The sequence below is a fragment of the Brachyistius frenatus genome, unplaced genomic scaffold (assembly GCF_029030835.1).
Source record: "Brachyistius frenatus isolate BFR_SWC_R1_liver_20210118 unplaced genomic scaffold, ASM2903083v1 Contig_210, whole genome shotgun sequence".
Taxonomy (NCBI): Eukaryota; Metazoa; Chordata; class Actinopteri; family Embiotocidae; genus Brachyistius; species Brachyistius frenatus.
In genome coordinates, this window is record NW_027210809.1 from 292,536 (window position 1) to 363,538 (window position 71,003).

General features: G+C 41.4%; 7 protein-coding genes across 7 annotated transcripts in view; 5 read left to right on the forward strand and 2 right to left on the reverse strand.

The window, feature by feature from the left end:
• mdm1 (Mdm1 nuclear protein) overlaps nt 1-849 on the forward strand; it is a 7,594-nt gene extending 6,745 nt beyond the window's left edge. Inside the window, 1 exon segment of the mRNA XM_069719238.1 lies at nt 1-849. This exon segment is cut by the window's left edge and continues 305 nt beyond it. The gene's annotated coding sequence lies outside the window, so the exon portion shown is untranslated.
• A 3,224-nt stretch (nt 850-4,073) lies between these two features.
• il22 (interleukin 22) lies at nt 4,074-8,318 on the forward strand. Its single transcript, XM_069719236.1, has 6 exons — nt 4,074-4,131; nt 4,256-4,497; nt 5,258-5,323; nt 5,584-5,733; nt 7,064-7,114; nt 8,082-8,318. Exons 2-6 carry the CDS (start codon nt 4,321-4,323, stop codon nt 8,175-8,177), a joined length of 540 nt encoding a protein of 179 aa, XP_069575337.1. The 5' UTR covers nt 4,074-4,131; nt 4,256-4,320; the 3' UTR covers nt 8,178-8,318.
• A 4,448-nt stretch (nt 8,319-12,766) lies between these two features.
• On the forward strand, nt 12,767-16,448 carry il26 (interleukin 26). Its single transcript, XM_069719241.1, has 5 exons — nt 12,767-12,952; nt 14,239-14,301; nt 15,156-15,296; nt 15,568-15,633; nt 16,359-16,448. Exons 1-5 carry the CDS (start codon nt 12,767-12,769, stop codon nt 16,446-16,448), a joined length of 546 nt encoding a protein of 181 aa, XP_069575342.1.
• A 14,814-nt stretch (nt 16,449-31,262) lies between these two features.
• Nucleotides 31,263-35,754, forward strand: LOC138633141 (interferon gamma-like). Its single transcript, XM_069719204.1, has 4 exons — nt 31,263-31,382; nt 32,008-32,079; nt 34,142-34,375; nt 35,263-35,754. The coding sequence occupies exons 1-4, from the start codon at nt 31,263-31,265 to the stop codon at nt 35,401-35,403; spliced, it is 567 nt and encodes a 188-aa protein (XP_069575305.1). The 3' UTR covers nt 35,404-35,754.
• A 13,451-nt stretch (nt 35,755-49,205) lies between these two features.
• dyrk2 (dual-specificity tyrosine-(Y)-phosphorylation regulated kinase 2) lies at nt 49,206-61,106 on the reverse strand. The gene is given in 8 exon segments (XM_069719207.1): nt 49,206-50,145; nt 50,387-50,477; nt 50,570-50,959; nt 51,259-51,422; nt 51,500-51,836; nt 54,529-54,632; nt 60,997-61,063; nt 61,065-61,106. Coding segments are annotated over 8 exon segments (1,815 nt in total). The 5' UTR covers nt 61,074-61,106; the 3' UTR covers nt 49,206-49,492.
• Nucleotides 61,107-63,705: 2,599 nt separating this feature from the next.
• Nucleotides 63,706-68,620, forward strand: LOC138633163 (F-box only protein 15-like). Its single transcript, XM_069719242.1, has 9 exons — nt 63,706-63,896; nt 64,894-64,998; nt 65,091-65,324; nt 65,693-65,893; nt 66,224-66,347; nt 66,817-66,899; nt 67,489-67,637; nt 67,733-67,857; nt 68,080-68,620. Exons 1-9 carry the CDS (start codon nt 63,706-63,708, stop codon nt 68,350-68,352), a joined length of 1,485 nt encoding a protein of 494 aa, XP_069575343.1. The 3' UTR covers nt 68,353-68,620.
• On the reverse strand, nt 68,596-70,538 carry LOC138633160 (pyrin-like). Its single transcript, XM_069719239.1, has 2 exons — nt 70,244-70,538; nt 68,596-69,807 (listed from the first exon to the last, which is right to left on the reverse strand). Exons 1-2 carry the CDS (start codon nt 70,536-70,538, stop codon nt 68,744-68,746), a joined length of 1,359 nt encoding a protein of 452 aa, XP_069575340.1. The 3' UTR covers nt 68,596-68,743.
• Nucleotides 70,539-71,003: the final 465 nt, after the last annotated feature.

Below are 71,003 nucleotides of genomic sequence, written 5' to 3' on the forward strand. Positions count from 1 at the left end.
ATTTCAGCCTGAAATTAAAGACAAACCTCCAAAAGTTCCAGGAACTCTTTTCTAAAAAACCCCAGAAAGTTCAAACTTGATTAGTCACCTGACGGGTCGTTTTCCTACGTCATTCGAAGCCGACCTTCTCCTCTCGTTCTTCACGAAGCCCGGACTTCGTCGTCTCCGTCTACGAGAGGATTTTGAAGGAATCTCCTCTTTGTTTTATCAAAAATCCCCCAAAAAAACAGTTTTTAAAAAACGATGACGTCGGAAGCATCGTCCTGAAAGTTTGCGCGAGGGGAGTACACCCTCGGACCGTTAATATTTAGACCCTGGTTACCTTGGAAACGCAGGTAAACGGACTGGAGAGTGAAGCTGCCATTTTTCCGATCAATATTTTTATATTAGCTGATAAAAGGAGTCACGGAAAGCGACGCTTTAAACGCAGGCCGTCTCGTAGAAGTCGCTACGTAAAAAAGTTCAAACACGTCTCGTCCAGCTGTCGTCACTTCGTACGTTAGTTATAATCGATTCGGTTCAAGTCACCGCTAATAAAGTAAAAAATGTGTCTGTTTGTTTTGAGGTCAGGAAGTGGTCACGTGATCAGATTTGATGATTATAAATATCAGGTATGTTTCTCTGTCGGCCAAATGTGCTTCTTTTTTTCTACTTTTAGTTCAGCTTTATCATGAAACCTGGAAGCAACAGGAAATTTCCTGAACACAGTCAAAGCAGCTGGCGGTGAATTCCCCTCGTAAACAATGCAGCGAACAATGTGGACCTGCGGATGGTGGGGGGGGGGGGGGGGTCAGGTTTCATCAGAGGACAATGACGACACTGCACACATTAAACACAATAAAAGTCTGTTTACACGTTTGTTTTGTCTGGGATTGATTTATTCATTTAGTGTTTCAGATTGTTTTCCCTTCTGTCACAGCTGGTTTTTTGGTTTTTTTTTTAACCTATTTTCACCTGATTTTACAAAATTGTTTTGGTTTTTATTTTATTTTTGACTGTAACGTCCTCATGCAACACAACACACTTTGTAATCACAAAAAACCCGAACAAAACCACATTAAAATATTAATATTAAGAAAAATTAAGAGCAGGAAAGTGCAAACAAACATCTTCCAAGTGTTTTAAAACTGATGTGTTTGAAGCGAATGCGACCAACAGTGATGTCATCAACCATCAGTGATGTCATTGTTGGTTTGTGAACGTTATGAATCCTCCAGTTCAGATTCTGTCCATCACCATCTTTGGAGCAGGAAGTGACCATATTTGGACGAGCTGGGGGAGGAGCCAGCGGTGGATCTGACCGATCTGATTGGAAACCTGACGATACTACGTCCCGCCCACCGATAGCTGTAACCTGACTGCACCACAGGCCTGTCAATCAAACAGACCCGCCCCCCAAAACAGGTCTTCTTGAATCTTCTTTTCTAATGAATGAGGGATTATTTTCAGATGGACTTTATTTAGTAAAAAAAATTATTTGCTTTTAACGTTTGTGGTCGTTGCTGTTGTCTGCGTTTTTTTGGTTCTGTCAACGTTGGGCGTTTCGTTCGGCTTCAGTTTGCGTCTTTTGTTGACGTCGGTCAATCTGGTTCAATCGGACTCGTGTTCACGGACGTTGGCCTCTCGTGTTATTCGTCACGTCAGAACTCAAAAGTTTTTGTAGGCCGTATGTTTAAGAGTTGTGACGTTTTTGTTGATCTTTACAAAATAGTTGGAAGTTACATTAAGTTCAATTTCTGTTGGCTGTTAAGATAATATGTTGTAATTTTAGTCATGTCGAGTTTTACTGCATAACTTAGATAACAGCCTCCGTCTGAGGAAAATGTTGATGTTCCGTTGGCCTCATCTTTGCATTTCCTGCATTACGTTGCCTTCCCGCTAGCTCGCTCAACTGTTTTTCTTTTAAAATCTGTAATGACTAAAATGTTATTTGTTACAAAATACAACGTAATACTAAAATATTGTTTTAAAACTGAGCCTCCTTTATTTAAATGTTTTGTAATCTAATGACAAATCTTCCACAGTGGTTTGGTGTTTTAATTCCTCCACTTCTGTTTCAGGGGCAACAGGAAACGCAGCAGTTCAGAAAGTAAAGCTCGCTGTGTTGTGGTTTTAAACTGAAACATTACAGAAGAAATGTGGCGGCGATAACTGGAGCAACAACCGGCAGCTCTTTGATACAAATATTAAATTTGCAAGAACAGCTTTCCTGAATTATTTTTTGGATTAATGTGAAATCTTCCAGCTATGTCGCTGAGTCGTCGGTTTCAGTGTTAACCAGGTGCTCCACTTTTAATCTGCTTCTTTGACAACGATGTCACAAGTCTGGACTTTTCTCATGACGCACGTAATATCTGACCTGATGCTGCGTTCATGGAAACAATCAGAAGAAAAAAATGAGTGAAAACAAAGCCGCAGTTTGATCTGAATCTGAAGCTCCACGAATGGGAAACTTCTGTTGGATTAATTAGAAATCTGATTTTACCCGTTAAAAAAAATCTGAAGTCTGCAGCATTTTTGCCGTGAAGCTTTTGATTCCACGATCAGCCTCGGAGGGATTCACACACCCACGGCCGACACAATAAATGAAAAACCTAAACAGAAAAAGGAGCCGGCCACTCCTTTCAAACCAGGAAAATACTGGATGGTTAATAAAGCTCGGAGACAACGGAGATGTGAGCCATCACTGAGCCGATGAGACGTTGTGAGAGGCAGCCCATTCTTGTGATCCGGCGGGGTTCGGAATCCCCCAGGGATCTTTACCGGGTCCCTTTTTATTTCCCAGCTCCCCTCGGGGGATATTGTTTGCAGATAAACCGCTATAATACCAACATTTCCCTCCTGCATTTCCTGATAATTACATAACTGTGGTGGATTTGTACATTTCCTCAGAGAAATTATGGTACATTGAGTCGTTAATGGCTAAACTTTCCAGAGGAAATTAATGACGTACGATTAAAGATGTACGCTAATTTCTTCCGGTTGGAAAGTTTAGTTCCGATTATTTCTGCTTCTAGTTCAGATTACAGACTGCAGATAAAAATGGACGAGGCCGGCACCGTAAAGTGCAATACCACCACAGGCCACTAGAGGCTCCATAGACTCCTATTCAAAAAGCTTTAACTTGCCTCATAAAATTCAAAGTCGATAAATGTTTTCTAAAAGTTATTATGGCGTCATTTGCTAAATTCTTTTTAATTTAACCGAATTTGAAGAAAATCTACAACATAAAACATGAATCGGTGCATGTTTCCATTTATAATCGTAACGTGAAGAATTGTTTTGTTGACATAAACAGCTGGTGGCGCTAATTCTCCAATGAGGCGCCGTTAAATATAGTCATCATATTAGCGCAAACGCAGGAAAAAAAAACTTGAAAATAATTTTAAAAAAAGAGCCATGCATTTGGAAACTTTTGTAAATTCATGCATTGATATAATAACAACCCTTCTTAAAAAAAAAAAAAATGATACCAAAAAGGAACTTTTTAGCTTTTAAAAGCTGATTCTGCAGCTCAAAACACAAATTATAAATGATTTTAGTTGTTGCATCATTAAAACACTTTAACGTTACAAAGCTTCACACACTGCATGTTGCGTCCGAGTCATTTTAACCACCTTTTAATTTAACAATAATTGCATCCTACTTTAAGGTGGACAAAGCGCCACAAGTGTTGCATAACAGGAGGACAATAAATCAAGTATTCAAACATCCGAGCCGCTGCAGCAGGTGTGTAGTTTCACAAGGAAGTTCAGTGGCTTCCGATATTTAAATCCAACAGGGAGCACACACACACACACACACATGCACACGCACACACACACACACACGCACGCAGAAAAGGAGGAAAAGATGTCACAGAAGAACTAAAATTGATAACAAACCTCATCAGTCGTCATACTGTATTTTGACTGACAGTTAACGTCCTCTTTGTGGCAGTGACAGTAAACAGCTCAATGTACCTGTGTGTGTGTGTGTGTGTGTGTGTGTGTGTGTGTGTGTGTGTGTGTGTGTGTGTGTGTGAGAGATGGGGTTTTTTGGATGCCCTATATTTGTGCGGAGGGGGCGGAGGGTTGATCTGTATAAAGAGACGAGGCTGTCAGACATCTTCACAGCAGCTCTGACTGACAGGTTGGTTTCACCTCCGGCTTCATTCGACACTTCAACCTGCTTTTTAATTTTAATTTTATTTTTATTTTTAATTTTAATTTTAATTCAGCAACTTCATCGTTTCTAATTTGTTTCTGTGTTGCAGGTGAACGCTCGCCGACCTCCTTGCTCGCCCTGAAGAATTAAAGGTCGTCTCTCAGCCCTGAAACCATGAAGTTCAACGTTGCACCCGTCCTCCGTCCCGCCGCCGCCGCCGCGCTCTTCCTGCTGCCGCTGCTCCTGATTGGCTGGACCGAGCAGGCGGCGGCGCACCCGGTCAGCCAGCCGCTCAGCCCCGCGCTGCTCGACCAGCAGACGTTCAACGACGTCCGGAAGGTGTCGCGACTCGTGAGTCACATTTTGAATTTTTGAATTCAATGTCAGAATTTTAAACATTTATTCTCTTTAATTTTTTTTATATGTAAATAAAAATTAAAAACGTTACTTCTAGTGGAAGAATTAGCAGAGCCACAGAAAAATATACAGAAATTATTTTAGTAAAAATACCACAAATCTAAATTGATCAAAAGTACATGTAATGCAGCCGGATAAAATACATTATAATGAGATTATTCTCTTTTATAAATGAACTTATTTAATCATTTAATAATATATTGTATATTGATCACCTGTTTAGCTCGTAAAATCTGAATCTTTTAAGTGAATCTGTCAGATAAATGAAGTGCAGTAAAATGCTCCAATATTTGCCTCTTAAACAAATAAAAGTACCAACTTTGAATTCCAAATTCTGACTTTAAGTGTTATAATTTCAACGTGAGCTTTAAGAAGGTTGTTGTTTTGGCACCAAAGGTGCTCCGTAGATGTTCAACCACAACTTCATGTGAAAACATCGGCCACGCTGCAGTAAACAAAGATATATATACTGACAATATTTTAAATTTGTATTATTTTTAGAGACACCAAAACTTAATACAATTAAAAACAGTTATGTAAAGAAACCCACAAATATTTTCCAATTTTTAGGCATAAAGAAAGAAAGAAAACAGTTTGAAGCGAAAAATGTGACAAATCCAGATAATTAAATACATTTTAAAGTCTTCATTTAAAGCGTTTAAAGCATCCTGATCTGTGTTTTGTGACCGTTCAGGCTCAGAGTCAGCAGCTGGAGGAGGACACCAGCGTCCGAGTGATTCCCCGAGTCAACATCAACCAGGTGAGCACGTTTACAAGTTTTAAAAGCTACTTTAATATTTTAATTCAACTCTACTTCACGCTAATACTCGCGAATAAAATCAAGATTTTGGCAAACACAACAATATGATGCTTTGTAAGAAATTTAACAACCTAATTAAATATAAAACCCTGTAACAGTCAATCTGCTGTAACTTTTCATACTTTTATTTTGTAGTAAATTTTCAACGCAGGACTTTTTCCTGTATTCGCACTAACGATGTGAATCTCCACCTCTTCCAGAACCCGCAGCACATCTGCTGCCACTACGCCAACATCCTCGACAACTACCTAAAAAACATCCTGCCTCACCATGACAACTTCCATCCCAGCATGCACAGGATGAAGACCAACCTCCACCGCATCAGCGAGGACCTGAAGGCTGAAAGCTGCGTGAGTGGTTTTTTTGTTTGTTTTGTTTGTAAATAACGATCGGATCGACAAATATAGCCGATAGCACCCCGTTAGCTTAGCTTAGCATTACAGCTAAACAGAGCGCGAGATATAAAAATCTGCCAACAATTTTACTAATTAAAACATTATATCTCATTTTTTTAATAGTTTTTTTTCAGAGAAATTTGTTGTTTTTTTTGGGCTAAGTTTTGAAGCAACAGCCCGTTAGCTTAGCTTAGCATTACAGCTAAACAGAGCGCGAGATATAAAAATCTGCCAACAATTTTACTAATTAAAACATTATATCTCATTTTTTTAATAGTTTTTTTTCAGAGAAATTTGTTGTTTTTTTTGGGCTAAGTTTTGAAGCAACAGCCCATTAGCTTAGCTTAGCATAAAAAGTGTAAACAGCTAAGCGGGAGGCGTGGCTACCTAAATAAATACACAAACCCCCGTAAAACCGCAACTTGTTACACTTTGGTTTTTCGTACAGAGCTGTTTCCTGCCGTCACGCTAAAAGCTAAGCTAACCATCTTATTCGTAACGTACAGAACGAGGGCCGCGTCAGTCATTTAACTCTTGGTTAGTTTGATTTATAAACAAGTTTCCTAAACTGTCCCGACTTAAAGAGCCGTCCCGTCAGTGTCGTGTATTAATAATTCATGAATAAAAAAAAAAAATGAAGGCTATCGAACCTAAAAAGTAAAAACTGAAAATTTTAATGTATTTAAAGTGTCTTTTTTTAAATTTATTTTTATTTTTTTTATTCTGCCGGCTGTACGCTAATTTATTCAAACAGAAAGTTTCCTGAAGAGTCAAACTAAAACAAATGACCAACCAGTTGACTCCTCTTCCTGTCACCTGACCGCTGCGGCCAATCAGGGAGGGCCTCTGGAATCAGAGCCTCTCAGGTGAAATCAATCCGCCCTCGTTTTAGAGCTGCTCAGAAATATTTGATCAACTTCCTTCAGAGCCAGAATCGAAACACACGATAACAAATAAACACAGATATTAAATTTGAAACGGAAACTCTTCTTAAAGGGCGACGCGTCGTTCTGAAACCGAGTTTAGATTCAAAGATATGAAGACGGAGCGGTTTGTGATAACGTGTGGCACCGATGTGGTTGATGCTAAAATCGATAACGACTTTCAGTGGTTTCAGTCGGAGAAAGTGAACACACACACACACACACACACACACACACACACACACACACACACACACACACACACACACACACACACACACACACACACACACACACACACACACACACACACACGGCACTGATAACAGCTGTTAACCTCCAGGACTTTTCTGTCTCTGCAGAACGTGACTCACCATTCGCACCATGTGGAGTTTCAACAGAAGCTTAACAAGGTGAGACTTTACAAAATAAAAAAAACACCAAACGGGTGCATTTTATTCTGAAGGGTCAGCAGCAGTTTTTCCTCATTATCTAAATATTGTTATTTCAAAATAAAAGCAGCATTAGTCACTCTGAACCGACACGTAAACAAACATGACAGGATAACGAGCTGAAGATTTAAATAAAGGATTTCATATTATTTTATATTTTTGATTAAATAATTAAGACTGAATAGAATTATTTTATTTTGATGTTTAATTCGTCATTAAAGTCCTTTTTGGGGTTCTTTAATTCTTTACTTTCAGTCAGAGTTAAATTTAAACTGTAACTCAGTTCATCAGAACATTTACAGTAATTGTAAAGTGTTTTAAAAAGAATTCTGAATATTTTTTTGCTTCCAGTTCTTCAAATGTGACGATTTACTGCTTTTTATTTGGTCAGAGAAAAAAAAGTGTCAGTTTTCTGTTTTTTAAGTGAAGAATCGATCGATAAAGAAGAAAATTTGAGGGACGACAGAGAATAAAATTAATCGACAGTTGGCAAATCTCACGAAAAGACTCAAACCGATGATGTGCTGTGGAATTAAAAAATAAAAACGTCACAAATATCAAGTTAATAAAAAAATATATATATTTAGCAAAATTCTCTAACGTCCTGAAACAGGATTAAACAGGTGCACTTCTGTTTCTAATGTTTCTATTGTTTCTAATATTTCTAATGTTTCTAATATTTCTAATATTTCTAATGTTTCTATTGTTTCTAATATTTCTAATGTTTCTAATATTTCTAATGTTTCTAATGTTTCTAATATTTCTAATGTTTCTATTGTTTCTAATATTTCTAATGTTTCTAATATTTCTAATGTTTCTAATATTTCTAATGTTTCTAATGTTTCTAATATTTCTAATGTTTCTATTGTTTCTAATATTTCTAATATTTCTAATGTTTCTAATATTTCTAATGTTTCTATTGTTTCAGATACCGGTGGGCGAGCGACGCTTCAACAAAGCGGTGGGAGAACTGGACATCCTCTTCACTTACCTGCAGGATTACTGCATCCAGCCGAGAATCTGATGCTGCTCAACTTGACTGTTTCTACTGTTTCTATTTATCATATTTAACTTTTATACTGACAACGTTTATACATTTATTTATTGATCCATTTAATTTGAGAACATATTTAAAAACAAAATTTTAAAAACAAAAACGTAAAATATTTATATAGACTGAAATACAAGTTGTTGATCTATTTATTGATCTTTTTAATTGCTTTCTATTATTCTATTATTATCTATTGCTTCTGTATGCTGCTGTAGCGAAAAAAATGTCCCCTCGGGGATTAATAAAGTAACTACCTAACCTAACCTATTTATTGATCAGTGTTTTAATGCCTGAAACGACTCAGGTGTTGATCGTGTTGCCATCTTATGGCTCATTATTATTATTATTCATATTATTATTATTGTTAAGTATTTAAATGTTACAGTCAGACGCACTGAATGAACTCCATGTTTCAAGATTCACTGTCAAAGTTTTTCAAATAAAAACCTGCATTATATTTGATTTCTCTTTATTTATTATCACGTGAGTGCAAAAAAGACAAAATACTTAAAGGTTGAAGATGAAAACAAAAGAAACACACCAAGCTGTGAAAAGCAGACGGTCTGAGTTCAATAATACTTCGGATTAAGTGTCAAATATATCAGAGTGTCGTCGGCGAACAGACTGAACGTCAGACAGGTGTTCCGGTGTTCAGGTGTTCAGGTGTTTAGGTGTTCCGGTGTTCCGGTGTTCAGGTGTTCCGGTGTTCCGGTGTTCCGGTGTTCAGGTGTTTAGGTGTTCTGGTGTTCAGGTGTTCCGGTGTTTAGGTGTTCCGGTGTTCAGGTGTTTAGGTGTTCTGGTGTTCAGGTGTTCCGGTGTTCCGGTGTTCCGGTGTTCAGGTGTTTAGGTGTTCTGGTGTTCAGGTGTTCCGGTGTTCAGGTGTTCCGGTGTTCCGGTGTTCAGGTGTTCAGGTGTTCCGGTGTTCAGGTGTTCCGGTGTTCCGGTGTTTAGGTGTTCTGGTGTTCCGGTGTTCAGGTGTTTAGGTGTTCCGGTGTTCCGGTGTTCAGGTGTTCCGGTGTTCAGGTGTTTAGGTGTTCAGGTGTTCCGGTGTTCCGGTGTTCAGGTGTTCCGGTGTTCAGGTGTTCAGGTGTTCCGGTGTTCCGGTGTTCCGGTGTTCAGGTGTTCCGGTGTTCCGGTGTTCCGGTGTTCCGGTGTTCAGGTGTTCAGGTGTTCCGGTGTTTAGGTGTTCAGGTGTTCCGGTGTTCAGGTGTTTAGGTGTTCCGGTGTTCAGGTGTTCAGGTGTTCAGGTGTTCAGGTGTTCCGGTGTTCAGGTGTTCCGGTGTTCAGGTGTTTAGGTGTTCAGGTGTTCAGGTGTTTAGGTGTTCAGGTGTTCCGGTGTTCAGGTGTTTAGGTGTTCCGGTGTTCAGGTGTTCAGGTGTTCAGGTGTTCAGGTGTTCCGGTGTTCCGGTGTTCCGGTGTTCAGGTGTTCAGGTGTTCCGGTGTTCCGGTGTTCAGGTGTTCCGGTGTTCAGGTGTTCAGGTGTTTAGGTGTTCAGGTGTTCAGGTGTTCAGGTCCTGCAGCAGCTGATGATCGCACCTGTTTCCACTTTTTAATAACGAGGTCTATAAAGAAGATGCTGTCTCTCCAACTCATCCGAATATGGTCACAACTGGCTCCAAAAGAAACCAAGATGGCGACGGTAAATGTGCCCGATTAGAAGCTTGAAAACATTCAAACACTGACAGGTGACATCACGGCGGTTCAACCAATAAAAACCACCGAACGGTGGAAACCAGCTGGAAACTCCCCAACAGTCTGATGGCTGACGTCCGGCTGCGTGTCCACGCTGACACGTCCTCATGAACGCCGCACGTTTACGGAGATTTAAGGAAATTAGATTATATTTTAATCACTGATTTAATCACATTAAAATACAAAATCTGATCTGACTTTTAATTAATTTTTTTGACACGTTGCAGTTTAATTGGTGCAGAAGTCTGCAGAAACCACAAGAAGACGAAACCTACTTACCTACTTTCAAACATGTAGGTTTGGTTTCAGTGTGTGTGTGTGTGTGTGTGTGTGTGTGTGTGTGTGTGTTCTCTGTTTTTGCTGCTGGATCAAAAATATATGTTATTTTAGATAATGAAACTTCTGCTTCAACATTTAACGTTAAAAAGTCTTCAGTTTAAGACATTAATTGTGTTTTATGTGATATTATATATTATATTATAGTTTGTCGATACATTGTATCGATCCTGAGTTCAAAGGGGTTCAGTTGATATTTTAAATATCTGTGTATTATGTGCACAACATTTTATTTTGCAGAATTTTATCACCAAAACTTTTTGACTTCTATAAACTTTTTTTTTCATCCCACTATTTCCTCTGTTAATAGTTGGTTTTAACAATCATTTGCTAAATTTGGCTCAATTTGTGTTCCCAAGTACGTAAACTGGTTTTAAGGCCTTTGAGTCATAAAACACGACTCGGTGTTATTTATTTTCGTATCTTGAGATATCCCCGAGTATTCGTGTTCATTCTAACAGCTCGAAATAAAACAGTATGACATCGTCCGCGTATAACGAAAGCTTGCGCATCCTGGTTGCATTTAATACGACATACGACGTTCTGGGACTTTACTGAATGTGTTTCTGATATTTTAGACGTTGCAACACAAGCGGCTCAAAAACATTTGAAACCAGTTTAGTTCCTAAAAGAAGTTTCATACAAACGTAACCGGAACATGTCGGATTCAGGTTTTTCTTCTTCTGCATGAAGTCAACTGATAAATTTATTTAAATTTTGAAAACATCCTCACATGAAGTTCAAAAACTTTACTGTGAATTTTTTTTAATTTTGTATCAATCATCCTGAAAACTGAACACGAAACACTTGACCCTGAAGTGGGTGACCGGGAGAAATGTCCCCACAAAGATAGACAAACCGACACACACACACACACACACACACACCTGAACTCCATAGTCATTTTCCTCTCAGCAAAGGGGCGGAGTCAGCACTGCTCCACCTGTCATCATGGGGATTCCCACAGAGAAAACACCTGCAAACTTCCTTGTGAAATAAGGATCTATATTTAGTGTTGAAACAGAAGTTATTTATAGAAACAAACCTGTTAAATCCAGATTTAAACACACAAACACAAACACACACACAAACGCCTGACCTCAACATCACGGAGAGTAAACATTCATAAATATTCATCTTCTGTGTATTTATATTTGTTTACAGGTCCTGTATGTACTTTATAAATGAATTGTTTCTGTCAGTGACGTCGCTGTAAAGAAGGTGGATGCTTCACGAAGGCGTTTCGTGAGGTCACGGTGACCTTTGACCTCCGAATTGTCATCAGTTCATCGTTTAGTCCAAGCGAACGCCTCCACAATGAATGGGAACGACGGACAGGACGGACGTGAGGTCACATTTACCTTGACCTCTGACCTTTGACCTACAAAAATCGACTCACTTCCTCGTTAAGGCCACGTGAACATTTGGGACAAGCTCGAAGACGTCGCCCTTCTCGCCGCTCCCCGGATATCCTGCTAATCGACGCATGGGAAAGACGTGAGGTCACAGTGACCTTTGACCTTCAAAAAAAAAAAAAATAATCGAATCAGTCAATCGTCGGTACCGAGTGAGTCTTTGGAGAAGAACCCCGGCGCAGGAAAACCGAATTGTTTCGGAGTTACGAGCTTTCAATTTTAAAATAATTTTGAGACATCAAAACAGGATTCAGCTGATTTACAATCAAAACATACAAATCTGAAAACATAATTTTGAACAGACAGGGTTGAATTTCCCAGCATGCCCTGCAGCCTAATCAAGAAACTCCCTCGTGGCTGTTTGACCTCGATACTGCTGTTGACTTCCAGGAAGGTGTCAACGTTTTGTTTTTGACTCAGAGCCTTCGTCTTCTTCTCTCTTCCTCTTCCTCTTCTTCTTCTGTGGCGCCGACACCTTCGTCTTTTAATCTGGGTCGGATGATGATTCGGCAGAAAAGCGAACACCGTTAAGTCACCGTTGTCTACCGAAGCCGCGACCTACTTTTATCTGACCGCACAGCTGAACATCGAACAAACCAGGTTTCGACCCAACGAACCTGTTAACATCAGACAGGAAGTGACATCATCGTCAGGACCTGATGACTCTGCAAGAAAAATAGGAGAGGAGACAAGAGGAAGGAGGTGAAAAAAGGAGACGGCAAAAATAGGTAGTTAGGAGGTGGAAAGGATGAAGAGAGAGGAGCGAGGAAGAGGAGGAAGAGGAGGAAGAGGAGGAGAAAGTAGATGAAGGAAGGAGGTCCGAAAAAAGGGAGGTCAAGAGGGGGTGAAAAGAGCACGGAAAGGAGAGAATACAGAGAAGAAGAGGAAGGAAGATGGAGAAAAAGAGGAGGGAGGAGGAGGAGGAGGAGGAGGAAGACTGCCGGACAGAGGAGAGGAAGAGAAGTTGACATCAGCTTGGAAAGTTGAGGAGTGACTCAGTAAAATTAGGAAATTTCTGAAACAGGAGAAGAGAGAGGTGAAGGGGGAGGAGAAGGGGGGAGGGGGGAGGAGGAGGAGTATATATACAGCAGAGGGGATTGAAGCTGCTGCAGTCGAAGGATGTCTCTCCCCGTTGTCAGGACGACCGCTCTCGCCCCGCTCGCCCACCTCATCATCATCATGGTCGCCGCCGTTGCCACGGCGACGGTGAAGCAGGAGCCAGGTCCGACCTGCAGACAGGAGATCCCCTCCGAGCTGATCCGAGACCTGTGGAGCCGGAACCGCCTGCTGATCAATGACCTGCCGGTAAAATCAATACATTGATCAAAACTTCTATTGATTAGTTTTCTGTTTATTATTTAATTTCACTTTTAATAAAAAACAAACACTTTAATTGATCAATACTTCAGTTGAACTTATTGATTTGTTTTAAGTATCAATAATATTTGATGATTCTGTCAATCAATGTGTCACTTGAAGATCAGTTCAACACTTATTGTTCACGATCATTTTGATTGATTAATCAGTTGATCAATATCTCAGTCTGCTATAAATATTTAAATTGATGAATTTTAATTGATTTATATATTTTGAAAAATGAATATGAGCTGTTATTGATCAGTGTGATCAGTTTGTCCGTTTCAATTCAATTTCAATAAGATACTGATTGAGCCATCAATCAATATGTTGGTTTACTATCAATAAATTCAGCGTGAATAATGATCAATAATTATTTTTTAGTTAACCAGAAGTCAATGCTAATTCTTATTGATTAGTCTGTCAATCAATATGTCAGTTTATCAGTCAGCATATTGTTTTATTACAAATAAAGAATTCATAATTTTTTTCTATCAATTCATCAGGTTATATAAACTGATCAATAATCAATCAAACATAATGATGGTATGTTTGTTATTGATCAGTTTTATTTGTAAAGTAAGAAATCTGATTAGAAGGATAAATAAATAATAATTCATATTAAATTCAATATGTTCAATAACTAATCAATCAATCAATAACTACTAATCATTATAAAATGTGTTAATATGGATCGGTAACTTTGAATTTTTAGGTCTAAATAATGGAACTTTTGGATTTAATCAATCAGCAATAATATAAATGATGTGGTTCTTTCAAAATAAAAGTCTCCGTAATTACATTTTTACAGTGTTTGATCTGATCAGCACACATTTATAAACGATCAGTATTTGATAACTCGTATTGATGAATAAACTCCAAATGAGTGAAACTGAACCTTTTTTTTTTTTTTTTTTTTTTTAATTGATGTTCAGTTTCAAACAGGAAGTGAAAAGGTACAAATCTGTAGTTTTTAAAAAGATCAAAACCTCTGACTGGAAACACTTGAAAAATCCCAGCCAACATAAATCTGTTCACTTTTATTTCAGACGATTTTTTTACACTTTCAAATTGAAGTTAGTTTAAAAAAAACAAAAAAAACTTAAAAAGTAATCTTACTTTTAAACACATTAAGAGATGAATGTAGTGTGCTTATTTTAAAAATGTATTAAGAAAATTAAAAGACATCTGGAATCACGTTGTTTATATAAAACTAAAGAAGTTTTCACCGACAGAAAGAAGAAAACTTCTCGAGGCGACAAAGACTTCTGCCGGAGTTCTGCACCAAATGTCCCGAGGTCAGTAAATCATCCGCCGAGCGTCTCCTGAGAATCGGTCGTTTTTTGAATGGAGTCTGGTGGAGCTGGAAGTCTGTTTGCTGAGGTTTTCAGCTCTCAGCCATGACGGTGTCCTCTTGGTTTACCTCAACCACAACCTCACCGTGATACTGAACCCTCTCTCTCACACACACACACACACACACACACACACACACACACACACACACACACACACACACACACACACACACACACACACACACACACACACACACACACACACACACACACACACACACACACACACACACACACACACACACACACACACACACACACACACACACACACACACACACACACACACACACACACACACACACACACACACACACACACACACACACACACACACACACACACACACACACACACACACACACACACACACACACACACACACACACACACACACACACACACACACACACACACACACACACACACACACACACACACACACACACACACACACACACACACACACACACACACACACACACACACACACACACACACACACACACACACACACACACACACACACACACACACACACACACACACACACACACACACACACACACAGTTTACATTTCAGGAAGGACGTTTTGAGTTTCCTTCACTGTTTTTACCACCGGGGAGTTTTGTGTATTTGATCTGCGTTACCGAGCCGAGTGTACGCCTGATTGTACGATAAATATTTGTTACATTTGCACAAAACATTTTTTTACGATACAACCGTGCTAGCGCGCCAACACGCTCGTTGCCGACGTCAACGCTCCGACTGAACTCTGCCGTCGTCTCCTCAGCGTCTGATTGGCTGGCCGGAGGTGAAGGAGCTCATCGACATCTACCAGAGGAGCGTGTTCAGCAGTGATGTCATCCAGAAGCTCCTCCCCCTCCACTACGATGACCTGCTGTATCGACTGCAACACACGCTGCAGCAATGCGTGAGTACACGCAACGCAGTACACGTAATATAGTACACGATCTGCAACACGCAACGCAGTACACGTAATATAGTACACGATCTGCAACACGCAACGCAGTACACGTAATATAGTACACGATCTGCAACACGCAACGCAGTACACGTAATATAGTACACGATCTGCAACACGCAACGCAGTACACGTAATATAGTACACGATCTGCAACATGTGCAGCGATGCGAACAAAGTATGCAAACAAACGTAACTTCGTGTTTTTTGCTCTTTTCAGGTTTTTTCTGCTAAACGTTCAAAATATTTAAAACTCATCAAAAAACTGGAGAGAAAAATTAAAAAGGTAAATATTTACACTGCAGTATTCACACTACCACTACTGTTACTATGACAACTACTGCTACTACTACCACTACTACTACTACTACTAATAGTACTACTAATAGTACTGCTACTATTACTAGTAAACAACACAAGTAAAATAACAGTAAAACAGTACTACTGTTTCTGCTACAGTTACTTTGAATATTACTTCTGCTTTACTACAACTGCTTGTACTTCTACTATTACTACAACAGCTTGTACTTCTACTGTTACTACAACAGCTTGTACTTCTACTGTTACTACAGCAGCTTGAACTTCTACTACTATTACTACTTACTGCCCCCTGCTGTTGGATTCTGGTTATGTCACAGGTATCATTTAAATGATTGATAATGAGTCAGTATCAATAATTGTATCAATACTTGTATCAATAATGATATCAACAAATGTATCAATAATTATATCAATAATGATATCAACAAATGTATCAATAATTATATCAATAATTGTATCAATAATGATATCAACAAATGTATCAATAATTATATCAATAATGATATCAATAATTTTTATCAATAATTGTATCAATACTTGTATCAATAATGATATCAACAAATGTATCAATAATTGTATCAATACTTGTATCAATAATGATATCAACAAATGTATCAATAATTATATCAATAATGATATCAATAATTTTTATCAATAATTGTATCAATAACGATCAATAACTGTCTGCAGACGAGAGACGAAGGAGCGTTGAAGGCTGTCGGAGAGTTCACCTTCATCCTCAGATGGATCAATGAGCTGGCACAGCACCACATCCCTTAGAGTCTCATCTTCATCTTCATCATCATCATCATCATCTTCATTATCAACACCATCAACAGTTCCTTCCTTAACTTCATCATAAACAGCTTCATCATTACCCTCCTCTTCATCATCCTCTTCTTCATCATTATCCTCTTCATCATCATTATCCTCTTCATCATCATCTTCATCACTGAGGATCGTTTTCATTTTCTGCTGTTAAATCGAACTGATCGACCTGATCGAACTGATCGAACTGATCGACCTGATCGAACTGATCGAACTGATCGAACTGATCGACCTGATCGACCTGATCGACCTGATCGAACTGATCGAACTGATCGAACTGATCGAACTGATCGACCTGATCGACCTGATCGAACTGATCGACCTGATCGACCTGATCGAACTGATCGACCTGATCGACCTGATCGAACTGATCGAACTGATCGAACTGATCGACCTGATCGACCTTTTTTTTTTTTAAGTATTAATTTGTATTTTAAATATCTGACTTTGCAGCTTTATTTACAAAATGTTATTTTTGACAAAACATATTTATCGTATTTGAGTTTTTTACTGAAGTCCAGAACTTGAATACTTGAATGTATTAAATTTACAACAGAATGATGAAATATATATTTTTTATATATTTTAGCTGTATTTATGAATTTTTCTGACATAAACTAGATTTTTTTTTTATCTTCATCAATGCTGACTGCTGTTTTTTTTTAAAAATTAGACTGAAACAAAGCTTTGAAATTTGTCTCCCTCTGCTGGACAACATGAGGAAGTATGACACGTGAATTTCTTCTGACTCGACTTTTACTGATTTAAATTCTTTTGTTCAGTGACGTCTGTGACGAAGACGGTTTTTCTGTTTGAGTGAACAAATGAGATTTTTATTATCACGTGGAAGATAAAGAAGAGAAATGTGCGAGTTTTTGCTGATGACGCCCTGCTGTGATGTCATCGTATTACCCTCCAAGATCGGGGTGAAATTTGTTTGTTTTACCGAACACGTGTGATTAGAAAAAGTGGAGAATCGAGGACATCGAGTGTTTAAAGTTGGACTGAACTGGTTCTGAGCGTCTTCTATCAGCTGGTTGATTCAGCTCAACGAGCCTCTGATGAGTCGATCACGTCCACCTGAGTGTCGTCTGAACGCTGCTTCACACCTCAAAGAAAAGGACGATCGAAGCCTCCGACCTGCTGCAGCTCGATCGACTGAAACTCATTTCACAGTTCAGAACTTTTCCTTTAAGTTTCTGATCGTTTCCAGCTTCAGATAAGAGTTAAAACAGAAAAAAGAAAACACGAGAAATAAGAAATGAAATCTTTTGATAAAAAACATAGATTAAAAAAAAAAAAGAAGAAATGACGACATGTTCGAGGAGAGTAAATTTAGATTTTGGTAAAGTTTCGGTTTGTGGAAGGATTAAATGAAAAGTTCAGCTGAAAGTAAAAACTGAGTCACGACCCCAATGAGAGGAAACTCCCACGGAGACGTCCGGACAATCGTCGAAACCCACAAGCGAGCTCCCCCGCCCGCGTTGGCTCCGCCCCCACACGGTGACACAGCATTCCTGAGTCACCAAAAAAAAAAAAAAAAAAAAAAAAAACTGACTGAAACATGACGATTTCAGGCCTTTTAGCCCGTTTTATATCGTGATTTTGATCATTTTGTTTCGGCACAGTAATTAAGACGAAAAAATAAATACCAGACTTCATCTTGAATGTCTGAAACATTTTATCCTGCAGATACCGACTCTTCTTTTACATTATTACGTTTGATTTGAACTGAACGACTCGCAGAGTAATTTGGCTGGAAGGGCGCACAACCCTGAATATAAGACCACGCCCTTTTTCCAACATCTGTTTTTTCAGCCAGAATTGTTTTTCTTTTCCTCACCTAAAATAAATAGTTTTTGGATACAATACATGCCAATTAAAAGGTAAATTAATTTAAATATAAAACAAATAAAAATCCTCATAAAGATGTTATCTTCCATTATTTTGTATTTTTGTTGCTGTCAGACAACAAGACGAGGATGAATTAAGACGACATGTCGGCCTGCAGTCATCTCCGGCCTGCAAAAATGTCTATAATATCAATACTTACAAAAACTATTATCCAAATAAAGTTTGAGGGTTGTGGGGATTACGTGAGTTTCTCAGGAGACACGATAGAGCGTGAAAGCAGCTCAGAGTTTCTGTACATGAACCTCGGGCACTTTGTGGGGACGCAAAGACACCAGCAGGCGGAGACACTAATTAAAACCCTGCACTCGTTGTCAAACAGCACAAATCTATTTTCCTTCAGAAAACTCGTGCAGGACCGACTGATCCCCAAACACGATTTTTCAGCTGCCGGTTTACAGTCGGCCTCGCTGGAAGGCGAAATGAATACGTGGACCTTTAACGATGACGTTCACAGGTCATTTTATGTCAAACTTTAAACTTTGCAAAAGAGCAACTGATGACTGTTTTTTTTTTTTTTTTTTTGCAATCATAATGTTTATAGGTGGGAAAATCAAATCTCTACCACACACAAGAGGATGTGTGTGTGTGTGTGTGTGTGTGTGTGTGTGTGTGTGTGTGTGTGTGTGTGTGTGTGTGTGTGTGTGTGTGTGTGTGTGTGTGTGTGTGTGTGAGAGACTAACGGTTTGCCCACAAGAAAAAAAAACACATCACGTTGAGGCTTCTAAGAAACACAGAGGTAGATTTATTTGTAGTAGTCGACCACATAATTCCTGTTAATTAACATTTACCCAGAAAGATGATGGTGTGTGTGTCTGCAAGTGTGTGTGAGTGTGTGTGTGTGTGTGTGTCTGCAAGTGTGTGTGAGTGTGTGTGTGTGTATGTCTGCAAGTGTGTGTGAGTGTGTGTGTGTGTGTGTCTGCAAGTGTGTGTGAGTGTGTGTGTGTATGTCTGCAAGTGTGTGTGAGTGTGTGTGTGTGTGTGTGTCTGCAAGTGTGTGTGAGTGTGTGTGTGTGTGTCTGCAAGTGTGTGTGAGTGTGTGTGTGTGTATGTCTGCAAGTGTGTGTGAGTGTGTGTGTGTCTGCAAGTGTGTGTGAGTGTGTGTGTGTATGTCTGCAAGTGTGTGTGAGTGTGTGTGTGTGTGTGTCTGCAAGTGTGTGTGTGTGTGTGTGTGTCTGCAAGTGTGTGTGTGTGTGTGTGTGTGTGTGTGTCTGCAAGTGTGTGAGTGTGTGTGTGTCTGCAAGTGTGTGTGAGTGTGTGTGTGTGTGTGAGAGAGAGTGTGTGTGTGTGTGTGTCTGCAAGTGTGTGAGTGTGTGTGTGTGTGTGTGTGTCTGCAAGTGTGTGTGTGTGTGTGTGTGTGTGTGTGTGTGTGTGAGAGAGAGTGTGTGTGTGTGTCTGCAAGTGTGTGAGTGTGTGTGTGTCTGCAAGTGTGTGAGTGTGTGTGTGTGTGTGTGTGTGTGTGTGTGTGTGTGTGTGTGAGAGTGTGTGTGTGTGTCTGCAAGTGTGTGAGTGTGTGTGTGTGTGTGTGTCTGCAAGTGTGTGTGAGTGTGTGTGTGTGTGTCTGCAAGTGTGTGTGAGTGTGTGTGTGTGTGTCTGCAAGTGTGTGTGAGTGTGTGTGTGTGTGTCTGCAAGTGTGTGTGAGTGTGTGTGTGTGTGTGTCTGCAAGTGTGTGTGAGTGTGTGTGTGTGTGTCTGCAAGTGTGTGTGTGTCACACTGGCAGAAATAATTCATCTGTTGTACGAAAGAGGAAAAAAGATGTTGCTGAAGGGTTTTTACATTTTCATAATGAAATTATTTGATGCATCTTTTAATTTAATGTCGTCCATCTTCACCAGAGATTTCCAGCTCTTCCAGAAATCTGGATGAATCTGAGATGTTCCCGGGCCAGATCCAGGTTACTGTTAGTATTAGTGTTAGGTTTTTTTTTGTTTTTTTTTACTTGTATTTTACTTTAATTGAAGTAGTTTAATACACACGGTGTCCATCAGCTTCTTTATTCTTCATAGAAGCCAGTTTTAAGTCGACTATAGTGAGTTTTAACTTACTTCTGAACTACAAACCCTGCTTCCAAAAAAGATGTGTAAAATGTAAATAAAAACCGAACCTGAAACCTTGTGAACCCACATTTAATTCAAAATAGACCAATTATAACATATCATCTGTTGAAACTGAGAATTTTTTATTGTTTGAGTTTGATGGCAGCAACACATTTCCAAAAAAGTTGGGACAGAGTCAACAAAGGACTCTGAGAAAGGCTGCGTGGGCAAATAGTGCAACAATTAAGAAAAATTAAAGTTAAAGTAAAGTTTCTAAGCATTTGGGGATTTCATAATAAAAAATGTGAATAAAAACTAGTTTATTTTACTCTAAATAATAAAAATACATACTTGTGCTTTTCTTTTAGTTTTTTTTTTGTGGTATTGTTGCTCTTCACCTCCCCTGAACTTCGCATGACGGTAAACTTTAAATATGCCTCTATATTAAAAAAAAAGAAAAAAAGAATAGTAAATTTATATGGACTCTGCACTTGATTGAAGGTTAAAATATTTCGGGGCAATCCCTGGAAATAATGTTCCTGCTCAGAGAAGCGTTTTTTCTCGCTGAGGTGATGATTCATGTTTCGTTGAAAGCTTTGTGGTGGCGTTTCCACCAGCAGGGATGTTGCCGTGACATTTGTTGCTGTCAGCACTGATGACATTTCCACCGGTGCAGAGACGAACTCTACCCACAACCATGATCACACTTGTCCCAGCTATAACATTATTTGTCACATTCCTACCGGCCTCATTTCATCCATACAAGTGGACACGCCGACGTTACATCCGTGTGATTATTGAACAAATTAGAGATACGAGGCACAACGCTCTTTGGATGGTTCTAACTTTCAGACCAGTTACAGGAAGTAAATAATTACTTATTAAACAAAAGAAAATGGGGGGAAAGGTAGAAATAAGTCACGGTGGCGCATATAGAGAAGAGAGCAGGCTAATAAACTGTAATTTGGTGCAAGAAGTCGAAACTCACCTTGAAGAACGTAAAACGAAGCCGAAAAAACGTATTTTCAGAGTGGAAAAACAATTCCCACCAAAATACTGATGATAGTACAAATGGCAACAAAATGAGTTGGTTGAGTCATTCTGCAACTCGAAATACAGGAACGTAGGAGGTTTATGTGTTGTATAGTTTTGTCCGCAAAATTGCAACGTGAAACCAAAACGAGATGGATCAAAAGCATCAGAAACGCGAATCTGTTTTTACTTTCAGGTGTAAAAAAAAGTCCTTTTATTCCGTCAGCAGGTCGCAGTGAGACGTGAAAAAACTCAGAGCTAAAACCGATATTTTTATTTGAACTAAGTCAAATAATAATTTATTTCAGCTGCTTGTATCCACGATCTAAGTCCTTCATTCCCGACCCACGGCTCAAGACCAACAGGCGAGGGTCAGAACCAGATCAACCGGTAAAATCGAAAGCTTCGCCATCAGGTTCAGGTCGATTTCCACCAAAACATCACGGTACTTCGGCCGCGTAGAGGGCGACAAAAGATGTCAAATCATCCAATATTTTGCAAGAGACGCCGAAAAATCTTTTGATATAATCTTTGTTTCTCCTTTTTTTTTTTACCTCGTTAATAACTTAACTTGTGACCCTTTAAATCAGATGATGTGATTTGGCCTCGGTTGTATCTCCTGATGTGTTTTATGCTGCCATCCAGACAATGTATCTTTCAGGGAAGGCTTTGTTTTACCAATCTAAAGAAAAAAAAAAAGATGACAAAGGAGACCCTGAACTGTTGAGCAGCTGAAATCCTATATCGGACAAGAATGGGACCACATTTCACTTTCTAAACTCCAGCAACTGGTCTCCTCAGTTCCCAACCATTTACAGAGTTTTGTAAAAAGAAAAAGTGACACAACACGGTGGTAAACATAACCCTCGCGAGATGTGTTGCTGCCATCAAATTTAAAATGAGCATAATATTTTTCATAAAACAATAAAAACTTTGGATTACTGGTTATTTGGAAAAAAAAATTTTGTAGACCACCGAAAAACAGTGCAGATAACCTGCAACATGCACAACACGTGCATGCACACAAGCTTGAACTCTTGAGCACTACTTGAATTCTGCTCCAGTTTAACCACTCTGACCAGAGATTTCTTCTCTGTACACGTGTGTGTGTGTGTGTGTGTGTGTGTGTGTGTGTGTGTGTGTGTGTGTGTGTGTGTGTGTGTGTGTGTGTGTGTGTGTGTGTGTGTGTGCGCGTGCTGTCAGTGAGTGGAAGTGAAGGGAAACCTGACCAGGGAGACTCCTGTGAGCGTACGTTTAGCAGCAGCGCAGCGACGTTAAGAGGAAAATTGTCGTTGATGCTGCTGATTGCGGTGCTGCTGCTTCTGAGCCCACAGACCACAACCACTGAGACAGACAGAAACGTAGGGATGCAGACAACTGTATATAAAGACCTGCAGGTCAACAGATAGGTATCACTGACGAGACAAACACTTCATCGCTCTCTCAGCCTTCCCTCTTGCAGTTACGATCGGTGTGTGTTGAAGTCAAGAGCTCTGATATGTCTTCGTGGAGCGTTTCCGTGTGTCTGCTGGTGTTACTGGGAGTCGTGTTGGTGTCTGGCGGTCCAGTCCAGTTCATCACCGAGACAATGAAGCAAGACCAGGAGTCCATCGCCAACGAGCTGGTGAGTTTTCCCTCTGTGGCGTTCCACAGAGCTCAATCCTAGATCCTCAAATGTTTTCCATTCAGCCTACTAATATTTAGCGTAATCACGACATTTAAGTTTTATTTATACAACCTGTAGTTTAAGATTATAGACAGGAAGAAATCTGAGCTGTATTAAGGAGCATGTCAATGAATGAATTTAAGAAGATGTCGGCCTCTGAAACCTCCTTTGAAATGGCAGATTTACGGATTAGAATCACAAACCTCCTCCACAATGATAAATACTTTGATTTACACACTTTTGATTAAAAATAAGGATTTTATTTATTTTTATAACATATATATATTTATATTATTGTGAAAATGATGGATGAGGATTATTCAGTTTCTCTCTGATAGACAGTGTTGTTGCAGGCTTTTTGTTCCTGGAGAAGGGTTTTGGTGGTATTTGAAAATCTTTCTGGGGTTTAATGTTTTTCTCACAAAAATACACTTAATGAATTTTTATGAACGAGTGGCAACTCTTCATGGAGTTTAAAATGATATATGTGATATAAAACTTTTCTTGTGTTTTTTTGTTTTTAATATGTTCGTCTAAACTTGTTCTTTTTTTCAGATTTGCTAAAGTTTCTAAATTAGATTTTTTTTTTTTTTTTTAAGAAATTTGCAGATCTAAACTGATGTTTGGATTCTTGTGACTTCAAACACTGACGGTCGGATTTTATATCTGCAGGAACAGCTGATTAAAAACACATTTTTTAGTAGAATGGAATGTTGATGTTGAGCTTCTTCACCTTCAAACAAAATCAGATGCAATAAAATGTGTATTTAAACTAGGTTAGGTTAGGTTAGGTAGTTACTTTATTAATTTTTTTTCGCTACAGCAGCATACAGGAAGCAATAAGATAATAATAGAATAATAGAAAAGCAATAAAATAGCAGTAAAATAGCAGTCAAAAATATTAAATATTAAATATAAAATGCATAGTATATACAGTACAGTATATATATATATATATATATTTTATATACAAACAACCAAGAAACACAGTCAATAGTGTTATTGTTATGTGATGGATTTTGCCAGAGGTGAGTTATTGTACAGTCTTATTGCGGTCGGCAGGAATGATCTCCTGTATCAGGAATGATCTCCTGTATCAGGAATGATCTCCTGTATCAGGAATGATCTCCTGTATCAGGAAAAACCTTAAAAAATTTCCCCTCGGGGATTAATAAAGTAAATACCTACCTACCTACCTTGTGACAGCGGAGCTGGAGGAATCTTTTGGAGAACGTCCTCCTCTGTCCCTGCAGCAGGTGGTGGAGAGGGTGGACAGGATGATCCAATATGGATAATAGTTTGTTCAGTGTCCTCCTCTCCACCTCCTTTTCCAGACTGTCCAGTTTGTAGTCGATGATGGAGCCGGCCTTCTTAACCAGTTTGTTAAGTCTGTTGGTGTCTCCGGCTCCAATGCTGCTCCCCCAGCAGACCCCAGCGAAGTACAATTATTTAAAAGCATTTCTTTTGTTTTTAGGAGTTAAAGCTGCCAGAGATCGGCAGCAACCCGCTCTTCACCTCCGTCATCAACAGTATGAACTCCTCCTGCCAGGTACACACACACACACACACACACACACACACACACACACACACACACACACACACACACACACACACACACACACACACACACACACACACACACACACACACACACACACACACACACACACACACACACACACACACACACACACACACACACACACACACACACACATACATACATACATATACACACACACACACACACACACACACACACACACACACACACACACACACACACACACACACACACACACACACACACACACACACACACACACACACACACACACACACACACACACACACACACACACACACACACACACACACACACACACACACACACACACACACACACACACACACACACACACACACACACACACACACACACACACACACACACACACACACATTTTCAGTTGAATTGTTGAATCGGTCGTTCACTTATTTGAATATTATAAATCGGACCTAAAATGGAGTCTTGAGGAACTCTGAACACGAGCGCCGACGGAAACGAGAAACCTTTTTGGTTGTTCAAGTTTCTGTGAAATTTGGTTAATTGGTTAAATTTCTGTAACTTTGCCCAAGAATCCAGACATGTTGATCATTTTCTGGCACAAAAGTGTCATAAATTCACTTTAGTGCTTTTCATTTGTACCCCGTTATAATTGAAACTCTATCAAACCCAACGTTAGTCCCTGAGCACTGACTCCCAGGCATTCCTTCCTCTCCGCAGATAAAAGACAACGTTCAGCTGATGAACGCCACGCTGGACGTCTACATGCGGATTTTCTCCAGCATCCTGCAGCACGACCGCCACCAGCACCACAATGGCAAGACCAAGGGTCTGCTGGACGGCCTGTCCAAGACCAAGAGGTCCCATGTGGTGTCAGCTCTGATGAAGCGCAAGAATTACATGGAGAACCTGAGGAGCCACCTGAGCTACCAGAACCGCGACAAGGAGCAACTACTCAGCGAGCTGAGCCAAATAAAGGTATGTTATTTTCACAATAAATAGATTTCAATTCCACTTAATAACCCAACATTAATTAAAAAAGAAAAAAAAACAACTCGTAGGTTGAAACAACCAACTAGTTGTGGTTAAACTTCAACCAATACTGTGACTTATCAATCCAAATCGCCTGTAATCAAAATGAAAAAAAAAAATTCAAGGCTTTAGAACGGCCGTTCATAAACCAAGAGCTGAGTTGGTTACCGCCTGGTAGCGCATCTGACCTTTGACCTTTGACCTCAGAGAGAATCAATAGGTCTGAAGTATCTTAAATCTTTGTTTAATATGAGTCAGGAAAAAAAGTCATTTCATTATTGTTGAAATTGACCAACAGCAGATGAAGTTGCGTAGAGGTTTATGTTTTGATGATTACAAATACCCTTTTAAAAGAAAACGTTGCAAGAAAAGACGCCAAAAAATAAAAACCAGGAAAGTAACGACGGACGGTGGAGACGGTAAATAAAAATGTTGCTTCTTTTTCAAATGAATCATCTTACAATAAGCGCCCGTTAGTTCCTCCTACGACTTTCCTTTATTTATGTTAGTGAACATAAATCTGCGCTTATAAACATCTAATTTATGTATTCTTCTACGTCTTCTGAAATAATTCTGAGAGCTACTTTTGTTCGATCCAGACTTCGGTTTTAAGTCGTTGGCAACTTTGTTTCATGTGTAAACAAACTGCAGACGCAGCGTCCACCCAGCAGGGGGCGCTGCAGGAGGAGGTTTATTATTATTATTATTAATAATAATATCATCATGTTTCTAACCGGAGGTGAACTTTTGTCTCTTTGCAGGTCGACAACCTGCTCGTTCAGAAGAAGGCGCTGGCTGAGTTCTTGGAAGTCTACCAGGCGGCTTCTGTGAATGGCTACCAGAGCTGCTGATCCCGCCCACAACACCTCTGCAGAGTATAAATACTTCTGACTATCAGAGGTGCTGGGAATTCATCTCTATGACAACCGCTTGTCCCTCATGATTTAGTTGATTTGTTTGTTTATTTGCATTAAGCATTTAAAAAAATAATTATATTTATTTATAACTTTCAGATTTCCACACATTCACAGTTCATCATATTTATTTTCTTTCTTTAAAAAACTGATTTTAAACCATTTCTCAATGCGGTGCTCCACTTAACTGAGTTGTATTTATTTTTGTGATCATTTAATGTATTTTATTTATGATTTATTTATCTTAATTTATTTTTCTTGTTGTCATTTTAAAACGGGATCTTGTTGGTTCGAATAAAAGCAGAAAAAGAAAATGCAAAATGCGTTTGTCATGAGCAGGTTTCATGTTTGATCTGAAACGCTCCTTTAAGATAACAACGATGATAAAAGTCACCGCAGACAGATGTGCTGCTCCGACAGCCGCCGCTCATCTGGTTTCAGTGGTTTTATCAGATATCGACGGTTCAGACTCACGAGAAAAAAATTTGAATATATTTTTTTCATAAAACCATCAATTTCTCCATTTCAGCGTTTGATATGGGAAAGGTGCCCGTTTACCACTGTGTTGTATCACCTCTTACTTTTAACAACACTCTGTAAGTAAGTCCAGAGAAGGCGGCGGTGTTTCTGGATCATGTTTCTATCTGGTTTCTTCTTTGGAGAGTTTTCAACCTGCATTTGTGGACGCAGCGATGAACTGTGTTCACAGACGATGGTTTTCACGTGTTCCTGAGCCCATGCAGTGATTTCCAGTCTTTTGGTGACCCCGTCCCGACTTTTAAAAAAACGTGTTGCTGCCATCAAATTCAAAATGAGGATATATTTTTCATAAAACCATAAAATTTCTATTATCTAAAACTGTCTAAAAGCAAAATTAGTGTCTCGATCTGTGGTTTCTGGAAAACATGCAAAGATCGAACTGGAAGAAAGAAAAGAGGAAGAAAGTTTCTGAGTGGAATCAGAGTTCCCATGCGCTTCCTCTGACATCACCGTGTTCCCCAGCTCTGCACCAATCACGCAGAGGGATTTCCCCACCCGACAGCTTGTGATGTAATGACGGAGTCACAGGACAAATGAGCGGTTAGATGTGTGAGTGACGACAAACCGACCAACCGTCCACACCTGCCTGCTCGTTAACAGACTAGTTCATTAATTAATTAGCTTCATTCTGCCTCATTTCAAACAATTTCCTTGAAATTTACCACAACAATCACCAAATTTAGACACAGCAAAACTAAATGACAGAAAATAGATGTCAAACAACCCTTTTTTTTTCTTTTAAATAATAAATAACATTTGTCTTCTTTGTTCATGACAACAAACAAAAAATTTATAATAGTGACCTTCAGTTTCCGTTGACCTAAATCTGGGCTCTAAAGGAAAAACAGCATTTCTACTTGTGGTACTTTGTGGATGTGAGTTGCGTGTTAAAGCCACAGTTTGACTCAGGTGTGAGGTGCGATGCGTTCAGGGTTTATCCCTCAAACCGAAGCCAGGCAATGGAACTTTTCTCACTTAAGTGGGAGGAAAGATGACAACATCGGAGAAAAAAGTCCTGGTTTCTCCAAAGTTTCGAAAAACTGATTAATCCGCCCGACAGACTAAGACGGACGGGATGAGTCAGACGGCCGTCCCATCTACTGTTGACCTGATATTACATTTTAGTTTTCTGGTCGTTATATTTTAATAAGCGTACACCTTCGGTTAATTTTTAAACTATTGGAGCCTTCAACCAATCAGCATCGACCACCATGTGACCTATGTTGCGCGCCGAAACTCGACCACTGCTTTCTAATCCTTCAGTGCCCACAGATCGCCTATTGCCCCGTCCTTTGACCCCCAGAATCAAATCAGTTCATCGTCGAGTCCAAGTAAACGTTCGTACCAAATTTAAAGAAGTTTCCTCGAGCCCTTCCTGAGATATCACCTCCATGAGACTGGGACAGATAAACAACCTGAATATATTGCTGTTGCAAAGGGAATTAAATATAATATTTCTAAAGTAAAGCAATAAGTCGGGAAACCAGAATAGCTTCTTTTTTATTTGAAAGATTCAGTTGAACTTCTGCAGAAACTTCTGTGAAAACTTCCAGCTGTGAAACACCTTCCAGTGTTTGCCCGCATCCTGTCACACCTGAACAACAGCAAACCGAGCTGTCTGCCTTCCTGCTGAGCTCAGCGCTGTCGAGCATGTCAAAGGTCACAGGCTGCTGCTTTTCTAGTTTTATTCCAGAGTGAACAATAATCGACAACACAGTTACAGAATAGCTTCAGAGATAAAATTCCTTCACCGAAACATCCTCTTCTTTTAAGATAAGACTTAAAGAAGCAGCGACTCCTGCTTTGGTTTCACTTTTGTTTTCATTGTTTCCTTCGATTGCAGCATGCAGCAGGTGTTTTCCACCTCCTGCATGCTGCATAATATTTTCAACATTCCCTGCTGCATAATTTTTTTTTTTTTTTTTTTTTTTCATTTCAGCGTATTTCTCAATAATTATACCTCACTGTGTACTTGAATTACAAGAAGAAGCTTGACATTTAACGTGTTTCCTTTAAACTAAATGAGACACGGCAAAAACACTTCACACCCAGCAGGTATCTGGTTTGTGACATTATTTCCTGTCTGACAGATCTCTGCTGCACTATTATTACCTCATTTGTAGTTGCATAATCTGCAATGTTCATGCATTATATAATGTGATGTTCCAGAAAAAAGATCCTGATTATAAGCAATTGAGGGGAGTGCATGCAACAGTTGGGGATGTCATGTCATGGCAGCTTATATATGGACCTTTTTTGATAAATATTACATTACATTTAATTTATCTGACGCTTTTATCCAAAGCGACTTACAATAAATGCATTTCAACCATGAGGGTACAAAACCAGAACAACAGGAAACAAGAAAATACAATTTCTTCCAGAAAGCCAAACTTCAAAGTGCTTTCAGTAAGTTCCATGTTAAGATACTAAAGTTCTACTATTCAAGGTAAAGCCAGAAGAGGTGTGTTTAAAGTTCGCGGCGGAAGATGTATAGATCTATAATAGTTTGCAAAAACAATAATAACCTCATAAAAAGGTGTTTAATAATGTTTCAGTCTTATCGACACCCCGAGCTGACAGTTAGTGCTGATCGGGAGGTTTTTACTGCTTGGAATAACAGCAATTTGGTCAAATATCAATGCCTTTCATTACTTTTAGTAAATCAGGTGTGCTTCAGGTCGGCCACGCCCCTTTATTTTTTTTGTGTGCATCTCACACCTGAATGTCGTTGAATCGTCAGCGGATCTGTATATCAACTGCTTCATGTTGTTTGTGAACGGCCGTCATGAAGCCTCCAGTTCGGACTTTTGGCCGTCGCCATCCTTGCTACTTCCGAGCAGGTTTATGAGCAGGAAGTGACCTGATTGGAAACCCAATGACACTGTCTACGACCACAGGCCTATCAATCAAACAGACACGCCCCCAAAAACAGGTCTTCTTGAATCTTCTTTTCTAATGAATGAGGGATTATTTTCAGATGGACCTCCAGAAAACTAATAAGAAGGAGTGACTTTAGCTAACAACACCGAGATAACTGATGGACACATTTTATTCACTTTGGATTTGATGAGAGAAGTTGAATGGGAGTCTATGGAGCCGGAGGCTTCTTGGAGACGACCTCTAGTGGCACTCGCTGGTATTGCAGCTGAAGACACTTCTGCATCGGAACCATTTTACAGAACTGGAAGCTCCAAACACTTTTATATCCAGTCTGTGGTTGTGAAGCCGGTGTTGTGGAACCAGTTGGAGTGGCTCAGGTGGACAACTGGAGGTTTCCCATGCAGCTGGCAGGACGTCGACCCAGAACCTGCTGAAGGAGGATAATACAAATCTCTTCGCCTCGGGATCCTCCGGTAGGACCTGCAAGACTTTGCTCAGGAGGAGGTGGTCGTGGTTTAACTGCTGCAACCCAACTCAGCACTTTTAATGGTTCAAATCAACGGTCCAACCTTTCATCTAGTTTATCTAACCGATGACGGCCCTCTGGAAGAAGGTGTTACCTCCTTCAAACCTGCAACAGACGGATCTTAACGGGTTCCATTACGTTTCTACTGGATCGAAATGATTTCCAATGAAGGCTGCAGCCCAAAAAATGTTTCCGTCGGTTTTCTACTCGAACGCCTTTCAGCTGCATGCAAATTCACTTCTCTGCTAGAAACCAGCAGAATCTCCCAGTTTGACCAGTAAAAATCAAGCAAACTTTTAATTCCAATAAAAGACAGCGTTTTCAAAATCTACTGCAAATGATTTATTGCCTGACGTGTGCGAGTGGGAGACCCCTCACCCACTTCTATGAAGTTGGGTGATTTAAAGGAAACTTTAAAACCACATTTTCACACCTAGATCATTGCCGCCTCGCTCTCTCTCTCCTCCTGCGGGTCGACTCACTCCCTCATCGGGTTATAAAGAAAAAAATTTGCGACAAGTCAGAACAGTTTGAACCGAGTTCAGGGTGAGAGAACATCAGAGTCAAGACAGTCAGACAGTCAGACAGTCAGAGCATCTATCAGACAGACGGACGGGAAAACTGAATCGTCGCCACTACAGGAACCGGTTTTCATGATGGTTGGGGTGCTGAGTGCAGCGGTCTGTCTGTCCCTGTGGTTGTCCGTGTGTCAGGTCGGAGGCTCTTACATCCCGCAGGAGATGAACAAAACCATCCAGAACCTCCTGCAGCACTACGTGAGTATGGACGGTACTTTGAGGGACTTTGAGGGACTCTGCAGGTACGAACTCACAACTGTTCGTACTGCTGCTGTTGCTGACCTACTGTTTCCTCCTTGCTCACCACAAACACACACAAACACACACAGACACACACACATGCGCAAACACACCTCTGACTTTTGCACAGCGTGGTTAAAGGGCCATTCTGATGTTTTTAACCCATTAACACCGAAATATGGTGCATTTAACATCCAAATAGTCATTGGTGGTGCATTTAAGGACACCAATGACTCATATATCTACCAAAATATGGAGTGTCCTTGAATGCACCCAAGAGATTTTCGGTATTTTTCTAACAACATGTTTGATTATCGTTCGGCAAAGACTCTCAAAACTCTGACATCCGACTTTCCTCGAATGCACCGAAAGTTTAAAGAAACTTCTGTTTGACATTGTTTGATTCATTTTTTGATTCGTTTTTTGGTCTGACTGTCTTTGAATGCACCATCAAGATAAGTTGTCAAAGCAGTCATTTTGCAATCTATTGGGCGCCATTTACACCTGAATAATAACAATGATGAAAAAACTTGATTTATGTAAAACTGAAAATGTTTGTCTGTCTGTTTTCTTTTTTTTGCAGAAAATTACAAATAAAGAGAAATTCAACGGGAAGCCGGTCTTCAGCATAAAATCACTGACTGGCAAAAGAGAGGTAAATCAAAGTCATCTTCATTATTCGGTTTCTATTTATTGACAAACAGGAACAGGAAGTCTCTTTGGTTGGTTTGTGTTGTTCGTCTGCTCGACTTTCGCTCTTAATACGTCCAAGTCACCCAAAGAAATACCGCTAAAATGCTGCATACAAGACAAACTGTACTCTGGGAATTTTACCCTGAATTTAACCTTCCAGCCGCACAAAACCTAAACTCCAGCCGCGATCTTAAACTTCAAAGAACAGATGAAGAGTTTAAGAAATCAGCTTGAATATTTTATTTTTAAGCTAGCTGGAGTAGTTAGCTTAGTTTATCGTAGCAGCAACAGTGCTAAACCTGGCGGCCTCGCTGTGATGACAACACAAATATTTCCAGCAGGTAACAGGCCTGAAACCACAATTAGTCATTTTCAACGTTTCTCTTGAAGCTTAACAGTCGAGATCAGTCGGTTTCGGTGGAGTTTGTAGGCGTATGTTGGCGATTCTTCCGTTCCTACACTATACGTTAAGCTAAGCTAACCGCTAACGTCCCGGCTCCAAATTTTCCAACAGAAGACAAACAAGTTTTCTTCTGAACATGTTTTAACTGTTCATTTGCTCATATTTAAGGTGCATTTGTTCCATACGAAGTGCGCTAGAAGGTGACGTCTTTCAACTTCTGTTCACGTACCGTCGAGCTCCGCCGTGTTTTGGTTGAGTTGTGATTGCTGAGTCAGCAGCTGGCTGCTGTTTTTCAATTTCCTCAGATTCCTGTGAACCTTTTTTTTGTTCAACCGGAATTTTTGTTGGGGTTTTTGTGGGCTCGTATTTCCTTGCTGACTCTGCATCATGCACCCTTTCTGCAACTATTCTCAGACTTTCACTCTTTACCAACAACGATTCAAAGCCATGAAGTGTGGCTGGTTTTTGGAGTGCCGAGCGCCAACACGGCCGAGTTGAACCGACCGGTCGGTTTTGGTGTTTCACTTGTTTGTTTGTGCCTTTTTGGGATGTCTGCTGTGGTTTCAAAGATAAAAATCAGTTTCAGGTTCAGATCTGAAGATCTTAAACTGAGAAGCTAACTCGAGCGTGTGTTTGACTTGACGTTCAACGCTGCCATTGAAAGATTATAAGACTTCCTGCCTGTTATTTTTTTTATTGTATATTAAAGATTAATCGCTTAAAGCACAAAATCTGCAGAGTAAAAGTTATCGTATTGTCATGAGATGTGATTAAAGCAGTAATTTAAATTAAGTTTCTCTTAATTGTAAAACCTTTCAAGGTTGGTTTGGTTTATCTGCCGCCATCAGTTTCAAGCTCGTCTTATAGAACAGTTGAAAATATTGTTAGTTATGAGATGGAAGCCCGTCCGAACTCTGGAAATGCTGTCGGATAATTTGTGACTTGATTGTCGGCAATTAAAACGTAAGATATAACAAATATTTAATGATGTGGACTTTTTAGCCAGTTGGCTGCACCGCTGGTTGTGATTTTTGTTGTTGTGTTTCAAAAACATTTTGAAAGAATTTTAGTTAATAATTTTGCTGAATTTTAATCACATTTCGGTGTTTAGCTTAAAGGCCATGCAGCATGTGCTCCCCTCTGGGTTTTTCCATCACAGCTGTAACATGTCATCATATTAGAATTTGTTCCAGTCCAAAGAATTTCTGTGACTCATCTGCGCTAACAACAGTTAACTAGTCTGATTTAAAGGGAAAAAGTTGAACATATTATATCATTTTAGAAGTTCAGATTGTTTTTCACCAAATGTCAAAACTTTGAACTACAACCTCTGGATTCTTTTTTATCCAGATGAGTCTGACGCCTGTTAGCGATGCTATAATATGACCTTCAGGTTTGAGTGGTATTTCCCTTTCAGACTCACTTTTCACTCATTGTTTCTCCTGTGTGGGAAACCACAGTGTTTTTTTCCATGGTGAGAAAAGTTTTCAGCACTTTGAGGTTGAAAATTTTCATCAACACCATCTCGTCTTTTATATACATAAAAAAAAGAACCATACCACTGCTTCTATATGGTTTTATTATTTTAGTTATTTATAACCTCTGTGTTTCTCTTCCTCAGATGAAGATGATGGTCATGAGCGGCATCCTGGACTCGTACGAGAAGCTGATCGGCCACATGTTGAAGCAGCTGCCGACTCCGAGTCCCCAGACGATCGCTGGCGGGTCGGAGGCGGGCGGAGACATCAGGACGTCGCTGAACTACATCCTGAACAAGATCCAGCTTCTGAAGAATAACAACTATCGAGAGCAGAATAAAGTCCTGCTGCAGCTGCACGCCTTCGAACGCATTCAGGTGAGAGGCTTGTGAAAGGCTCGAGAAAAGTTCATGTCGGGTTTCTGGTGGTCTGAAAGTGATGTTTATGGAAGATCTAAGTTGAGTCTAAAGGAAACTTGAGGGCTTGGAGTACCTCCAACCTTCGGGGAAGGAGGGTTTAATTGCGGCCTAAGGTTCGACTTATGCCGGCTCTCTATCACCGTGGTAACTGTCAGATTAGGCAATCAAAGAGCTATAAATTGTCTTTGTCGGGACACTGGAAACACTACAAGTATGACCACCGACCAATCAGCGTTAACTTACGCCAAACCAGGCGGGAAAAGAAGCAACAAAATTTGGACAACGCTAGGCTGTCGTGTGATGTCACACTACGAGGACCGTTCGTCGTTCCCGACGTTCACAGTCGGGTTCGACACTGGACATTTTTTTGGCGAGGACTTAATCGGAAGTCCTATCGTCTGATTCTGGCATTACGGAAGGTTTATGTACGACTTTTTAGGCCTTAAGGCTCGGCGAGGCCCACCGTCCGGTTCATGTTGGGTTTATGAGGAAGCTTATGGAAGGTTTGCACCGGTCCTCTGGAGGGACGATGTCGGGGCCTAACGAGGACTTTGAGAGACATCAGGTCGGGTTTATGTAGCTTAAAGTAATGAGAAGTTTACTTTAAGTCAATCTTTAAGTTTATGTAAAGTTTGTGAAGGTCTGACAGGTGACGTAAAGTCTTGGAGTAAGACTTCATTCAGGGTTCGAAGGCTCAGGAAGGTCGACATTACTGAAAGGTTTTATTGGACGTCGTTTAAACGCAGCTCTGTGTTGTGTTGTTGTTTATTATTGTGTCTGTGTGATGTTGTTTTCCTCCATTTGACTATAAAGCTTTCTTGTGTGTCGTCTTTTTCTCCTTCCAGATGGATAACTTCGTTATCCAGAGCAAAGCATTGTGGGAGCTGCCGTGGATGTACGAGGAGGCGAGCTCGTTGTCCAACGACGCCACGAAGAGGCGGCGGCGGCGGCGGCAAGCGAAGGCCAAAAGTCACCTGAGAATCTGAAAGCACGACGAGGACGACGACAGCAGCAAAGCTAAATGACAACAAAAACAGTAAAACAAGTTGAAAGGATATTTAATGACACATTTCAAATTCAAAACAAATCCAAACGATACCTAAACTGAAGCAGGTGTGCCGATTTAATTATTTATTCTGTTTGAAGATTATTTCCTATTTATTTATGAAAATGACATTGAACCAGCAGCTGAAGCTTCATGAATATTTGTGCAAAAATGTTACATTTTTAAATGGCGTTCGGTGTTCGATACTTGAAGAGACGATTTAATCTGTGAAATGTTTTTAACTGCAGGATGACAACAGATTTGAACTAAAAGAACTCAACATGGAGTTTAACTTGATCATTATTACCTGGAAATACTTGATTTGTTTGATTTTTGTGTAATTTTAAGAACTGCATATGATTTAATGCTCAGAAAATCAACTCGATATAATATGTAATATGATTAATATTCAATGGATCAAGTTTATTTTATCACCTGTAATTTCGTTTTTAAAATATTTGTAGGATCTTTATATAACATAAATAATAATTAGTACCAAAGGAAAACGATCAACTACTAAAATCAGATTTTTCTTTTTTGGAATGTAACATCTTGATGCACTCTGATTGGACTGTGGTGCAGAGGTGGGTGGATCCAGTCTGCCAGGAGAGTCCTGATTGGTCGAAAAAGTTTAATTTATGTAATCATGTTTGAAATGCTTTCTTACATTTGTTTAATTAATTATTTAGTAAATCCTGTTATTGATTGGCCGCCCAGATTTCTTTTTTTTAAAGTGAACAAATTGAAATCTCCTCTATTGTGTCTCTGCCTTAACTTGAAGCTCTCTGATTGGATTTTCTGTTTGAGTTGTTGTTGATTTTTCCCTCAGTTGACTTTTTGTGAATCTCCACTGTCTCATGTCTAAAATAACTAATGATGAAGACGATGTTTACAGCACACCACAGTTTAATGCTGATGTATTTCACTGCAGCACACTTACTGTTGGTGTCAAATAAGTACTTTACTCTTCAGGGATTTTTCTATTTTACTGACATGTCACAGTTTTCTGTATTTATTTTCTATTTAAAGTGTTAATTTAAAGGTAAATTCAATTGTTGTGACCAATTGCTGATAATTTATTATGTATTTATTGATTGGCACATGCAGAATAAAGCAGAATTAAATTGATTTTGACTTTCTCTTTTCTGAAGATAACTTTCTGACTTTTGGTTTTCAAAGAAAGAAGTCGTTGATTTGACCAAAAAACACAAAATAAACTTGCAGCACATGCAGTACTTAGTGTAGATTTTCTGGAGCTTTCAGTCACATCCTCTGGCCTTCGCTGCACTAATAAAAGCTTTGCTGGAGCTCAGAGACCCTGATTCTCTGCAGGCAGACAGGAAGGTCGGAGTGTTTCTGCAGCATACAAAAGAAGCACTTTAACCCGCAGCTGTGATGTCACTTCCTGTGACTTCACTTTTGGTAAATGGCAAGTGGCCCTCTCTTACAGTAACTGCAGCCCTTATCCACAATGCACTGCAACAGCTGGGTGTATGAGACTTCTAAGAACCCGAGCTGTGCTTTCCCACAGGCGCTGTGTGTTTGTGTGTTTGTGTGTATTTGTGTGTGTTTGTGTGTTTGTATGTTTGTATGTGTGGTCAATAACCAGGGACAGTCAGACACACTGTAGAAGACGGAAGAAAAATATTTAAGTTTGTTTGATTTTATTTTTAAACATAAATTATGACCTTAACACACCAACATCATGTGATCATGCGTGGAGTTCCCCAAGGCTCGATCCTGGGGCCTCTTCAACTTAACATGTTAAATGCCTTGGAGGGCATCGAGGAGGTGGCCTGCTGCGATACTAAAGGGTACTTCATTAGGACCGCAATGGAAACCATGATGATGCCGAGAGACACGTTGAGTGTTTCAATCCCCCTGTGTCTGTGGTTTTCTCTGTGAGTGTGTGTCATTGTGTGTCATTGTGTGTGTGTGTGTGTGTGTGTGTGTGTGTGTTTCGGTGTTAGTCAGCCTGTTGCAGACGCTGTTGCAGGAGAAAGGAAAACAGTTTTTGCATGTGTACAAAGGCCCGAAAATATTCTGAGTGGATTCAGATCTGCAGGACTGCTGCTGCAAAGAGGCTCCGTGAAGGAGTCCGAACATCGCTGTTGTGCTTTCTGTCGCCGGCGGCGACCTGTTTCACACCACCTCCTGAAAAGCTCATCAGAGAGGAAACCATGACTTTGATGGTGTTTGATTGGCAGCATAGAGAGTGTGAATGTCTCACACTTCTGTCAAAACTGAACTGAACAAAAGTTTGCAGCTTTTTCTAAATTCACACATGAAGACTCTGTGAAGCTAAATGCTAACATGCTCACAAACATGCAGGTATATTGTTTACCTTTTTATAATTATTCGGTTATGAACAAAGGTAGTGGACTCTAATTGAAAGGTCAAAGGATCACCAAATTTCACAGCGATCCATCTGATATTGATCGATTGATGGTGATGAAACCGCAGCATTAAAAAAAATCAGGGCTGAAAATGCTAATAAAAGTACGGCTGAAAAGAAAATCAGAAAAAAAATCAGAAATATTTATACTTTTACTGTTCATGTTATCAGCAGCAAATGTCAATCTGTGACACACACACACACACACACACACACACACACACACACACACACACACACACACACACACACACACACACACACACACACACACACACACACACACTTCTTCCTTTTATTTTAACTTGTCATGTTTTTTCATTTTCTGTCTTCAGTGGTTAGATAACGATCTGTGTGTGTGTGTGTGTGTGTGTGTGTGTGTGTGTGTGTGTGTGTGTGTGTGTGTGTGTGTGTGTGTCACTATGTATATATATTTATATATATATTTATATTTATATTTATATATATCTGCTCTTCCACTCTGTCTTCCTCCTGTCTGGCTCCGCCCACCTGACCTGCATCTACTCTGTCAATCAGCTCTGTAGGTATAAAAAGCTCCAAGTGCACCACTGCTACACCGTCAGTTTGTAAGTGTCTTCCCTGGTGCTCAGAGGTTTGTTTGTTTGTTTGTTTGTTTGTTTGTTTGTTTGTTTGTTTGTTTGTTTGCTTGCTTCCTTGCTTGCTAACCTGTGAGGCTTTCCTACATTTGTTCTTCGTCCTGCTCTTTGGGTTTAGTTCGGCTCGTACGTGGACTTTGGACATTTTGCAAGTAAAGTTTTGCTCTTCTTTTTTGCACTTGAGTTCCAAACTTGTAATCAGTTCATCCTTCAGACCAAGTGGACGTTTGTGCTAAATGTGAAGACGCTCTGTGGTGGTGTTTACTGTGATAACGTGTTTTTTACGAGAATCAGACAAACAAATGAGAGAGACGTGAGGTCATCATGACCTTTGACCCCCTAAAATCGTATCAGTTCTTTTTTGGCACTGAATTAAAATGTTTGCTAAATTTGATCAAATTCTCTGAGTGTTTTTGAGATTTCATTGACAGTTAACAGTCAATGATACAGAAAGAAGTGCGTAATACAGGCACGTTAGCGGTCAGCTCACCATCTAGCCGTGACATTACAACGCTTTGAGACAAATAGTTTTGTAAAAATGCACGGATGCATTTTATGTCTGTAAGTGTTTCATCTTCATCCTCCCAGTCACATGGGAAATAAAACAATATAAAGGATTGTGATTGTATTTGTGTTAAAGCAGATGTTTCAGGGAGATAAAGAAAATAGGGTGAACTGGCCCTTTAAGAACCTGAACTCATGTGAACCAGTGCCTTTTTATTTTAATGTGTGTTCTATAGTTTCAATGAAGATAATGACTGTTGAAAAGAAACACACACACACACACACACACACACACACACACACACACACACACACACACACACACACACACACACACGCTCATTAACATATTAGATATAATCACACTGTGGCATTTCCATGAAGTTGTGTTGTTTCCTGTTGCAAAGGAAGCTGAGTGGGTTCACAGCATACACACACACGCACGAACGCACACACACACACACACACGCACGCACGCACGCACGCACGCACACACACACACACAGTTATATTTTTTTATGCAGGAGTAGAAAGAAGTAACAGAACAGTGACACGCTGAGACAAGACAAACCTTATAGACTGATGTATTGCCGATCAGGACTTCTACCTGCAGTAACTGATGAACTGTGCCGATGTCTCTGCTGGCATCTAGTGGACAGAGGTCGCAACTACACCCAGAACATACACGAGATCCAGCTGTTGAACCAACTTTGCATCGTTTTGCGTCGATGCTCAACAAATGTTTTGAGTCTTTGCAGCTCATTTTTGTGTCTTTTTTGTTGGTTCGTGGTCATTTTTGAATCTCTGTCTTTGTTTCGGATCGTTTTGAGTCTTTTCACATGATAACAGTCGGTTTTCATGTTTGTGTTTCAATTTCCTTTCAGTTAATTTTGTCTATTTGTAGTTGTTTTACCTGGTTGATGTTTTTCTTTTTTAAGTTGTTTACTTCGACCCGTTTACAATTTTATCTGTGTTCATTTTGCATCTTTTTGTTGTCACTTTGCATCTATTAAAGTTTTTTTTTATTATTGTGTCTCCTGTCCCTTCAAACAGACGCCTGCACACACTCAGTATCATATTTTTTTTACTGAAGTCTGCAAATCTAATTGTCGTTCATTGAATTCTTAAAAATGTAAAAATAAAATAAAACCTAGAGCTTCATTTATTTCAAAAATACGGTTTCCTTTGAACATCTGACCAACCCTAAACTCGGAGAGCAGTTCAGTGATACAGGAACTGACATTTCTAGCAGACAGTTGTAGGATATTATGGGATGCAGTGATGCTTTTAAAACAGCAGGTGGCAGCAGAGAATAAATTGAATAAAAAATGAGAGTAAACTTTTACATAAAAGCTCCCACTTTGTGCAACAGTCAGTGTGAACGGATCCGACCTTGTGCAGGCTGAGCTTCAGCCACCTTCATCTTCATCTTCCTCAGTCATTATATCACACACACTCATATTAATACACACAGCTGGTTATTATTATTATTATCATTATTATTATTTACAGCTCAGCAGCGGCTGATCAGACTGAGCGGGTGAGAGAGGCGGTTGTACGATGAAGAGAGACGCTGGAAATAAACTGACCTCTGGCCCGACAAATCTGACACCCTCACCCTCACACACACACACACACACACACGCACACACACACACACGCACGCACGCACGCACACACACACACATATATATAACACACACGGTTTTCCATTTGTCCTGAACTCAGAGACCCTCAGAGCAGATCACCGTGTGCCGGCTGGAGTCTATATTCAATTATAGTCAGACAGACAGGCAGGTAGACAGACAGACAGTTTCCACCGCCGGTTTTATATTTAGGTGTTCAAACTGTCTGGCGAAGGTGAAATGCTTGACTTGAACCGGAGAAGCCGGTGAAGTAACTCTGATAATAAAAACCTCAAACTGTTAGCAGAAGATCTTCACAAAGTTTTTACATTTACGTGCTCAGAAATGCCTCCATGAAAGTTCGCTGTATGAAGATCGATTAAAAAAGTTCCTGTTGAACGCAACACAGCGACGCACACAGAGCTGAAACTGAAGCAGCGTTTCCAGCCGAGTGTTCCTGAGCCCACGCGGTGATTTCCACGAAAGAATCGTTGCTGTTTTTAAAAGTAGTGCTGCAGTTTTTGACCTTCTCTCCCTTACAGCTGAATTTGAGTCACATTTTTGGGGGGGACACAAAATCCTTGTTGTTGTTGTTGTTGTCATGTCTGAAGAAGCCCGTTGCCATTGCGCCACAGTTCAGCTGGTTTGTGTTCTCTGGGTTTCAAAAGATGCAGAAACAGACAGGAAACTGAAACAAACTGATATTAAGAGAGAAGAAGAATAAGAGCACACAGACTAGAATACAGCAGGGAGGGAAGGACAACGAGGGACAGGTGAAACTAATCAGGGGGGCGGGGCCAACAATCAGACAAAGGACAGGAAGTGAAAATAAGACAGACAACAAAGAGGTGAGTCGTTATAAAATCCAGATCTCTGGTCTTGGACAGTGACGTTCTGCCCCCTTGAAAACATGAATGTTTTGCTGCCGTACTGTCACCATGGCAACATAAACAAAAATCATTATATATCATACTTTTATTTATTTCTGCTTCCCGAACGTCGTCATTTATTTACCCAAGTTTAATAGGTTTCGTGATATTTTCCAAACTTTCGGGGATTCAAATTTAAAAAAAAAAAAAAAAAAAAAAAAAAAAAGCGAACCACAGGTGGATGGAAACGCTGGCTGTCACTTAAAAATAAAAAACAGAAACACACAAAACAAACCGTTAACGAGGTTTTGAAACGGAGACGACAAAAGAGTTCATGGCAGACAAATGTCACGTAGGAACAGCTGCAACATCAGAACGTCTACAGTACGGCTGTTTTAACATTTGTACAGTAAGTGGATATTAATTTGGACCCATAATCCCTTGCAGCAAGTCACACTCTATCAGGTTACCAGTCTGTGTATGTGTGTGTGTGTGTGTGTGTGTGTGTGTGTGTGTGTGTGTGTGTGTGTGTGTGTAACTGCAGCCGTCATGACCTCCTGCTGAGGTCTGAGACACATCCAGTTTTAAATAGAGACAGAGACACACACACACACACACACACACACACACACACACACACACACACACACACACACACACACACACACACACACACACACACACACACACACACACACACACACACACAGGTCTGTTTGCGGTGACTCTCGGAGCTCCACGGCGGGATCGAACATGAGTCCAGATTACAGATTAACCTACATCACGGCTACGTCACCTGTTCAGCAGCTCCCCCCAACTCAGCAGAAAGTGTCGCAGCCGTGTGACGGAGGTTTTTAGCTCCACGCCGACTCACAGACCATTAAAACATTCGAACATGTATGTTATGGGATAATATGCTCCAAACAATGTGACAATACTGTAGATGTTTACATGTGAAACAAGAAGGGCCGCATCACGGCCTGTCAATCAAACGCCCCTTCCCTTACCGCTTTTTGAGGCCTAATATCTTAATGAATGAGGGATTATTTTCAGATGGACCTCCAGAAAACTAAGAAGAAGGAGTGACTTTAGCTAACAACACCGAGATAACTGATGGACACATTTTATTCACTTTGGATTTGATGAGAGAAGTTGAATGGGAGTCTATGGAGCCGGAGGCTTTTTGGAGCCGACCTCTAGTGGCACTCGCTGGTATTGCAGCTGAAGACACTTCTTGCATTTGCTTCACTTTTCAAACCTATTATATTCAGTCTGTGGTCTGAAGTTTGCGAATTGTTGTTTTGAAGCCTTCCAGTCTGACATTTTATCCAGGTTACATAAGGTTTTGGATAAATAAAATTTTTGTCTGTAACAGTTATTCAGTCTGTTAAAATGCAAAACGTGTGTTGGCATGTCTAAATGATTTAAATTCATCACTTTCCCTGATGCTGGAAATGTGTGTGTGTGTGTGTGTGTGTGTGTGTGTGTGTGTGTGTGTGTGTGTGTTCACACCCAACATTCATTGCGTCAGCTTCCAGATTTAAAACTCTTTGGCTCCGCCCACCTCATCAAGGAATCCTTCTCACCTGTGTAGGAGTCTCCATAAGCTGCTTTTCTTCCCACATTGTCTTCTTCTTCCACCTGAAAGGTAAACTGTTGTGTGTGTGTGTGTGTGTGTGTGTGTGTGTAAAGGTAAACTGTTGTGTGTGTGTGTGTGTGTGTGTGTGTGTGTGTAAAGGTAAACTGTTGTGTGTGTGTGTGTGTGTGTGTGTGTAAAGGTAAACTGTTGTGTGTGTGTGTGTGTGTGTGTGTGTGTGTGTGTGTGTGTGTAAAGGTAAACTGTTGTGTGTGTGTGTGTGTGTGTGTGTGTGTGTGTGTGTGTGTAAAGGTAAACTGTGTGTGTGTGTGTGTGTGTGTGTGTGTGTGTGTGTGTGTGTGTGTGTGTGTGTGTGTGTGTGTGTGTAAAGGTAAACTGTTGTGTGTGTGTGTGTGTGTGTGTGTGTGTGTGTGTGTGTGTGTGTGTGTGTGTGTGTGTGTGTGTGTGTGTGTGTGTGTGTGTGTGTGTGTGTGTGTGTGTGTGTGTGTGTGTGTGTGTGTGTGTGTGTGTGTGTGTGTGTGTGTGTGTGTGTGTGTGTGTGTGTGTAAGGGTAAACTGTTGTTGTTTTTGTGTACATGTAGGTGTGGCTTTTTTGTTGTCGTTTTATTTTTGAGTTCTCGTTGATAAATTTTGGGTTTAATAAGATCTTGATGACGCCTTGTTCATCTAAACAGTTGCTGTTAACGCCGTACATGCCGGTTGCCATGGCAGCGCGCCTGGCCGTTTCCATTATGAAAAAAGCCGTGATGTCACATCCTCTTTTCTCGATAACGCTGCATTTAATTAGCGCCTTGGGGAGGGGGGGCTCACGTTGTCATGGTAACACCAACACGGCTAAACTTCATTAAAGCCAATTAACTGACTTTTTCCTGTTTGTTTGTAACCTAACGACAAAAAAAATAAAAATCTAAATAACCAATAAAATGTGCATGTAATTTGAAAGATACCCACAAGTCTTAGCGTTTAAGGGCTAGTCTGAGTGCTAAAGCAAATAAACTGACTTCAAAAAGTGTTGTCTTTCAACAATCAAATAAATCAAATGAAAAAAAACAATAAAATGTGTAAAACTTGTAAGAACAAGTCAAACAGTCGTCACAGCTAACTTTAGCCAAAAGCTAAATAACTGACTTTTTCTCGCATTCGCTAAACATTCAAGTTTTGATGCATTTTAAAGTTTAATTGTTTGTCTTGATGTTTTTAATGTGTTTTTAGGAGAGAAACTATTTCACAGCTGTATTTAAAACTGGAACGACAAACTAAGTTGAAATGTAGCTAGCGGAAGCTAACGTAACATTTTTAGCTAACGTGCTAGCATTGAAAGCTGAAAAAAAACAACTAAACATAATTTTCACTTCTGAAAAACTTGATTTATCAACAAAGAACAAAACGCAAAGATGAACAATAAAACTGTTTTATTAATAATAATAATAATTTTTTCCACCACAATAAAATTTAACAAAGTTTCACTAGAAAAGTGTCGACGTCTGTTCTGTACAGTAAATACAGTACGTTGGAAAATGGCCGCGTCGTGGCACAGCAGCGCATTCAGCCCCCCCCCCTCAAAAAGAACCCAAATCATTATTCAAACACTTTGCACATTATTTACAGATAAAATCCACGATTAAAAACCCAGCTGGCGAACAGACAGCGCAGCTTCACGCTAAACAAGCCGCTAACCTCGGAGACCTCCCGATTCAAGCCGTGTGGCTAACGAGCTAGTAGGCTAACTGGCTAGCGAGCTTGTTAGCCTACAGCACAAAATAAAAAAGAGTTTTTCTGAATGCTACCGAGGTCCGTTCAACCAGACTTCATGTTCTTTAAAACAAACATCATCACATGTTCTCCTTTCCCTCCTTTTTTGTTTTTCTTCTGGCTGCTGCCCCGGTTGACCTTCGTTGACCTTCGTTGACCTTCATTATTATTCATTATTCATACTTGTTTCTTTTCCTTTCTAACGACCTAACCCGCGCGGCCATTTTGAGCGGCTAGCTCTCAGCTAGCTTTGTAAAGGAATGCACTTTGGTAGATTCAACCAAATGCCCTGGATGTTAGTCACAACAACGACAACAGTAATAATCAGAATAATTAACTGAGCGATCTGAGGTACCGACGTGAAAACAAAAAGAACGCTTTAAAAACCACATTAATGCTAATGCTAAGTGCCGGTGCAAAACCCGTCTGCTGAAGAGCTCGTCGCGGCGTTAGCCGGCAGGTACGAAAAAAAAGACCAAAAACTGCTATTTGCTACTAGCATCTGAGTTAGCAGTAGGCTAGTGTTAGCTTCACTGTGGAGGAACACAAACATCAGTGCAGCGGCTAGCGGCTGGACGCTAGCAGTCGAACGGCTAGTGTTAGCTAAAGCCCCGTCGTCAGCAGGCGTCGCCCGTCGGTCCCGAGGCGACGAGTGGCGACAGGTGGCTGATATGTGTCTGTACATTGTGCAGCCATGTTACACAACCTCCCCACACACACACACACACACACACACACACACACACACACACACACACACACACACACACACACACACACACACACACACACACACACACACACGTCAGTTTAAAGCTACGATCTGCGGTTGGTTCGTTGGCTCTGGAAACACGGCGAACGCCCAGAAAAAGTGACGAAACAGTGAACAACGTTAAAAAAGATCTTTTTTTTTTAAATGGCTGCATTAACGTTGTCGGGGGTGGGGGGGGGGGGTAAACATTTTTTCCGGTGTTTTTCTGCCCACACAACCAAGAAACTAACGGTACTGAGAGGATTAAAGAAGTTGGTCGACGGACAGAAAACTTAACAGTTTGTTGAATGAAACAAAAACAAAAACAACAAAAACAACAACAACAACAACAACAATGCCCCCAACTTTAAAAGATAATGTCTTCTTTAACGTACAAAAGACCTGCTGGCTTCGTCGGTTGCCGTGACAACTAAACTCAACATTAGTTTTTGTGGTTTTGGCGGTATGTCGGAGAAAGAAGAAGAAAAAAAAAGAGACGTTAAAAGCCAATTCTTCAACGACACGTCGTAGTTTCTGTTCAAGTTTCAGGCAGATTTACGATTATTCAAATGTAACTACGATGGCCGTCGCTTTTGGGGTTATTTTTGTTGTTGTTGGGGCTCCGAACAATTTTACAGAAGCGAACGTAGTTAATTTGTCGGTGGAAAAGCTTAAAAAAAGATTTTAAATCAAGTTTAGGAACCAGAACTCCAAATGGTGGAATCTTGATTTCCATTTTTATATATAAATCCCGACGTTTTCTTGCAGCAGCTTCCCGATCGAAGTAAATCAATTATCGCAGCTAATTTAACTTCCTGGCTTTTTCCTCTTGGTCTCCTTTTTTATAGATGGAAGAAAAATGAATGTCGGGTTGCGGTTGGTTTTCTATCGGTTTGTTTCGGACCCTCTGTTTGGAAGTCGAAGGTCAGAGGTCAGACGGTGTCACCTGGTTGTCTTTGGGCTTTTGCTAAAATAAAAAAAAAAACCAGGAGAGCCAATCAGCATGCAGACGACTTTGGCCACTAAAAATCTCGTGCTGTCGTGAGTTGCACTAAAAACATACTAAATGACATTTGTGAGGAATATATGAAGTGATTGTTGCCATGACATCACTGCTGTATGTGTGTGTGTGTTGGGTGGGCGTGGCATGGCGATGAGATACTGAAGGCACAAAGTTACGACTCTCAGCACTACGTCTCACTACAAAAACATTTTCTTAAAAAAAACAAAAAACAAACAAACAACCAAACCAATCAAATCCTCAGAACAAACAAAAACATCAGAGAGGGACCTCTCCCCCCTACTTCCTCCTCCAGGAGGGGGCGGAGCTTCCCCTGAGATGGGCGGAGCAGGTAGTGTCTGTGCGTTTTACATTATCGGTTCCTTTCTGTGGATCACGTCACCGTCGCCGCCGTCCACTTCCTGTGTGCTACATCACATCGCCAGGGCGACGGCGCTCACGGCCATCCCTGGGATAGTCTTCTTCTTCCTCTTCATCCTCCTCCTCCTCCTCCTCCTCCTCCTCCTCCTCCTGATATGACTCCATTTTCAGAGTGCGTTCAGATACAGTTGTGTGTGTGTGTGTGTATAAATATGTGTGTTTGTGAGGGAACAAGCTTTAAGAAAACCTTTCGTCACGTCGATATTGCACACACACACACACACACACACACACACACACACACACACACACACACACACACACACACACACACACACACACATTCAAGTATACAGTATGAACTGCACATCATAGTAAATATGTAGATTAGAATAATAAATACTAAAGTGTAGCAAATAAATAAAAATGCATCTGCTAACATCCTTCCTACCCCCCCGCCCCCTCCCCCCACCTCCAATCACACTGATAGATCCGTTAATCAATACTGAACTTTGATCACTTCATTGGCAGCCATGTTTGATCGCAGATTTTCCCGCTCCTTATTGTAACTGCTCGTTTTCTGCGTTTTTTAAAATCCGATTTAATCTTCGGTATCAGAATCTTCTGCGTTCTGCTCGGAGCAAATAAATCGATTGTTATTTCGTGACGCGCGGCAGCTTGATGGCTCGTTTTTGTAAACGTGGACTCTTTACGTTTCTTTACGTTTACACCGTTAATACGTACAAATATAAAAAGACGCACACGGGCGAACTTTTTCAAACGTCAATCATGTAAATTCACGAATGTCTTCAGAGGCGTTTCTTTCCGTCTGATTAATTCTCACGTCGACGGACTAATTTCCCCGAAGAGGCTGATTTTTGTGACCGTTTGTCGCGTGCAAACATAACGAGGATTTATTTTTTTCCAAATTCATTATTTCTTATCTGAATCTCATTAATTAGAAATCAGCTGATCTCCTCAGGACGACGCGATGTTTCAGTTTGTCGTCCTAAAACGTGCCTGATAAAAAACATCGTTATCATCCACCGGCTCTTTTCATTTTTTTTTTTCTCCTCTAAATGAGGATTTAAAGCTGTAAAAAATTCATAGAGCCGACTACTTAAAATATACACCGTTTTATTACGGGCGATATTTTGCTGTCATGAGGTTTCTGTGTCGAGAAATGTATCTTCGTTTGTTCCCAGCAATAAAAAAAAAATCATTATTTAAAAATGGCTTTTTTTGAATGTTTTTTTGAATTAGAGCCCTTTGATTTGAACATTATTTATAACTTATTTAAAACCACCTTCACTCCTTCAACAGCCATTTTTGTGCCCTTAATTTCAAAAAGGGAACAAAAACTTTGCTCTTTAACCCCGAACATCCTTCTTTAGTCTGATCATCTTAAAAAAAAATAAAAATAAAAAAAAGTGCTCAAACACTAAAATCGTACAAATAAAAGTCCTTTCGTCATTCTGTGCTTCGTAAGGCCGGGCAGTGGAGAGCTAGCAAGCTATGGCTAAAGAAAGGCTAAGGCTAGCCACCAGACTGCCAAACAAAGGCAAACGGTTAGCCAGCTTATAGCTAGCTGACCTCATTTTAAAAAGTTTGCTAGGCTAACTGCTAGCCCAGTTAGACGGTAAAATCGGTGGCAATATGAGCCGAACACAAAACAAATAGACGTCTGAATAACTAACCAGTGACGGTTAACAGTTAGCTAGCCGACAGGCACTATGCTGGCGCGATAACACAGGCTAGCTACACGCTGTACAAACAAACGCTAGCTACGGGAGTTAGCCAGCTAACAGGTAGATGGTTCAAGTTTGGGGGGTTCCTGGGATCTTTGATTTTGTGTTTTCATTTAAAAGTCAACAAAATATTGACGAATGTCCACCGACATCCCCCCAAAACTGAAAAAGCAACACAACATTAGCCGTTTAATCGCTGAAACAAAAGACGAGGAAGCTAATCATTGACACGGCTTCGGTTATTTTAAAGATAATATCAGACTTTTTTTTTTTTTTTGTTTTTTGGCGTCTAATCAATTAATCGACTTTGTTAAATAGATTCTGTGCTAAAAAAAAAACTTTGTCGAAAAGCCTTGTTCCCTCCGTCAGCACCATGTTGTTGATGTGTTTTGTGAGTTTTGGAGCTACGTTGGTTTGATGTGTTCTGATTGTCTGAGCAGCCCCCCCCCTTCCTCCCCCCTCCTCCCCCCTGCCTCCCCCCCCTTCCTCCCCCCAAAACCCCCCTCCTTCTTTTGCTGCTCAAAAAAAAGTAAAACAACGTGTTTTCAGAGAGTTTTGAACGCACCCCAGTTTATCAGTCACGTTTCTTTCGTACGTCCCGGCACCGACACCCCAACGCTTAAAGTTTCCGTTTGTCCCTGAATGCACCCCAACAACGCTGGAAAAATCACCAAAAAAACGCTCTTCAAAACTGGACGAAACCAGTTTTTTATTCAGTTCCAGCCGCTTCAGCTCAGGAGCAACGGCGTTCTCGTTTTTCCCCGCTGTAGCGCCGCGGGGTGCATTCACTCTCAGCTGACCAGCTTGGGCAGAACCGTCCGCGGCTGGATGTTCCCGTTGGCGTCGGTGATCGCCGCCAAGTTAGTCCTGGTTTTGGAGGAGGAGGACGTGGTGGTCGAGGAGGCGGCGGCGAGTTTGGAGATGGAGGTGATGGCGCCGTCGGTGGGGCCGCGCTTGGACGTGGACGTCTTCTCCGGGGCGGCGGCGGTCGTCGTCACCGTCGGCGGCTTGGGGAGGCGCCTCCTCAGCCACGGGTGGCGCAGCGCCTGGGCGGGTGTCATCCTGAGCACCGGGTCCCACTCCAGACACTGCTTTAGGAAGTCCAGGAAGAGCGGGTCGTCGCAGCCCTTCAACGCCACGCTCCAGTCCTTGCTGCCCGGCGCGCCCCGGGCCTTCCCCCGCCGCGAGCGCCCGGCGTTCAGCACCGTGGTGCCGTCGGGCAAAGTGGTGACGGTGCAGTACCGCGGGTACCCTTTGGACGACACAAAGTTCTTCGCCCGCTTGGAGGCGTCGAGGAGCTTCTGGCCGGGCATGCCCAGCAGCTCGATGACGCAGGCCAGCTGGTCGGCCTCGTCTTCGCCCGGCAGCAGCGGGTAGCCGGTCAGCAGCTCGGCCAGGATGCAGCCCAGAGACCACATGTCAATCGGCATGCCGTACCTGGAGCCTGGAGGACATGGGGGAGGGAAGGGGAGGGAGGGAGGAGGAGGTTTAGATAGACTTCCTTGAACACAACAACAAGGAGTACAAATTTTGTGTGTTGATTTTCGTGGCTAAAAGAGAGTAGGAGGAGCTTGTGGTGATCCCATGGTCCTACCCCACATCCGGGTGGTGGCCCCTCAGAACGGAGCTAGAAAGGGGCGGGGCTTAAAATCTTAAAAGTAAGGAAACGTGTGTCCTTTTCTTACCTAGAATCACCTCCGGCGCTCGGTAGAACCGGGACTGGATGTAGGTGTAAACCCTCTGATGTTCGTAGCAGCTGGAACCAAAGTCGATGACCTGCAGGAAGACGGAAGGAATGTTTTTTTTACATTGGGTTTGTTTCAGAAAACGGACGCCGCTTCTCGCTACGTGTATTTTATCCGCCTGACCTTGATGCCGCTGCGGCCCTGCTGCTTCAGCAGGATGTTCTCGGGCTTGAGGTCGCAGTGGATGATGCGGTTCTTGTGCAGCGAGTCGAGACACTGCAGGATGGAGTGGGCGAACTTCCTGACCAGCGGGAGGCTGAAGCCCTGGAACTTGTTCTTCTTGATGAGCTCGTACAGGTTCATGCTGAGCAGCTCGAAGGTCATGCAGATGTGGTTGCGGAAGGTGAAGTTCTCCATCATGTGGATGACGTTCATGCTGGAGTCCTTGTCCTGCTTCCTCAGGTGCTCCAGGATGCGGATCTCCTCCGCCGCCTGCCGGTGGAAGCGCTTCTCGTTGCGGACCATCTTCAGAGCCACGTGGGTCTGAGACTTGTGGTCGAAGGCCTTCACCACCTGGCGGGAGGACGAGAAACACGACGCTCCCGTTAATGTTTAATCTGTGAGAGCAGATGGTCGTCGTCACAAAACAACAGTAAATATCTGGAGACAGAACCAGAGGGGGTTTATCTTCCGTCTAAATAACTGTCAGTGGGGCTGTAGACATACAACTGTAAACTTTAGGCGTTCAATCAATTGATGAATAATCGTGAATAAACCGAAAAAAGACTAAAAACAACCAGAAAGAGACTCAAAACAACCAAAGAAAGGCTAAAAGGGCCTAAAACAGACTGCAGTAGTTGTAGTACTCCTACCTGTCCGAAGCTGCCCTTGCCGATGACCTTCAGGACTTCGTAGCGGTAGGAGACGTGGTCGTGCGGGACGTGGATGTAAGACCCCTGATCGTCGTCGTAGCCGCCGTTGTTGGCTCCGCCCATCACGCCTGACCTCTTCTTAGCATTTGGACCAACAAAAAAGACTGAGGAGGAAAAATAAGTCCAGGATTAATAACTGATATATTACCGGGTTGTTAATCATCACTGTTAAGCGTCTCACCTTCAGGGTAGCTGAACACCTCGTGGTGTTCGAACGAGGACATCTTGGACATGAACTGCTTCATGGCCTGCTCCGGAGACAGGAGGCCGGTCTTCGGCTTACCGTCCGCCAACTTGTTGCAGGCGGCGCTGCCCTGGCGGCCGTGGTGGGCGTGGTCGGACGCCGAGGTCTGCCGGTCCGGCAGCGGCAGGCCCGGCCGAATGGAGCTGAGCGGCGCCAGCCCGTTGGGCTGCGAGGTCAGCACCGGACGTTTGTTGGTGTTCTCCTCGTACAGCTGGGTGACGTGGAGCTGCGACGAGAGCTGGACGGCGTCCGACATGGCGGCTTTAGAGCCTCCCTGAGCGGGAAAGAGAGAACCGGTGAAAACCTCCAGAGAATCATCCCGTTTTTTTCCTGTTCTTCAGTAACACAGCGATCCAGTGAGAACATCTGTATATCTGTGCAGAAGCTGCCTGAGAGTCGCCTCGTTTTGAAGGTTTGTTTCAGTCTAGCAGAGATCCAGTTATATTTCTGTGTATATTTATGGGTTCGCTGCACACAGGAGCTGCTAACGGATAATTTGGGCTATTTTTAATGGTCCCACAGCTAAAATGAGGCTGTTAAGATTTTTCAATTTCTCAGTTCATAAAATGAGCGCTGACTTTCAGAGTCACAGGTCAGTCAGCTTTAACACGCAGATACTTACAGTCTCCGTCACTTTTAATTGAAAAAAAACGAATAGAAATCATAGAAAAACAAGACGGTCAGAAGCTGCTTGAGAATCGCCACGTTTTGAAGGTTTATTTGTCTATTTGTCTGAATATTTATGGATTTGCTGCAAACAGGAGCTGCTGACGGATAATTCACTTAAAAAAACGCTGTACACCGGCAACCGTGGCATTAATATACATCCTGCTTACATCTCCAGATGCATTATGGGAGCTGTAGTTTGAAACATTCAGAGCACGATTGTCTCCAAAGGAAGTCAGACGCTTTCTCTTCCTGTAACTTTGTCTGAAAATAAGATTTGAAAGTGTTTCTTTGGTCCTGCAGCTGATCTAAAAATAGCGATGCGGATAATTAACACGTAGAAAACAAAAGTAACCCCCCCCACCACCACCACCACCACCACCACCACCCCCCATCCTCTCCATCTCCTATTGTGTCTCTTTGGGTGAGTCACTCCCTGTTGCCGTGGCGATCAGCACACCTGGTTCCTTTCAGATAACAGAGGTGTTTGGTTTCAGTTTGCCACACGCGCAAACACACACACACACACACACACACACACACACACACACACACACACACACACACACACACACACACACACACACACACACACACGCGCGCACACACACACACACACACACACACACACACACACACACACACACACACACACACACACACACAGGTGGCCCGAGCGGCTCAGTTCAAAGTCCCGTCTGTTTACCACAACAAGACAACAACAGCGTGTGTGTGTTTCTGTAATCCGGCCGCCGAGGTGATTGTTGTTTTAAAAATGAGGACGTGCATCAGGAAATACAACAAACACACACACACACACACACACACACACACACACACACACACACACACACACACACACACACACACACACACACACACAGATAGCAGCCGTGTGTGTGTGTGTGTTTGTTTGTTTGTTTGTTGCCACCAGTTACAGCGACATATGAGATCTGAAGTGACTCCACCTCCACCTGACAACACCTGGACTGTTTTCACGGTCTGATAATCGGCTTAATTACTTGATTAATCGATTAATAAATATTTATAAAAAATAAAAAAAAAACTGTAAAATAAACAGTTGATTATCAAAATTGTTGCTTGTTGTCGTTATTTTCCCGTCGATCAACGAATCAAACGAGCGCTTAAAATTACACCTCAAACTAAGCTTTTTACTTTCTATCGTCTTTTTCTTCGGAAACAGATTAAAAAACAAAACAAAACAAAAACAAACACAAATGTACGACGTGTCCAGCGTTCGCTGCCTTTTAGCTCCGCCTCCTCAGAGAAACGTCCGTCTCTAGATGTTCTCCAGTTTGTCGCTAAATGCTGCCGTTTGCTGCACCGTTGACAAAATAAAAACAAACAGAAAACGACACCATGAGCCTGAAGAACGAACCAAAACATTAAAATCGTAGCCGAACAGCTAAAAAGTCACAAAGATCGTCGGAGCAGCGAAACGAAGTTCATTCTCTGACAGATAGAAGTGTTCATTTGACACATTCCTCATTCCTTCAGGCCACATTTCCCACAAACACTTATTTTTTTTGGTAATAAAGTCAGTTTTATTTTGAAAGGCTGACTTTATGTTGTGATACTTTTTCTGTCCAGGATGTTTTTGTGGAAAAAAAAAAAAAGAATTGCAGAAATTTTACTTCAAATATTGAAGAGGTTTGTTTCCACTGCAGGTTAATATTCATAATTCATAACAGCCTCTTCTAACGTGCAGCAGGAAGTAGCGGTGATACGATAAAAGGCACTTCATAACACTGCAGCGGGTAATGGAGCAAATAAATGCTGCATCAGTTCCTTTATGCCATTAGGCATGTGAGTGTGTGTGTGTGTGAGTGTGTGTGTGTGTGTGTGTGTGTGTGTGTGTGTGTGTGTGTGTGTGTGTGTGTGTGTGTGTGTGTCCTTCACACCAGCCTATAAACCAATCAGCTGTTTAAAGCATCCCAGCCTATTATTAGCCGCGAGGCTCCAGCTGCTCGCCGGCCGGTTTGCTTCACAGAGCTAACAGCATGCTAACAGCATGCTAACAGCATATCTCCGTGACGAAGACACACGCAGGTGTGACCGCGACGCACGTAATCTCGTTTACTTCTCCCTAAAATCCAATCAGAGGACTCACCTGCACCACAAACCTTCAAAATAAAAGCCCTCAACCCCCCTTCTCCCCTCCACACACACACCTCCACCCCCCCCCCCCACACACACACCCACCCCCCCCCCCCCACACACACACACACTTCTGATTTGATTTGATTGAAAATGAAAGGATGGCGAGCGCGCGCTCGTACCGTCAGAGGGTTGTGGTTGTTGTTGCGGAGTGGCGGCAGGGCGGCGGGCGACGTCGTCTGGGAGCCGCTGTGACCGGGAGAGTAGACCGGCTCGCCCGCTTTGCCTGAAGGAGAGAGAGAGAAAAGAAAGAGGAGCTTTTATATATATATGGTCCCATTTTCAACCTCGTTTAGCATGTAGCTTAGCACGACAAATGTTTCAGTTGGTCTCAAACGCCTGAAAAACAAAGATAAAAAAAGCTTTTATTTGATCCGTTTGCTGTGGATTCTGCTGCAGGACGTGTTTTTCTGTTTCTCTATTTTTAGTGCCTTTTTTTTTTTTCATAAACGCAGTGATTCACTTCTGCACCTTGTTTATGAAACAGGTGTAGAAATAGAAATAAAAAGAGCAGCTTTTACAGGGTTTCAAAATAAAAGAGCTTTCTTATGAACACAGACAGTTTTAGTTCAAGAACGAAACCGACATGTTTTAAAGAAATCACAAGAAGAATATGAATGTTTTGAAGCAAAAATACAAATAAAAGCCTGAAAAAACATGAAACTAAATCCTTCACAATTAAACAACAAATTAAATAACACATTTTGGGAGTTTTTTTCATTTTCATTTTAATGAAATTCTTCATTGAACGACTATAATTTCTGCTTCACAAATGTACAAATGTTTGTTTTGAGGTTTTGTTTTATAACCTTCACTGAAAGAAACGTGAAACATGAAGAATAAAAGTGGAGAATCGTTAAATGAGGTTTTGTATGTTTCCTTCAGACCTGAGAGGACTCGTGGATATTTAACGAGATAAAAGGAGGAAAAAAGGAGGTTTTAATTACTGACGTCGGAGCGTTTAACTAGAACAATAAGTTTAATACTGTCAGCAAAAAACCTGAAGCTTCTAAGATGTGAAGATTTTCTGCTTTTCTCTTGTTTTAAGTGAAACAGAATGTTTTTGTTTTTTTACTGTTTGAGGAGAAACATTTTTTAAATGTGAAGACGTTAACTGATCATGTTCCTGATGAATCTATTAAATGTTTCGGTCGGTAAAAATGTCCTAAAATGTCCAAATACATTCAGTTCAATCTGGAAGTTTTCTGTCAAACTTCAACCTGCTGCAGGAATATTTGGTATTTCTTGAATTATTTTTCTGATCAATCAGGAAAAATAATAATGCGATTTGACGACGTCACACAGGATTAGTTTGGAAATCTAAATGTGTTGTTTATTTAAGGTTGCATTAAACAAGTGAAAGCAGATTAAAATATTTGATCATTTAAGGATCAGCAACAAAACAGTACTTTTATTTATCAAACATTTATTTTGTCGTTAAAATGCCAGAAAAAAGGTTTTCCTGCCGCTGATGCAGCTGCTGATAGAAGTGAAGAGATGCAGATGATGTCGACACGTCAGAGTTGTGATTTAAAGGCCGATCTTGATGACGGACTGAACATCGGGACGTAAAACGCGGCGTCATCAAGCTTCAGAGAGGCGGGAAGCTGCAGACTCGAAAACCAGGCGAGAAATCAGATGAAACTGAAGAACTGCAGCTCAAATCTGGTGGTCAGCAGGAGAGTGGTAGCCTCAAACAACCTCTAATAGCCTCAAACAACCTCTAAAAGCTTCCAACAACCTCTAATAGTCTCAAACAACCTCTGATAACCTCCAACAGCCTCAGATAGCCTCAAACAACCTCTAATAGCTTCCAACAACCTCTAATAGCCTCAAACAACCTCTAAAAGCTTCCAACAACCTCTAATAGTCTCAAACAACCTCTGATAGCCTCCAACAGCCTCGAATAGCCTCCAACAGCCTCAGATAGCCTCAAACAACCTCTAATAGCCTCCAACAACCTCTAATAGCCTCCAACAGCCTCAGATAGCCTCCAACAGCCTCGAATAGCCTCCAACAGCCTCAGATAGCCTCAAACAACCTCTAATAGCCTCCAACAGCCTCAGATAGCCTCCAACAGCCTCAGATAGCCTCCAACAGCCTGGGCCTGACTGGGCTTGACTGTGTCTGACGCGGGCTGAAGGGATCCGGTCCAGCCTGGACTCGGCGTGGCAGATTGACTCGGTCTAAGGAGGATGAAGGTTTTAATATAGCCCGATAATCCCCGATCAACCGCCTCCACCTCGCTCTGCCTCCGTTGCTGCTTCACCTCCTGTTTAACACCAGCACGACAGCAGCAAACACAGCGGCAAGGTCAAAGGTTGCAGGTCACCACGGACGGCCATCCGGCGGCACCGCAGAGTCGAGGAGTCGATAAACAGAGTCGTACTTTGACCGTTCTTATCTAATTTAGTTGTAAAGGAACTTAAAGGAACGAAGCACTTTCGATTCGTTTTTTTTATTGTCGGGTTGATTTCAGTTATCTTTTCTGATCTCAGGCCTCTTTTTAAACCCACTAACCACTTTTATTCTTTGTTTATTTTATTGTCTTTTAGACCCTAAATTTAAACGTGGATATGTGAATTTTCCCAGCGAGGATAAATATAGTATATTTCTATCTAAAATATGTCTCGTCTTAAGTGATGAATCGCCACATTTCAGTCGATCTATCTGAATTTACTTCCTGTGACTCCGCCCCCCTCGCTACCGTCTGGGTTTCTTCACTCTCGTGGATCTCATTTGGTCTGATTGAGTAGAAACTGATAAAGGAGAAGCAGCGAGGTCGGCTGACTCGGTTTGTTAGTTTGTTTTTATTTTATTTCGTGGTGACGTTGCTTCGAGGGAACAGCAGATCGTTCGGTCGGTTCGGACCTTCAGCTCTGTTTCGGTTTTTTTGCCAGAAAATTTAATTATTATAATTTTTTACGACCTCCCTGATAATAAAATTATATGTGCTGACTTCCTGTGACAATTAATCCTGCTGCATATCACAGAAATATTTGACTTGTCTGTAATATAGAATACAAAAGGCTACATCTCATTTCAAAATAAGAGCTTTAAGTGCTTTTTTAAATCCCATTCAACACATACAGCTTAAAGTGTGGAGAAAAAAACCTCCTCATTCACATCATAAGACCACATTTCCTACAAACCCCGTCACTTCCTGTTTCTCTGGTCAAGCCAACGTGTAATTTGTTTTGAAGATGAGAGGAGACAAAAAGGATGTTTTATTTTGAAAGGCTGACCATTTATTGGCTAAATTAGAGCAAGTTATTTTGATTTCCTGGACAGACTGATTGATTTGATTGATTGATTAATTCTAACTGTGGTTGAGGTTTCTGGACATGATGTCAGAGCCCAGTTCGTCATGGTAACAGCAGACGGATATCAAAAGCCCGGCAGGAGGCGGTCGGGGACCCTCGCGGGCCACCGTACCGTCTCCCGGCAGCAGCAGCTTCCTGTGTGGGTGCAGCAGACAGATGGTCTGTAATCCTGCTAACGAGGACGGCTCGGAGCGAGAAAGGCTGCCGGCACGACGCCCAACAACCCACGAGACGAGACGACAGAGCCTCCGACCGACGAGGAGCAGGAAACCGACGCAGACAAACACCAGAACGCAGCCACGAATGCACCGCTGCAGTCCTGTTGGTGACGGGCGGTCAATGTCAGAGGATGTTCTGACACCGTCCTCACAAGGTGATCAATACACACACACACACACACACACACACACAAAATGGCATTTAAAAAAAGAAGAAGATTTGAACACCTCCCTGATAAACGAGTAATATGTGGTGACTTCCTGTGACGATTAATCCAGCTGCACATCACAGAAAATGATTTGACTTGTCTGTGACTGTAATATAGAACATCTGATTTCAAAATAAGAGCTTTAAATGCTCTTTTGTGTTGAGTTGTTTTTTTTCAGTAAAATTGCGGAAACGTTTTTTGTGATTGTTACGATTAAAATAAAAAGTTTGATTTTGTGGCCGATTTTCTCAAAATTGAAGATGTAATTTGCGAAGTTTTGTGTGTTTTATGAGTTTGTAGGTAATATTGATAACAGCCTTAAATTCGGCCTTAACGGGCCCTCCGGCAGCTCCGCGGGGGGCCCTGAACATGTAACTGGGATTCACGCATGGAGAGCTCCCCCGGCGTCCCCGTCGGCCTCCTGACAGATGCAACGCCACCGGAGAGGAACGGCGGCGCGCTTGAATGTGAACTTGACACCGATCCTGCAAATACCAGAAGCGCCCGGCGAGCGCCGCCCCCGGCATGCCGCTCCACAGGCCGGGCGAGGAGGCAAAAATGACCCGCCCGCATTCGTCGCCGTGACGCCCGGCGCGGGGTCACAAACTCACGGGAGGAAAAAAACAAAAACAAAACCGAGCTCCTGATTCTACCGCCGAATAAACACCAACAGAAGTCACTGTGGAGGTTCAGTTTGTCCCGTCGCCGTCCTTTGCTAGTTTGGAGCAGGAAGTGACCATATTTGGATGAATATCTGAAGCAATAAACAAACACGCTGTACTTTCAAAACCAATGGATGAAACCGATCACAAAACAACGTGGCTAATTACAAACGGTAAAACAATCGCTCGTAGGAAACAGTTGCTACGAACTTTGGTTTAAAGTCAAAACAAATTAAAAATACCTGACGTTGCTGATATATGGAACAAAAATGGTCATTTTCTATCAATCACTGACTAAAAACCTCGTTAGAGACGATACGAAGCCGGATCGATAACGTTGACGTTACACTTCGACGTCGGCTGGTTGCGGAAAGTCGCCGTAATGTACGTGACTAATAAACACAATGTTGTCTTAAAGATCCCGTTTTACACTGTGATAACCCAACAACAATAACAGTGATGTCACCAATAATAATAATAACAATAACAGTGATGTCACCAATAATAATAATAACAATAACAGTGATGTCACCAATAATAACAATAATAATAACAGTGATGTCACCAATAATAATAATAACAATAACAGTGATGTCACCAATAATAACAATAATAATAACAGTGATGTCACCAATAATAATAATAACAATAACAGTGATGTCACCAATAATAATAATAATAACAACAGTGATGTCACTGTTAATAATAATAATAATAACAGTGATGTCACCAATAATAATAATAATAATAACAAGTGATGTCACTGTTAATAATAATAATAATAACAGTGATGTCACCAATAATAATAATAATAATAACAACAACAGTGATGTCATTGTTAATAATAATAATAACAGTGATGTCACCAATAATAATAATAATAATAACAACAACAGTGATGTCACTGTTAATAATAATAATAATAATAACAACAGTGATGTCACCAATAATAATAATAATAGTGATGTCACTAATAATAATAATAATAATAATAATAATAATAATAATAATAATAATAGTGATGTCACCAATAATAATAATAATAATATCTTGTTTGGGCTAACATAACAATAGCTTATAACATGAATAAGCTAATGTAGCAATACATTATAACATTGGCAGGCTAATTTAGCAGCTAATGTTATTATGTTTAGGTTAACGAAGCGATAGCTCATCACATTAGTCGGCTAATAATAAAAATAATAAAAATAATGACATTTTTCTGTCGTTCAAAATATAACAGTATATTTTAAACTGAAGCGTACGTTACGTCACGTGACATTTTCTGATACCAATACGTTGATAATAACAATAATGTAATAATACCGTGCTAATGTCGTCGTTTTTTCCAAATAACAAACCGTCTCTAACCAAAACAAAAACAACATATTTACATTTAAACTAATCTGTAAATATCATTCTGCTGGTTTTAGAGACACTAAGAACACAGAAGTATTAAACTGTACGTGGAGCTTCTTAATACAACATCTGGTTCATTTGAGTTCGTGACACTTTAAAATAATAATAATAATAATAATAATAATAATAATAATAAAAAAGGCTTTAAACATGAAACCAGAGAAACCCAGCTGAACTCTGACCGAGCTGAACGGAAGCTTTTTATTGCTGTCTGAGCTGGAGGCCTGAAATCACCCAGCAACCAGAAAACACCAGAAAACACCAACAAACACCAACAAACACCAAATCTACCCACAAATACATAAACAATCAGAGAACAGCCGAGAAGCTGCTCTGAAGGCTTTCCGACGGGAGACAGGTGGTCACACCGGACCACCACACCGAGGAGAGCTGCTGCTCTCCGCCGCTGTCACCTCTCATCTGCGGGCTAAAAATAAAGCTGACAGCCGGTGAAGGAGGAAGAAGACGTCCGGAGACGCCTTTCGACCTCGGCGGGTTTATTTTTCTGTATCTGGTTTTAAAACCTGAGCTCAGTTAATCCCCTTTTTTTAATTTTTTTTATTATTTTTTTATGAGATTACAGTTAATTTAATGAGCAGGAAGAGAAGAAAGACGAACGGCTAGCAGAGCCTCCTCCACCGAGCCTCCACCTCCGGGTCTCACTACACCGAGCGGAGGCGGAGAAAGCAGCGTCTCCGCCGCAGTGCCCCCCGCCGGGCTCAGGCGCCCTCTCGGCCGGATACAGAAGGCTGTGCTCACCCGTCGGGAGGACCGAGGCTCCGGGCTTCTTGGTTAACATGGCGGCCGCTCCTCTCCTCTGGTCGCAGACGGGGCATGACGCCTCCTCTTCCTCTATTAGCAGCTCCACCTCTTCCTCCTCCTCCTCCTCCTCCTATGGCTCCTCCTTTTTACTAATCCTACTGTCACACTTTAGAATAACTAAATAAAATAACTTAAATTTTAAACCAATCAGTTCCACCAGTTTTATTAAATTAAATTAAATTAAATTAAATTAAATTAGTGCCTGTGCACTTAAAAAAAAATTATATATATATTTATAACATAATAATATATATTTTTATATATTTTATTTGTTTTATTTATGTTTTTTATTTTTTTCATTGCCAGTAATAGTTGCCTATATGAGTGGCAATATCCTTTTTACTTTATGTTACTTTTTTATGTGTTTATTGTACTTCATGTTTCTTTATAACATCATTATATTGTGTATACTTTAAAATGCATATTGCTTATTTTATATTTGAACTCTATTTGTGTTTAATTTTATGCATTTTATCTGTTCTTGTGCATCTAATTATTTTTCTATATTTGTTTATGTTCCTTTGCTGCAAAGCACTTTGAGCTGCATTTCTTGTATGAAAGTTTGTGTATGTGTGCATGAAAACGAGAGAAATCTTTAATTTTTTGTTTACTTGTATCTCATTTTCAGACTTTTTGTGGTCATTTTTCATCTCTTTGGTTTGTGTGTCTTTGTGGTTTTTTTTATTTTTTTTTATTGAATTTCCAACAAGAAATAGCTTCAAACAGAGATGATCATTTTGTTAAATACAACAAATAAGCACTGCAGTACAACACAACCAATAACTTTTTGTTATTCTAATTACAACCCCAATGCCGGTGTAAAAAAACAAACAAAAAACAAACCCTGAACAGCAAAAAGGTGGTTGATGAGAGCACCGAGATTGAACAAAAGAAAATGAATATGATGCAAAACAAGGAGCTGAAAGAGGATAAACTCTGCATCAAACACGTCGTTTTTGAAACAAATCTAGATTTAAACTTTTAGATCGTAAACCTCCTAATTTAATTGCAAACGATGACTATTTTTCCCAACATATAGCTGCTTTTACGGGACAGATTTCTTGGTTAAAACCCACAAACGGACGTTATACGTACAGGTTTAGTCGTGAAGAGCCGCCGCTGTCGTGGATTTGTCGATAGATTAGTGGAGGTTTTAAAGCACTGGTAGGTACCACAGTAAATATCATCACTGATCTCAAGTGTTTTAAAGAATATTTAACTGCAGGTAACCATGGCAACAACGCTGATGCTGGTGCTGCCAAAGAGAGAGGGGGGCTGTATAGGCTTCACCGGGAACGTGTGAAACCGCCCGAGGATGATGGCATTTCCACGTCGCGGTCCAGGTGCTCTTCATCTCGGCCTCGTCCGGCGTCGTCCATATGAGGACATCGTCACTGTACAACAGTTGTGTGATTGTTTACGGAGCTGCTTGGCGACCAACAACATGTTTACATCACAAGACAAAGAGAGCTTTCTTGGATGCTGCAGCTTCTGGGCAGCGTCGCGCTCACAATAAAGTTTGTTCAATGTGTGTGTGTGTGTGTGTGAGAGCTCAGCTTTCACAGCTTTTAGTTAAATTACACTTATGTAACACACGTGTTAACTGTGACTGTAAACTAACAATTGTTCTTATTATCGATTTATCTTAGTGATTGTGAACTCACGATTTAATCCATCATTTGTTCAATAAAACATCAGAAAAGGATGACAACTTTATCATAACAACCTGGAAATCCAAAAAGATGGTGTCTTTCTTGTTTTTGTCCAAACAACAGTCCTAACCCAAAACATGAATTTTCAATATAACATGAGAAGTAAAACCTCACATTAATAGAAGGCATTTTATCATGAATTAAGTAGTTATTAAATCATTAAAACAAATACAAAATTTTATTAACTTCTTTCTACATTAGCCCATGTCACCAAAACATGCCATTAAGTCATTATTTTGAGATATTAATGAATTATTTTGAGAGACTTTCTTACTCTTTTGAGATGATAACTCATTATTTTTTAGATATTTGGTCTATATTTTGAGATATTAAGTCATTATTTTGAGAAGTTTGTCATTATTTGGACATGTTAAGTCATTATTTTGAGATATTAATTCATTATTTTGACATAGTACGTCATTATTTTTGGATACTAAATCTTTATTTTGAGAAAATAAGAACATTTCTAATTATTTTTAATTGCTAAATCAATATTTTGAGGGATTGAGGGTTAAAAATAATCTAAATTAATTTACACAAAACTAGACTGTCACCTAGTGGTTTGGCTGCGCTATTGCACACCCCAAACAGCTTTTATTGTGAAGGTTAGCCGGAAGTAGCGTCCTCCCATTTGACGTTTGTTTCCGTAGGGTGACCGGGAAACTCATTAATATTCATGAGGAAAGTGCTATTTTATGGTTGGCGGGTAAACTAATCTCATTGATCCATAACTACAATTTATCCTTCCCGCAGTTTGACAACCAATCTAACCGGGAGGGATTCTCTTGCCTGTGATTGGCTGCTAAGTTTCTGGGGGTAGGGTCAGGTTAACAAATTGACTGACAATGAAAACAACCAATCACAGCAGCAGAGCTCAGCGCGTGCGCCCCTCCCCTTAGCTGACCTGGCGGCAAGCTTTCAAACCGGTCCAACAATGGCGGCTGGACGCGGGGAGTTTTTCTCGAGCCTCCTGCTGGGTTTGGAGAGAACATCTGCGCCACGGACGACGGGGACACGACAGCCGAGTGGCGGGAGAGGAAAGCCGGGTTCGGCTAGAGGGCTGCCGGGTACGGGTGGAGGACGGGTGGACAGGTGGAGGAGGAAGAAGGAGCCGAAGGAGCGCAGGTGACAGTTGAGGCCGATTTACACCTGAGGATCAGTTCAGGTTTCACTTAATTATTCACCCAATTTTCTCCCATTTTGCATCCAAGCTGTCCAGAACCGACGGGAAACGAAAAGAAGGCAGATTTGCCAAAAGAAAAAAACGTTATTTCCAATGAAAACTTGTTAGAAAGGTAAGTAAACTTAATTTGTTTATATATTTGTACATAATTATGCTAATTAGGTCGCATAACAGTTAATCTAATGTCATGTTAACAAATCTAGTCAAATATTCCCGACAAACAGTTCATACTTTTATTAAGTTTCTTTTTCTTTTTGTAGACTGTTTAAAGGGAATATTTTTGGACATTTTTAATAAACCAGAAAAAATTAATCTGTCATTTGTCATTAATTGTTTGACTGATGGAGATAAAAGATTAATCATAACTTTTCTCAGCTGATCTCGGCCTACAGATATATATGGATATCTGCATATATGTATGCAGGAAAAAAGGGTTTTAAAAAAACATATAATTAGTCCTATTTGGGTTTTTTTCTAGAATTTAAAACTGTTTTTTAAAATTAATAAAGTTCAGATGTCATTCTGGACATTCGGCCCTAAAATTGATCTAAAAACTAAAATATCTAGTTCAAGTCTTTGTCACAAGTGTTTGATAATCACATTTTTAATTTCACATTTCAATGTTTGATTCATGTTCTGTGTCATTAGTGGACTTTTAATGTGACTTTATATTTTTATTGTGATGTTTTATGATTATTTTGTCCTGAAAAGCGCTATAAAAACACAATGTATTATTGTTATTTTGGCTGATTTGTCGATTACCAAAGAGTTTCAGCATCTAATTGAAGAGAAAAACAATAATGTGATGATGAAACTGACTGGATGAAGTTGTAGAAAATAACAGAGACGATGTGACGCCTCATCCTGCATCTTTCGGCTGCTGATTGGTGGAGTAGAGACGGCGTCGTCACGGTAACGTCTCCCGGTCTCTCTCCTCAGGCTGCCGTCTGAGATCCTGCTGAAGATCCTGTCGTACCTGGACGCCTCGTCGCTGCTCTGCGTCGGACACGTCAGCAAACTCTTCCACCGGCTCGGCGACGACGAGTGAGTCGACAGGCGTTCAATCAGACGGGTAGAAATGCTTTTATTTTGAAGGAGCTCCAGTCTCCTTTATTCCCTGTTGCCCCCCTCGTAAGTGTCACGTGGCAGAAGATTTACACGTCCGAGTTCATGAGTCAGACGTGGAAGCCGAAGTCGGCGGGAGATGAAGAGGATGAAGAGGAGGAGGAGGAGGAGGATCGCTCGGCGGGCCGCTGGAAGAAGATGTACTTCAGAGCGATGGTCGGACAGGAAGTGACGAAGTGGAGGAAGGAGCTGAGCGAGATCAGCCCGTCCACCGGCCTGCCGACGCAGACCGAGCGCGTCCTCAGGTACGAGACGGAAAAAACTTGAGTTACGAGAGGCCAGCTGCTTTTTATAATACGATTTTATTTATATTCCTTCTTCTGAATGTTTCTGTTCACGCCATAAAAACGTCGTCTTCCTGTGGATAAATATTCATATTTATTGAGTCAACTCAACCTTTTTTTTTGTTCGTGTCGTTGTGCCGATAACGACGTAAACAAAGACATAAATGTCTGAAACTGATTTTTGCGTACGTATAAAGCGTCGGCATGGTTACGCTTCAGCAGCAAACGGCAACTTCACCTTCCAGCCCTGTATTTATTACTAAACAGGAAGTTATCCGGCTTACAATTGTCTGTTTTTTTTTTTTTTTTTTTGGTTCTCGTCTCCGCAGGAACCTGAACGTGAGCTGGGAGCTGACGCTGCGCGACCGCCGGGGTCGGGAGGTCACGCTGGCGCCGAGCCGGCTGCACTTCTTCGAGTCGTCGGTGATCGTCCGCTGGAGCGCCGGCGGCTTCCCCGCCAGGTACCGCGACATCGGCGGCATCCGGCTGCACGGAGTCCGGAGAGAGAGGCGGAGCCACGAGACCAGGAAGTAAGATGCCGCTTCCTGTTTCTTCCGCCAACATTTCAACCCGTCCGACGTTCTTGTGTGAAATTTTTTTAATCGACACGTGAACTCGAGTGATGTTTTATGAGGTCACAGTGACCTTTGACCTAAAAAATGATTCTCTTTATTTTGTTTACGTCACTGGTTGACAGATTTTTAAAGGTTCATTCCCGCCACCTGCTGGTGGATGTGACACATTACAACAAGAGAAATATTTTAATAATGAATCGAATATTAAAAAAAAAAAAAAAATCATGATTTATTTAGGTCATTGTAATAACTTTAGCTCCTCCTCCTCCTCCTCCTTCTCCTCAGGCCAGGCTGGCGCTCCCTGATGCTGAAGCTGGACCTGAAGACTCGTCCTCCCCGGTTCATCGGTGCCGACCGGCTGGTCCGACTGGTCCATCTGTCGCCGGGCTTCATCATCGGCATCTGGAGGGTAAAACCCAACATCTGGATGAACTCTAAATTACTGGCTGCAGCTGTTAGAAAAAAAAAAAAGGACATTAATTAATATAATTTGTGAAATAATTTCTGATGGTTACCAGAAGTTCAAATAGAAATCCTTAAAAGTTTGGACACAAACTCGATAATTGGATCTTTGTGGTTCAGACTGGATGTTAATATTCAACATTTATGTGTTTCTTTTGTCTCTCAGGCTGCATTTTAACATTTATTTCATCATCTGCAGGTCAATTAAGGAAACTCATAGATATTCATTGATTTTTAGAAACACAAAAGCCTGCTTTTTATTTATTTATTTATTTTAAATGTCCAACAGTTCACAAACATTAAAATAAGACGTTAAACCGGGTGTCATACACGTTGTGTGTGTGTGTGTGTGTGTGTGTGTGTGTGTGTGTGTGTGTGTGTGTGTGTGTGTGTGTGTGTGTGTGTGTGTGTGTCAGGGTCAGGACAGCGTGGCCTTCATCATGGTCAGCCTGCACTTCCACCAGCTGGTGGAGAAAAGTCTGCTGGGATCTCCGGTCTGGTGAGTTCAGCTCTTCATGAAAGGAAAACGTTCACACCTTCCTCTTTTCTTTTTTTTTCACGTGTCGTTTCCTTCTGTTCATACCGACGACGATGATGAAGATGATGATCTCAGTGACACAGAAGAATATAACTTAAATAAAACAGCAATAAATAGAAAAAGAGGTTTACTGGGGCGAAAAAAAGTAAAAAGTTATTGTGAAACTTTTTTTACAAGACTCGATTCAGAAAAAACAAAGTAGGTTTCAGGTTATTTAAATAAGAGTGCAGCTGCACACTTGTTTGTCTTTTAACAACGATTTGAAATCAATTTTTCACTTCAATCTAAATGTCAGAAATTGTTTTAAAAACTTTGATTTAAATCTTTGAAGTTTTTGAACCCTCGGCTCATTTTAACTACCTTCAGTTTGAAGCTCGTATCTCGGTCGTTATAGCAGCTAAATATTCAAAATACATCTTGGTTTGTTCAGGACAGTCAAGGCTATCCAGATCTTTCATCATTTCATTTAATAATACTTAGATTTGATTTTTTTAATTAGCCTTAAAATCAAGTTTTAATTTGTCTTTGATGAAAATCTGGCCTCCTGCAGCCCGTACACCGAACCCGCCGACCGCCTCCCGCCGGCGGACCACCGGGACCCCGAGTTCGGTCTGCACGGCTACACGCTGCACTTCGTCCTGCACAACACGGGCAGCGAGATCATGTCGGGACACTTCCGCCAGCTGTCCTGCCGCGCAGGTAATCGGATTACAACCGTGTAGTGAGATTACAGCAGGAGGAAACGCAGCGAGAGGTGGGGAGGCAGAGTTAAATACCTTTTGTTTGTGATTCAGATCGGTTTCGGCGCGGCCTGGTGGAGCTGACGGTCGTCAACCGGGCTGACCCGTCGCAGCACAGGTCGCTGTCCGGGAGCATCAAGCTGCCCTGGAAGAGTGACGCGCTGGAGGGATCGGTGGAGGTACGGCCGTCTGACAAAACACAACTTCCTGTCGCTGGTCTCTTCTACTTCCTGTTCAGGGCTTTGAGCGACAGGAAAGGAAGTCCGACGTTTAGACATTTTTTTCACATCCTGAGAGTCATTCGATTAAACTGGCTAATCGGTACGAATGTTTTGCATTTACAAGGTCGATCGCCCCAAAAATTAAAATAAAGAGTTGACAGTCTGTCTCTCGTCGGGCAGAACTGCTGCATCATGACGTCGACTCTGCTGGACGAGTTCCAGAAGCCGTTCTGGTGCGTCAGCTCGCCCGTCTGCGTCACGACGGCGAAGGCGCCGCCGCCGCGCTGCTTCGACTACAGCGGCGAGCACTTCGCGATGGGACACCGGAGCCCCGACGGCGAGGTGAGGATGACGCTGGTGTGGCTGAAGGAGCAGAAGCAGTTCTTCCTCGTCAGCCTCGCAGTCTACGTCGCTCTTTACAAGCTCAACGAGCGCTTCGGACGAAAGTTCTGACGGTTTCCCGTCCGACGAAGGCGGATCGAAGGCTTTTTTCTTCCAGAGAAATCAGTTGTTTAAAAAAACAAAACGTTCTGTTCATGGAAGAAATTCTTGTTTTATATTAATCCTTCATGTTTGTTTGCTCAACGTTTTGACTGTTTTCAGTAGAAAAAAAAAGAGAAAAACTTTCAATTTAGACGAAAAAGCTTACGGAATTCTTTTTGTTCGTGATGCAAAGTTTTACGTTGTTTTTTTGAGACTTGTGCACTTTATTCATGAGAAAACAAAAGTACCTTTTTAACTTCATTTCATTCATAAGAAAACGGCTCCATCTGGTGGCAAAAACCTGCCACTGCAACCAAAAAAAACCTGAAAACGTGGAACTTGAAAGGACGACCGGTCGGATCTAATCTTTGTAATCGACAGGGGAGATGATCAGAGGGGCGGAGTTTAAATCGTTGTGACGGATGCCGGGGCTGAAGAAAGGGAAAAGTTTCTCCGCGAAGGAACAGTTGGTAAAACGGTGAACGAGTTCTGCCGAGTCGACGCCGTAGAAGGAGACCGAACCTTTCTCGTAATCCACGAACACGCCCACTTTCTTCGGCGGACGTTTTACGCAGAGGTGGACGGCCGAAGCTTTGTACTTGTCGCCGCTCCTCAAACATATCGTCCAGTAGCCGTTCTCGGGACTCGCCTTGATCGACCCCTTCCTGGCGATCGACTCCTTGACGACGCCCAGATCCCAGGCCGTCTTCCCGTCGACCTCGACCTCGAAGTAAAACCTTCCCGAGGAGAAGCTCTGCTTCCCCAAGACGTTGATGGCGGAGTTAAACCTTTCCGGTCGGTCCGCCAGATTTGGTTGGACGTCGCCGCAGTGAACACGCCTCCCGTCGTCCGACAGAACCAGATTGCGATGCGCCGTGTCGGGATCCAGAGTCACGTCCGCCGCCGCCAGCCGGACGCCGCACAGCTCGGACCTGGAGAGAAACCTCTCGGTCTCTCGGCAGAGTTTCTCCTTCAGCCGGTTCACGGCGGCCGTCGTGCTTTCCCCGTACGACGGCGGCGGCACGGCGACTCCCGTCCAGTCCTTCGCCGGCAGAAGAGCCTTCAGCAGCGAGCAGCTCCGGACGAAGTCTTGTCGGTTCTCGGTCGGCGAGAGCCGCTCCACCTCGGCGCTCCTCGCCGTCAGGTCGGAGATTTCCTGTCGCATCTCCCGGACGAATCCTTCGGCCTCGTCCTGTGTCCTTTTCGCCTTTTCCTCGATCTCCTCGATGAGACTCGCCAGACCGCTCTCGACGGACCGCAGCAAATCGCCGAAGACCCGCCTGCCGTCCGCCGTCAGCGCGTCCGCAGACTTCCTGCTGAGGTCCGCCGAGCATTGGATTTCCCAGATCTTCATCTGCCTCTGTGAGATCATCATCTTCAGTTTGGCCTTCGTTGTCCCAAATTCAAATCGGAGAGGAGCGGCGTCTGAAACGAGACAAGAGCAGGAGGCGTCAGGACGGTCCCCGGGGTGCAGTACCTCCGTCAAACCATTAGAGGGTGTCGGTGTCACGTTTTGTGCAGAAAGTCAACGCAAGTTTAACCAAAGTTAAAGAATGAAGTCATGTGATGAAGTCTGAGGACGGACGGTGTTCAAGTGAGTTACTTACATAACGTAACAATTTAACTTGCATAACATTATATTAAGGAAACTACGTACCGTACAAAACGCTACGGACATAAAATGACTTCTTCTAAGTCAGACCGAGATCTTTTAAATTCTAACCAGGTTATTTTTAGTAACCGAATTGCGATCTTTTCCTGAAGCTAGGTTTTTTTGGTGCTTGAACGTAAAGCGCCGTGCTGGTCACGCTCATCTCGTGTGATACCGGGTACTAATTTATAGAATAGCATCTTTCTTTACCGTCCGTCGTCGCTCCTCTCCATCTCACGGCGATGTTCGATAAAAGCTTCGCCAGATCGTTCCTGCTGATCTTCTTTAAAATCTGCGTGGTTATCTCCAGCGCGTGGTGGCGGCCGTACTTCGCCATCATCAGGTCCACCACGTCCTGCCGGTCGGCCGGCTCCAGCCGCGCCGCGGCGATGCCGGAGACACCGTTACCGACGTCGTTCTCCTTCAGGAACCACTTGAAGTACTTGAACTCCGCGTCCGCCAGCTCCTCCAGAACGTTCCACAGGTCTTCTTTAGGCGTCGTCATGGCGATGATCCAAAGGACTTTATTCGACTTAAAAGTTCTGCGAAACACGGAGCCACAAAAAATAAAAAGAATAATTTGCATTAATGAGATCCGTCAAAAGTCGCAATGATCTTTGCTGTTTTTTATTTGATTCATAAAATCCAGATAAAACACGAGATCAGCCTCACTGGTGTTTTGTGTTTTTTTTTAAAAATATTTCCTGAGTAGTTTTGTTAAACTGAATAAAAGAAGTAGATCAAGTATTTTACTGACTGGAACTTTTTAATGTCATCTTGTTTTTCATGCTTCAACTTTTACAGCATGTTTTTATATGAAAAAGTCAAAATAATTCTCTAATTAATTCAGAATGATTGATTAACAATATTGATAAGAACTTTTGACCAAAAATAAATAAATAAGGAAAAACCATCTGGCGCCTTTTGGAAGATTCGTTCTGACACGTCGATTCGAGCGTGTTTTGATACG

Bases quoted from the DNA above. Each gene is read 5' to 3' on its own strand.
- il22 (XM_069719236.1), top strand. From the start codon at position 4,321: ATGAAGTTCAACGTTGCACCCGTCCTCCGTCCCGCCGCCGCCGCCGCG. The intron at 5,324-5,583 runs GTGAGCACGTTT...CACCTCTTCCAG, and splicing joins CCCGAGTCAACATCAACCAG to AACCCGCAGCACATCTGCTG. The intron at 7,115-8,081 runs GTGAGACTTTAC...CTATTGTTTCAG, and splicing joins TTCAACAGAAGCTTAACAAG to ATACCGGTGGGCGAGCGACG.
- LOC138633141 (XM_069719204.1), top strand. From the start codon at position 31,263: ATGGTTGGGGTGCTGAGTGCAGCGGTCTGTCTGTCCCTGTGGTTGTCC. The intron at 31,383-32,007 runs GTGAGTATGGAC...TTTTTTTTGCAG, and splicing joins AGAACCTCCTGCAGCACTAC to AAAATTACAAATAAAGAGAA. The intron at 34,376-35,262 runs GTGAGAGGCTTG...TTCTCCTTCCAG, and splicing joins ACGCCTTCGAACGCATTCAG to ATGGATAACTTCGTTATCCA.
- LOC138633160 (XM_069719239.1), bottom strand. From the start codon at position 70,538: ATGACGACGCCTAAAGAAGACCTGTGGAACGTTCTGGAGGAGCTGGCG. The intron at 69,808-70,243 runs GTAAAGAAAGAT...GTCTCGTTTCAG, and splicing joins GAGAGGAGCGACGACGGACG to ACGCCGCTCCTCTCCGATTT.
- LOC138633163 (XM_069719242.1), top strand. From the start codon at position 63,706: ATGGCGGCTGGACGCGGGGAGTTTTTCTCGAGCCTCCTGCTGGGTTTG. The intron at 63,897-64,893 runs GTGACAGTTGAG...CTCTCTCCTCAG, and splicing joins AAGGAGCCGAAGGAGCGCAG to GCTGCCGTCTGAGATCCTGC. The intron at 67,858-68,079 runs GTACGGCCGTCT...CTCGTCGGGCAG, and splicing joins CGCTGGAGGGATCGGTGGAG to AACTGCTGCATCATGACGTC.
- il26 (XM_069719241.1), top strand. From the start codon at position 12,767: ATGTCTCTCCCCGTTGTCAGGACGACCGCTCTCGCCCCGCTCGCCCAC. The intron at 14,302-15,155 runs GTCAGTAAATCA...TCGTCTCCTCAG, and splicing joins TCTGCACCAAATGTCCCGAG to CGTCTGATTGGCTGGCCGGA. The intron at 15,634-16,358 runs GTAAATATTTAC...AACTGTCTGCAG, and splicing joins TGGAGAGAAAAATTAAAAAG to ACGAGAGACGAAGGAGCGTT.